This window comes from Enhydra lutris, unplaced genomic scaffold (genome assembly GCF_002288905.1).
Source record: "Enhydra lutris kenyoni isolate GAN:26980312 unplaced genomic scaffold, ASM228890v2 scaffoldscaffold16, whole genome shotgun sequence".
NCBI lineage: Eukaryota > Metazoa > Chordata > Mammalia > Carnivora > Mustelidae > Enhydra > Enhydra lutris.
The window spans coordinates 267-72355 of NW_019154100.1; the positions used below are offsets into that span (position 1 = coordinate 267).

Genomic DNA, 72089 nt, shown 5'->3' on the forward strand with positions numbered 1-72089 from the left:
AATTAAAAAAAATTAAAAAATTAAAAAAAAAGAGATTCTTCAAATATAAGATCACTATTATAAAAGAAAAAAAAAATCCCCCAAGAAACAAGAGTGTAGGGGGCTGACCAAATATTTAAAGAAGAGTTAATACTTACCCTTCTGAAACTGTTCCAAAATAATAGAAATGGAAGGAAAACCTCCAAACTCATTCTATGAGGCCAGCATTACCTTGATTCCAAAACCAAAGATCCCACTAAAAAGGAGAATTACAGACCAATATCCCTGATGAACATGGATACAAGAATTCTCAACAAGATATTAGCATACTGGATTCAACAGTACAATGAAAGAATTATTCCCCACAATCAAGTGAGATTTATTCCTGGGCTTCAGGGATAGTTCAATATCTGCAAATCAATCAATATGAAAGACCACATGAATATTAGAAAGGATCTGAAGGAAAAAGTGAAACAAGATGGGATCGGGAGGGAGACAAACCATAAGAGACTCTTAACCTCACAAAACAAACTGAGGGTTGCTGGGGGGAGGGGGGAAGGAGAGGGTGGTTGGGTTATGGACACTGGGGAAGGTATGTGCTGTGGTGAGTGCTGTGAAGTGTGTAAACCTGGCAATTCACAGACCTGTACCCCTGGGGCTAATAAGACATTATATGTTAATAAAAAATAAAAAATTTAAAATTAAAAAATCAAAAAAATATTAGGATCCTTTCAATAAGTACAGAAAACACTTTTGACAAAATACAGCATCCTTTCTTGATAAAAACCCTCAAGAAAGTGGGGATAGAAGAATATACCATGACATCAGAAAGGCCATATATGAAAGACCCACAGCTAATATCATCATCAATGGGGAAAAACCAGAAAAACTGGGAGCTTTTCCTCTAAGATCAGGAACACAACAGGGATGTCCACTCTCACCACTATTGTTCAACATAGTACTGGAAGTCCTAGCCTCAACAATCAGATAACAAAAAGAAATAAAAGGGACCCAAATTGGCCAGGAAGAGGTCAAGCTTTCATTATTCATAGATGACTATGATTTTCTCTGTAGAAAACCCAAAAGACTCCACCAAAAAATTGCTAGAACTGACACACAAATTCAGCCAAGTTGCAGGATATAAAATCAACATACAGAAATCTGTTGCATTTCTATACCTAAATAGTGAAGCAGTAGAAAGAGAAATCAAGTTATCAATCCCATTTACAATTGCACAAAAAACCAGAAGATTCCTAGGAATAAATCTAATCAAAGAGGTAAAACATCTGCACTGAAAACTATAGAACACCTATGAAAGAAACTGAAGACACAAAGAAATGGAAAAACATTCCAGGCTCAGGGATTAGAAGAACAAATATTGTTATAATGTCTGTATTACCCAAAGCAATCTTCACATGGAATGCAATCCTGATCAAAATACCAAAATGCCACCAGTGTTTTTCACAGAACTAGAATAAACAATCCTTAAATTTGTATGAAACCAAAAAAGACCCTGAGTAGGCAAAGGAATGTTGAAAAAGAAAAGAAAAGCAGGAGGCATTACAATCCCAGGCTTCAAGCTCTTTACAAAGCTGTAATCATCAAGACAGCATGGCACTGGCACAAGAACAGACACATAGATCAATGGAACATAACAGAGACTCCAGAAATGGACCCTTAACTCTATGGTCAAGTGATCCTTAACAAAGCAGGAAAGAATATCCAATGGAAAAAAAAAAGTTTCTTAAACAAACAGTGTTAGGAAAATTGGACAGCCATGTGCAGAAGAATGGAACTGGACCATTTCCTTATGTCACACACGAAAATAGACTCAAAATGGATGAAAGACCCAAATGTGAGACAGGGATCCTTCCAAATCCTCGAGGAGAACACAGGCAGCAAACTGACCTTGGCTGCAGCAACTTCGTATTACACATGTCTCTGGAGGCAAGGGAAACAAAAGCAAAAATGAAGTACTGGGACTTCATCAAGATAATAAGCTTCTGCACAGTGAAGGAAAAAAATCAACAGAACTAAAAGGGAGCCTCTGGAATGGGAGAAGACATTTACAAATGACATATCAGATAAAGGGCTAGTATCCAAATCTATAAAGAGCTCATGAAAATGAACAACCAAAAAATAAATAATCCAGCTAAGAAGAGGACAGAAGACATGAAAAGATATTTTTCCAAAGAAGACATATAAGTGGCTAAAAGACACATGAAAAAATACTCAGCATCACTCATCACTAGGGAAATACAAGTCCAAAACCACAATGAGATACTATTGGTCAGAATGGCTAAAATTAACAACTCAGGAAACAACAGACATTGGCAAAGATGTAGAGAAAGGAGAACACTTTTGAGCTGTTGGTGGGAGTGCAAACTGGTGCAACAACTCTAGAAAACAGTGTGGAGGTTCCTCAGAAATTTAAAAATAGTACTATCCCATGATCCAGCAATTGCTCTACTAAGTAGGTACCCGAAGGGTACAAAAATACTGATTTGAAGGGAGCATATGCACCCCAATGTTTACAGCAGCACTATCAACAACAGCCTAATTATAAAGAGCCCAAATGTCCATCTACTGATGAATGGATAAAGAATTGGTGTGTTTCTGTGTGTGTGAGTGTATACATATATACATACACTGGAATATTACTCAACCACCAAAAAGAACAAAATCTTGCCATTTGCAATGACGTGGATAGAGCCAGAGTGTATTATGCTAAGAGAAATAAATCAAAGAAAGACAAATATCATATGATTTCACTCACATATGGAATTTAAGAAACAAAATAAATGAATATGGGGGAAGGGAAGGAAAAATAAAATAAAAACAAAGAGGGAGACAAATCATAAGGGACTTAACTGTAGAGAACAAATAGAGAGTTGCTGGAGGGGAGGGGAGGGAGGGATGCACTAAATGGCTGATGGGCATTAATAAGGCCACTTGTGGTATAAGTGATAAATCACTAAATTCTACTCCTGAAACCAATACTACACTATACGTTAACTAACTTGAACTTAAATAAAAAAAAAAATAATAAAATAAAATAAAACCAAGTATCAAGTATATAGTCTGGGTCACCATATGATATAAAAACAGCCTTCCACCATGGGGGGGAGGTGTAGTAGGGACAGTATAAAATCTGGATTTACATGCTTTACTCACCTTTGCCCAGATAGCAGCTGACAGTCCAAGAACAGGACTGATGGCCAAGATCACAAGGGTTAGCTTCCAACCACGTGTAAATCCCACTATAAAACCGATGAAAAATGTTGCTATTGACTGAAAGAACATTCCAATTTTGTCACCAATTCCTTCGTTGATTTTGGAGACATCACTAAAAGAACAGACAGTGTTAGAAGTAAACACGAGAATTGCGAATTACAACTGAATCCATTTCGCTGTTATGTTCTGAGCGTGGGGCAATTGGTTTCCATCCAGGATTCTGCTCAGAAACTTCCTCAGAAAACATCATGTTGTTGCTCTCCTGCACTGCTCTCAGATGACTTTCTGAGTCTGGCAGGTCTCCCTCATTCATTGCTAGTCATGCAAATGCCCTCATGCCCTGCCAGGGTGGTAGGGACCAAAGGATGTATGAGGCATGGTTGCTGCCCAGAAGGAATTCAGTCTCATAATGACTTCTGAGTTATGCACTGATATCTCTGAACAGATCTGACAACCTCTCTTTTCATTTAAGGAGGATAAGAACCATGTCTGAGTTAAATGTAAGAGCGGGTACTTACTCCGTGAGCCGGGTGTTAAGCTCCCCCACGTCATGGACATCAAACCAGCCAATCTCCTGTCGCATGATAGCATGAAAAAACTGTTTCCTAATCGTGAGTATCTGTCTTCCAGCAGCCAGGCACCAGAAGGACACCTGGATGTAAGCAGCCACCAGCACTCCAGCCCCGATCCCACTGTAATAATAGGCATACCTGCAAAGCAATGAGAACTCTCCACAGACAGTTTTCCAATCGCCACGGCTGTCCCCACAGACCACTCGTACATATGTTTTCATTCACCTAGCTGCCTTACCATCCTTAAATTAGAAGGGGTAGTGACAGGCAGAATTGGTGGGTGGCCTCCAACTGCATCTACACCAGTAGAGTGGGGTTGTGGCTTCTGCTTTGGCTCAAACCCCAGCCCTTCACTTCACTGCTCTATCATCCTGGGCAAGTGGCTTGACCTTCCTAAAGCTCAGTCTTTTAATTTCTTATCTGCAGTGAAATGCAGATAAGAGTAGGAAGGCAGCAGTGAGTGCCATGCACTTCGGCCAGTGCTGGGCACCCAGTAAGCTTCAGAGAATATGCCAGTTACTAGGAAAGGCTCATGTGATGCCTTGAAGCATCAGAGCATGGAGTAAGACCTACCGCTGTATTCCTGTCTACTCAGATTGCCTCGGGATGGGTTGATGAGCTCTTTGAGGTGTTTCTGCACATTGGAGAATAGAAAGAAGTGACAGAACCTGTCAGAAAGTGGAGCCCAGAGATGGAAATGGTCCCCTGGCCTTCTGGCAGAACACAGAAGTCAAATAAAAAGTATTTTTATATCATCTGCCCAACTAGCCTTTGTGGGTTACCCTAAAATGCTTAATGAATCAAGTAGCATGCTTCGAACAATAAAAAATTTGACCATCTTCTAAACTAGACCCTTGATCATCTAGAAATGGTGAACTTATGTTTCTTTGCTCAGAGTCTTTATTTAAAAAAAAAAAAAAAAAAAGTCTTGCACCTTACTAAGCAAGTTCATTTTTAGGTTAAAGACAAATATTCTGAAATGAAATATGGGATTCCAATATTCCTATCTTTACAAGTTCATTACTTGCCACCCTCCAATAAAAAGGCTGCTATGAGCCACACGGAAGTTGTAAAAATGATTATGTAACAACATAATCACGGAGATTACTATTCATAACAGGGTGTTCAACCAGCAGGCATCTTGGTAAACACATCTCCCCCAGGTTATCCCTTGTGATTACAAAGTATTTATCTGGAATGAGGTAATGAGAATACTAAATTATAGTTAATAGACAACTCAATAATTAATTATTATCCAAGTGTTAAGCAACATAGAAAGAAATGGCTCAAAAAAAACCCCACTTAGCAAGCAGAATGCTTAAGAAGGAGTTAATGTATCCTAAACCATCAATCCACATTAATTCAAAGAAAACATATTTATATTTAAGTATTTGTAAGATTATCACAAGACACTTCCATCTCAATATAAAAAAATGCCTCTCCATAGGAATATTTCTTCTCGTCTTTCAAAATATGATCAAGAATCTCTATTTTCTTCAAATCTAACAGATCATTTACAGGATAATGTGTAATCATTACCTTCTGATTAACCAACTAGTACCTTTGTACATTTCTTATAAGCTGTTTTGGGGAACAAACTTCGAGATATATAAATCATTAACAAAAGCTTCCCAGGGTGAATGAAGGTCAGAGGGACTATATTTATTCTGGGATGTTTTATTTCATTGTTTAGAATCTGATGCTGTGTTAAAGAAAAAATTATGTTGACTGATCTCATCATATCTTGACTAAAAAAACCCAGGAAGCAAGCTAATAATTACAAAGTCGTCGTAAACATGTGATTCTTAATTTAACTACATTTTTAAAAAGCTACTTTGAACTCCTTTAATTTCCCTGTTATGATATTCTATACTTACAATGCATATATATATCTAATTTAGGCTCAACCTTGACTACAGCTCACACCTCAAATTCATTTCTTAAAAAGTAAAAAAATTTACATTGTATCCTCCTAGAAAACTAACAATGGTATTATTCTTAAAAGTCTGACTCTTTATTATAATAAGGTAAAATTTTATGCTACAAAAATACAATGCTACAATTGGATACAGAAAAGCTTAACAATAGTAAGGAAAATGTCTAATTACGTGGTCATTTCCGCCTCCAGAATGTTGAAGAAAGATGCTTCATTTGGATTACCTAGATCACCACAAAACAAACATATACCATTATGTCTCTTTGTTCTCCATTAAAAATAAGTATGTAAAAATGACTCAAACTTGTGTCACTTAATAATTTACACAAAAATAGGTCAAACTGATATTCTAACTATGTGTAAGCCTTATGGCATCCATTCAAATTCTTCACTGCTGGACACGTGCAACCACACACAGACTTAATTCAGTGAAGTTTATTTGCAAGAAGAAAACCACATTTATTAAGAAGCAGTGTGTCAGCTGGAATACTGGCATCCATGAATTAAAATATTTTATGAAATACTACTCTGAGATGACACAGAGAAACTCTTTTCTAAGACCTCTATCCTGATAATTAAATACCACTGCATACTCGACATTAAAGCGCTTAGCATTTAAATCTAACACTGCATTTTTCCAGCTTTCATTTTTATTTAAAAAATATAAAACACAAAAGTTTATGTAATAAGCACCACCAAGCTCATCATGCAAGATTAGCAGATGTCATCATTTTTAGACAAGGTACATTAAAACCTCAACACTGCCCACCCAACACACACACACACACACACACACACACACACACACACACTTCTGTTCAATATTTTGGTGTGTATTTTTTCAGTTTCTTTTCTATATGTATGTCTACTCACACATAAATACATACACATGCTTCTTTTAAAAGAAAAATCACAGCCCACAATCAGTGGCCAATTTTCTGTCAATCTGTGGGTATGAACGTGTATCTCCATATTTTCAAAGTTGTGTCTATTTCAGTTCTTTCCAACCTTTCACTGTTGCAGGCAATGCTGTATTACACATACCCACATTGGTATATTATAGAGGAATGTATGGTATATATTTTTGTAGGATAAATTATGACAATCAAGGTTGCTGGACCAATGGGGGTGCACACTTTAAATCCTATAGTCATTTCAAAAGTTAGGTCATGAGAGGGCCTCATTCAGAGGAGTCTGATTTTGACAGGCATGGAAAGAGGAGTAAAAGATTTTCTGGCAAAAGGAGCAATGAGGACAGAAGTCCACATTGACGTTTGAAAAGGGAGGAAGCCAGTTTGGCTGGGGTATGTTGTGGGGATGGGAGAAGGTGGGTATGTGGCTGGAAAGATCATCTGGGCCCCACAGGTAACGTGTATCAAACTAGTAGTCACTCAGCAGTTTGAGCAGAAGAGGACATGATTAGAGATGGGTCTGGGATGACTTACCTGCTAGAAATGCATGATTACCTGGACTAGAAAAAGATTGAACAATGTAAGCTATTACAGTGACATAAGCACAGAGGGTCTAAATGAGAACAGAAAAGGAGAGTACCCATAAGATTCAGAGAAAGAGAAGTTACAGGTTCTAGCAACTGCTGTGCAAACGATCAAGACCTCAAGCCTAAGCATCTGGAGAGCAGTGGTATCACTGTGGGAAATAAGAAGTCAGGGGGAAAAAAAAATAGCAGATCTGGTCAGATATGAGAAGATTACTGGTTCAGTTCTGAAGATTTTTATTCTGTGGTATCTAGAACATTCAACTGAAGATGTCTAATAACTATTTAGACTCTAGAGTTCCTGTTCTGGAGAGAGCTCTGGTCTGAATGATTCAGGAGTCATGTGCTAGAGGCCATAGATAAATTCAGGAAAGAAAAAAGCTATCTCTTCTTACCGGCGAGGACAGGGTTGGGGGGTAAGGAGAAGAGGGTGAGCAAGCACAGAACCCCGGGGAATTTACATTTAGGGGTAATACAGAAAGTAAGTAATAGAAAGATGCGGAGACGACGGCTCAAAGCACATAGCCCAGAACACTTTTTGTCCGTATTGCCTTCGGTAAGGCAAGAATACGTGTGTCCGGATGGATTTTTTAAATCAGCTATGAGATTGCTTCTGCTCTGTATTTTCAAGGACAAAATATTAAATAGGTAGCTGGGTGAGGATTTTTCTCTACATGAGAAAAAGATCTCCACATAAGATCTTCTAAAACAGGAGTCTAAGAAGATCTCTCATTAGGGATTTTCAATCTTTTCCATCTAGCCAGGAAATGCTTCTAACTGGTATTGTTGCTAGCGTGTATTAATACCAAAGCAAGACAAACTCAAATCTAGCTCTAAATCTGTCTATTCACTGCTGCTATCAGTTTTCTCAATTCTAGAGGTAAGGAACAAAGAGAATTTAAACAAATGGTGGCTTCTAGGTCCATAGTCACTTTAGACTGCTCGAAAAGCAAGAAATTATGTGAAAGGTCAAAATTCACTCCTTCATGTTTTTGTACAACACATACATACACTCACACATGTGTATGTATTATATCATAAAATAAATATATGTATGTACATATGTATCTCTCATATACGAATATATGTATATGTGTATGTATATACATACAGAAATGTAGTCATCAGACTCTAACTTCAGCACCAAGTGCCTTCTACTTGTGCTTCAGTTGTATAAAACTGTGCCAGTCAGAATAACAATGAGGCATTCAAATCATCTGACAGAGATAATTGCTACTGACTAATGAAATAACAATGCTACATTCTCTGGACTCCCTCCAACCAACTTTCTTTTCCTCCAATCAAATCTTATTAATTAAAAGTGCTCTGGTCCAGAGATTTTCCCTGCCTCTATGAGCTTCTCACAAAATGCTCATCCTTAGTTAGGCATGCCTTCACAAAGTCAAAACTTTAAAAAGATTTATTTTGGAGAGAGCAAATGAGCATGTGCGTAAGTGGAGGGATGGGCAGAGGGAGAGAATCTTCAAGTGGACACCACGCTGAGTGCAGAGCCTGACATGAGGCTGGATCCCACAACCCTGAGATCATGACCCAAGCCAAAACCAAGAGCCGGATGCTCAAGTGACTGAGCCACCCACGTGCCTCACAAAATCGAAACTTTCAAGCTGAAATGACCTGAGAGATCATACGGTCCAGTTACTATTTACTTGTATGGATCTCAAGGGTTACGCCCAATCCAATAGTTATAAGGAAGAATGCTTAAATAGTATCCAAAAATTAATACTGTTTTTCAGTAGGAAAAGCCAGAAACTCTCTGTATAACATGTGTGTGTTTATGTGTGTGTGTGTGTGTGTACACACCTAACAATATCAACCAAATAATGAGTACAGGAAAGCCAAAGATTTAAGTGCACCTTTTGTTTTAATAAAATACTTGCTCAGACTCTTGATCACTTTCTCCTCCTCTGGCTTCCAGAATCTCCTTCTCCTGGTTCCTCCATGACTGTGATGCCTTTTAGTGTCATTCACTGATTTCTCATGTTCTCCCTCTCCCTACAAGCTGGTGTTTCCCAGACTTCCATGCACACTCCCAGGGTGACTTCAACCACTTCCACAGCTGTAGGGATTCCCATATCCGGACTGGAGCTATTCAAATCCTCTCCTTCCTCAGGGTCAGTGTTCTGGTTCAGGGCCCCGTCATCCCATTCCTCTCCTCTAATAAGAGATCCTAACTTGTTTTTCTACTCAATCAGGTCTTCACATTGTCATCAGATTTTATTTTTGCAAACAAAAATATAACCATGCTGGGGCGCCTGGGTGACTCAGTCAGTTAAGTGTCTGTCTCTTGATTTGGGCTCAGGTCATGATCTCAGGGTTGTGGGGTTGAGCACTGCATTAGGCTCCACAATGGGTGTGGAGTCTACTTGAGATGCTCTCCTTCCCTCTCCCTCTGTCCCTACCTCCCCCATGCTCTCACTCTGTCAAATACACACACACACACACACACACACACACACACTGTGTGTGTGTGTGTGTGTATGTGTGTGTGTGTGTATGTGTTTATTGAATCAAGGATAAAGTCCAAGATCTGTAACATGTCATATTAGCACCTTTTCAACCTTGTCACAATATATCTGACAGGATAACATTTTTGAAAGGTCAATGAATGATTTTCCAAACATTTTCTTTACCCCCACACCTTTCTCATTTCAGCACTAGGGCACTGTGTAGTCACTGTCTGGAGGGAGGTTTGTTGCAGCATTAAATAATAATAATAATAATGTCTGAGTTTTTTCTTGGTTTCTCTGTTCCTGAAGCATTTGTCCTTGGGGACTGGAGAGTACACAGACCATGACAAAGTATTTTGATTAAATGTCATTAGGCTGAGCTCCACCCTTTTAGACTGAAGAATATTTTCCACACCCTGAGATTTAGCCGAGAAGTGATGACAACTTTCTTCCTCCAAGCTTCTATTCATTCTCCTTTCTCTACCAGTAATGCCTTTTACCACATTTTTTCCCCTTCTGATAACGATTCCTTCTCCATGAATATGTTCAAATAAGACCGCGTCTCCAATGGCTTACTCCTAGTAGAGTGACTCACCTTGTCAGAGAACTCCAGAGTAACTGACACCTGACTCAATTTACTAAGTCAATGCTAGAACTATGGGGATCGGTATCTATCTCTGCCTCCCATGCCCACTGCATAAATGAACTCCCATAGTTTTCTTTGTCTCCTCAATACCCTGCTCTACCTGCTGTAACCTAGCTTGTCCCAAAGGTTTACAAGTGGTTTCACAAAGCCACCACACATGCAGACAACTGCGCAAATATTCCATCCAATCATTCTATTTTGTATATAAGTGCCTCATATAAGATTAAAAAGATAGACTAAACCAGTACCTTACTACCCAAGCAAGACTTCAAAGAAACCACAACTGAGTAGTGCCCACTACCATGACCAAAGACTCTATGCTATTTAAGGATCACACTACATTGCATTTTTATCTGACACAAATATCTCAGTATGTTTCATAATTTTACCTACTGAACACTTAAGAACAGTATGAATAAAAGTATGAGACATAAATATGTTTTGCAATTTTCCTAAGGGAAAAGGAGAGTGTATTATAAGAGATTTTCAGAACCCATCTGCCACAGAGCTTTCATCTTAGGCACTATTTCAGACACCAGGGAGACAACCTAGCATGAGAAATCCATTTTGTTCTAATCTTATTGGATTTCTGCACAAACAGGAAATCCTTTTACTCTCAGGCCCAAACCTCCAATGCTGAAATTTCTAAGATAGTTTTTCCCAGGAACTTCCTCTCTCCCTGCCCCCGGTGCCTTTCTTCCCACTTGACAAGCTGTAATAAAGAAGTAATCCAATAAATCCACAAGGTAATTTTTAAGTAATAAATCTTGTTGAGACAAGCAGTAATGCTATAGTGACTTTCAGGTGGGTTAGAGACAAAAGGTCTTTCTGAGGGAGAAGTCAAAGTTAAGAAGCCCTTACAGAGAGATGGGCAGTTTCTGCAACAACCCAAGCCAGGAAGAAAAAGGGAACACTCAGAGAACAGAGAGAAGGCTGCTGTGGATGGGGTAAGCAACGAGACTGATGGGCAGGAGCGGGCAAGGTCATGGGAGCCATACTGGCCCGTGAAAGGAGTTTCTATTTATTCCATGCAACAGAAAACCACTGGGAGAGCTGTGACCTGACTTGGGTTTGTAAAAGCTCACAGTGACAGCTTGTGAAGAACTGGATGCAGCTGGGCAAAGTGGAGTTAGAAAGTTAGAGTCACATCAGCGGCGATGAGGATGGCTCCGCACACAGGTTGTAGCCAGAGATATTTCTGGTGGACTCTATGTGGAGTGAGCTCAGCACTGTGGCGGGTGGTAGCAGAGCAGACAATGAGCAGAGATCCTGGCTCTGAGCTCCCCTCCCACCTCTTTCAACCAAGGAAGGCTCTCCATGAAGAAGATGTTCCATGAGAGACATTATATACCCAGTGGTGGTGGGGGGCAGTGTGATTAGATGAGCCACAAGGGGCATTCTAGCTCAAGAACACTAGGAGCCCAGTCCTTCCAGTCTTCCTGTGCAGGAAGCTCCGTCAACCACATGCAAGTGGAATTTGGGCCTTTTACCTAGATGATCAATCCCTCCAGCACTGGCCCAGGCTAGAGCCTGCCGCTCAGTGAGGCTGGGCTTAGTGCAGGGGACAGGTGACTCCAGGAGCCACACTCTCCTCAGGTGTGCTTTCTTCACATCCCTGGCCTGAAGAGCTACATCTCATGGCTGCCTTGCCTGACATACCTAAAAGCAAATGTACAGGATGTCATCATAGAGAAAACATCAAGTGAAAAATTGTCTACCACAATTTTTGGCAGAGTTTGAAACCACTAGTAGTAGAGTTGACAAAATATCAGACTAAAAGGTAGCTCTGAAAACTGGCAAGCAATTCCATTGTGTTTACATGGCTTCAACTTCCTTGGTCTTGCCTTCTATAGCTATAAAATTATGGGTTTGGGCCAAGTTCTAGGCCTCTTTTTGCCTACGAAATCCCATGATTCAATTTTTCATTAGGTTCATTCCATTTTTTAAGGATCAGAAATAGGTCAAATATTATCTACATATCTTTTTTAATGTTGTCTTTACTATAAATTGTAGAGATGACATGGTAGCTAATCTACTTTTTGGCTTGAAAAGCATTCTCCTAATAATCACACACACAAAAAATCTGGCTACATTCTACTACTATTCTAGAAATACTAGCCGTATCTTTAACATTAATACAAACTTCAAAAAATGCCAAGCAGAAAGTATACTTCCAAATATGTTATCAACATTGGATACTCAATTTTCCAGAAATTGAGCTCTAAGGATTTTTCTAGTGAAATGGTTAGGGGCAGAGGAAAGCCTTGAGCAAATGCAAGAAAAAAGATCCATTATGGAAATTTTTATGAAATACTTAGAATTCAAATATTATCTATATCATTCTACTTTGGAGCATACAAAATGCTGGCCTTGAGGGCACACAGGGCAATGTTTTTTGTGTACGTCAAAGTCTTGAAACACATACTCAAGATCTGTACATGATTTATTCACTCATAGTTAAAGCAGCAAAATACAGATGATGTTTTCATGTTCCTCATGAGTTTTAGAGCAGGGGAATTGAAATGATAAATATGAAAGTAAGCTCTTTCCACATTTCCTCTTTTTGTCTGAATTATGAAACTATACTAGATTTTGAGTGACTTACATTTTCTCCATTCCTTGGCCACCAGTGTGGAGGAGACAAAATAGAACCAACCATAATATAGTTATGGAGAAAGAAAAAAGCCATCAGTGTGGGTGTATCATAAATGGAAGCATTAGAGAGAATAAGTAATCAAGTGTGTATTGAACGAGTACCTAGGGCTGATAACCACCACAAGGCATGGAAAATACCCTCCATATCCCTTAATTTCTGGATCAGCATGTTATCTTTAGCATTTTCCTTTCTGCGTGTCCCTCTGTCTCCTCCAGTGCATGGGCTTGGGACCAGTCTGCCTGGGCTTGAATCCTCATTACCATCTCTATGACCAGAGGCAATTTAAATTTACTCAACCCGCTGGACCCCTTTCCTAATCTGTCAAGAATAAAGGAGTCCATACATGTAATGTACTAAGAAGAGTGCCCACACATGCTCAGTAAACGTTAGTTTTAGTTATTGTAAACGATGGAGTCTTTTCTCAAGGCTTAAGGCTCTCACCCTTTCTACGTTTCTCTACATCTTATCCCGGGAGGTTTAACATCCCTTCCACTCAAATATTGTCAACTCTCTAGTCCTTTTCTGAAGGCCAAGATTCAGTCTGATTTCTTCAACTGCCTGGTTGTCATTTACAGTTGTACCCAACCTGTCACCTTCAACACATGTCTAAAATCACAATCGTCTTTATCTGGGCATTTCCAGAAAGTTGACAGTCTCCTGAGGAAGATGAGAACTCACGGAATATCACAGAAATTCAGCAGTGGTTAAGTTTTGTTCAGCAAAGTTGTACAACAAGACCAGAGAGTTCCCCAGGCCTGGATTTTCAGGCAAAGGCAAATTCTAAAAACAAGATAAAGACAGATGGGAGTAGGGTGTCAAGAAATCAGGTCCACAGCAAAAAGAGCAGGACAAAGGCCCATGTCTGATTATCAGGACAAGACATTGGCAGAAAAGAAAGACCTCTTGCAGGGGTTTACTGTAGCAGCAGAGAGGGACCTGTTCACTTTAAGTTTTAAGAGCTGTCTGGTTAAATCCAATGTTTACTGTGAAACTCTCAGGCTTTAAAAGCCTTAGCAAATCCAAGTCTCCTCTACCTAAGGAATACTTCTTGTCCAACAAGGAGGTTCTGTTCCTTAGTCTACCCCCATGGAGAGGTAATGAGGTTTTACAGTGGGAGGGCAAAAGAAGAAAGGTCAGAGTGTCAGGGTCCTGGGAGTCCAGTAGACTGGCTCTGCCTCCAGAAACATCAGGGAGCTCATTTGCTCTCATCTCTAGGCCCAGCATCAAAGCCTTTGAGGCTGTCCCCACAAATTATTTGTTATCTGGAAACGGCAATCTGCAGACAAGCAGGTGAGCGACAGGGAACTGAGTGTCCCTGACTAAAAATTGCAGTAGAGATTGCACACTGCTTTTGGAAACACATGGAAGGATATATAGCAGGGTAGTGGCAATAAGGGGTGGTGCTGAGAGAAGGATATTAACTTATTTTTTCCTCAATATTTATTTTAGAGGAATTTCACTTGTTACAAAGAACATGTTTATTTTGTGCAGGAGAGAGGTACGATGCTGATCAAATCTGGTTATCACCTCCTCTTGGACCCCTCCTATGATTCTTATATATGGAGTCAGGTGCCCTTCTCCTTTCCCAGGTATTTTGTATATCTCTGTATCACAGCACTAATACCCACATTTGTGGGTTCATGTATTCATTCCTCCCACTCCACTAAGTCTCTTGGGGGGTGGGAATGAATACTTAAGACATGTACTGTGCCTGGCATATGGAACAGTTTAGCACAAGTTTACAGATTGAACAATTGAAGATAATAACCCCCCATTCAGTGCCTGACCTCAGGGACTGGTGATCCTTTACTGGAAAGAGTCAGAAGGTAAATACTTTAGGCTTTGGAGACCATATGGTCTCTGTCACAACAATTCTACTGCACCAGAGGAGTGTTAAAGAAGCCACCAAAAATATGCAAATGAATGGGCATAGCTGTATTCTATTAAAATTTTATTTGCAGATACTGAAATTTCAATTTTATATAATTATCCTGTGTCACAAAATATTATTCTTCTTTTTTTTCCCCCAATGATTTAAAAATAGAAAACCATCCTTTAGCTCACAAGCATTACAAAATTAGGCAACAGGGGCGCCTGGGTGGCTCAGTGAGTTAAGCCTCTGCCTTTGGCTCAGGTCGTGATCTCAGGATCCTGGGATCGAGCCCCGCAATGGGCTCTCTGCTCAGCAGGGAGACTTCTTCCCCCTCTCTGCCTACTGGTCATCTCTCTCTCTGTCAAATAAATAAAATCTTAAAAAATATATATATATTATCTTGGGCGCCTGGGTGGCTCAGTGGGTTAAGCTGCTGCCTTTGGCTCAGGTCATGATCTCAGGGTCCTGGGATCAAGCCCCGCATCGGCTCTCTGCTCAGCGGGGAGCCTGCTTCCCTCCCTCTCTCACTGCCTGCCTCTCTGCCTACTTGTGATCTCTATCTGTCAAATAAATATAAAATCTTTAAAAAAAAAATTAGGCAACAGTCCAGATTTGACCCCTGGGCCATCGTTTGAGGACCTTGCCTTCTCAGAAAGGCATGGCTAGTGGTTCACAGTTACTAAGGAAATGCTGCTGAAATGTACAACTATCCACATCTATAACAAGGACTGAGTAACTCTAGATATGTCTCAAGCTTTAAACAATATAAAAATTAAGTGTCACAGAGTTCTATAAAGATGAAATGATATAAAGAACCACATCATCACTGGAAGTTATGCAGGTTTTCTGTGAAGAACATGGAAGCATGAGTTTACCGATGACATGACCATGGTAATGACCATTTACTGAGTGCTTTTTATAAACTAGGCCCTGTTCTTTGAGCCTTAAATGATGAATCCATTTAATTTTCACAACCACTCCATGAAATATGTTCTACATAGAAATATGTTCTATGTAAAATAACATTAAAAAGTCAACATTTTTATAGATAAGGAAATTAGAGTATGAAGAAATCCCCCAAAGCTCAAAACTGAAAAATGGTGAAGGTAGGGGGGCTTGTGGCCAGGCAGTCCAACTCCAGAGCCTGCTTCCTAACAGTTAAATACGGTACCACCTAAGAGCCTGATAGAAGCACAGTTCAAAGCTTTCCCAAGATTAGAAGAGTGAGTTAAAGGGGGAGTACAGGAGAGGAATGCAACGTCAACTACAACCCCAGCTGGAAAACACGTATTGCAGGCATCTGTGAAGGAGCCTGCTGTGACCACCCATGCAGCCATTCTCCAGTCTGGGAGACTGATCAGTAGGTGTTGGAGACTATGGCATGGTTGGATCAAACCAGGCCCTGACTTGTGTCTCCTTTAAAGTCTGGACGCCTTGATAAGGGGTTAAGGACAGGAAAGTTGAGTAACACTGAGGAAGGGTCTGTGCTACGTGTCCTGCGCTCGCCTATGTGACTTCCCACACGCTCTCCCTACAGAAGGGAACAATGTGGTCAGGGTCATGAATTCTTAGTTGGTCCTTGTTGTTCCTGTACTTCCCATAACCCACTCCCTGGTTGATTGTAACTTCTTGTATCAATAGTAGCTAATGGCATTAGCCGTGATTACCCGGCATCACAAGATTTGTTTGTAGTTAATGTAAACTTGTTATAGGAACTTGGCGGCTATCTGACTAGATACTGATGTATTACTCCTTCTATTGTGGTCTGCCTTATAAATGCTTAATAGATGTGGAATAAAATCGGCACTGTTGGACATCCTCCTCAGTGCTCCTCCTGCCCCCATCTCTTTGTCTCTTAATTTCTTTTCACCATCCTTTTACCCTCACATTCCTGGTTGATTTGTCGCGCCGGCCGCGACAAGTAGGCAGACACACAGGCCTCTCAGGGAGCCAGTCTCTGCACCTGGACCACTGTCTGGGAACTCATGCATGCTTATTAGATAAATGAGTCTGATTACTGTCCATCTCATCATATCTGCAGGAGGTAGACATAGTCATAATTAGGACTCCCACTTAAAGAAATCCATTGTTTTTACATAAAGTAAGAGATAATATCTGGGTAATGAAAATATAGTGTATAAAAATCTTGGGGTGCCTGGGTGGTTCAATGGGTTAAAGCCTCTGCCTTCGGCTCAGGTCATGGTTTCAGGGTCCTGGAATCGAGTCCCACATCAGACTCTCTGCTCAGCGGGGAGCCTGCTTCCTCCTCTCTCTCTGCCTGCCTCTCTGCCTACTTGTGATCTTTCTGTGTGTGTCAAATAAATAAATAAAATCTTTAAAAAAAAATCTTAATGCAGTTTTTAAAAAAAGGCCACTGGACATTACAGTAGTTGAGAATCAGCATGGGCACAGATGGGGGCATCTGGGTGGCTCAGTGGGTTAAGTGTCTGCCTTCAGCTCAGGTTATGATCTCAGGGACCTGGGATCAAGTCCCACATTGGGCTCCCTGCTCAGCGGGAATCTGCTTCTCCCTCTACCCTCCTCTTGTATGCTCTCTCTCTCAAAAAAATAAAAAAAATAAAAAATAAATAAAATCTTAAACCAAAACGAATGGGCACAGATGTACACGTAAGAACTGCTGGGCTACCAGAGTACTAAAGATTTGATTCTTCCACTATAATGTGTTAGGAAAACTAACTCCAAAGAATATTGCCAGATACAGCATGCAGAGGAACCAATAAACCTAGCACTGTGAACTTCCTTTGGGTGAATGGTATAAAAGAAAGGGGCCAATTCCAAGATGCATTTTTTGGCAGCTCCTTCTGAATGCCATAAAAGGACATAATAAATACAAAGGAATTTTACATAGCTCAAACATACTCTAAAATTTTCTGGCCCAACTCCTATCTGCATTCACAGAACTCAAGTAAGCCAGCCTCAAGGTAAACAATGCATTCTTCAGAATTACAAAAATGGGGTTCCTAGGACCACTGACAGGTATCAAAGGATCTATAAATACCCCAAATCGGTATGAATATTTATACGCACATTTTGGGGGAAAAGATTCATAACATTCATCAGAGACTAAAAATTGAAAAAGCTATGTGAATATCCATGTATTGTCAAATGTATTCTCAAACAGACATTTTCAAAAGCTCTACCACTTGAGCGCACACCAGGTTGTAAGTCTTTGGGAAGCTGAGTTTAAATCAATTTAGGCTTGACCAAAGGTGACTTGAGAGCTCAGAGATATCAACCAGTTCCTCTACAGTCAACTGTGAATGTTAGAGTGTGTATGGCACCCAAATCTTTTCAATGGTTCAGTCTCTTTCCTGCTCTCCTGGAAGACTGTTTTAGATCTCTTTCCTTTATCAGCCAAGTGTCTTCTCACTTCACTGAGAAAATTTTGAAGTAATCCCAAGAAAACTTCCACAAATTCTCACCTCCGCCTCAAGTCAGCTCTGGGCGCTGGCACTCACATGTTCTCCATTTCCACCCATTACAGTGGATAAGTTTATCCGTGATTCTACCTAAAGCAAGTATTCCTTTGGGGCATTATATTCCATCCTTTGTCAAGGACAACTTGACAACTCTCTTCCCTCACTCTCAAAGCATCATTTTTTTTCTCTATCTTTTGGATCATTTCTACTAGCATACAAACAAGCTATTATTTCTTCCATCCTAACACACACACACACACACACAAACTTCTCTTGGCCATATTTCTCCAAGGAGCCCAACCTGTGACAATACCCAAAGTTAAGTTTCTGGTATTTACTGCCCAAACCTACTGTCTTTTTTTTTTTTTTTTTTTTTGGTCTTTCTTGATAGTAACTGCATCCAGTCTATTCTGCTCCTCAGGCTACACATTTTAGAATCATCCTGGACTCCTATCTCTGACACCCATATCTATCATGTCAAAGAATCTCATGACTGATTCCTACTTATCATTTGATGTCTAGATTAGGTGGTTTTTGTTTTGTTTTGTTTTGTTTTGTTTTTTACCTCTTCCTGAACTTCCTGGGATTTTTCTGACTTAACAGAGCTATCTTTTTCTACATATCTCTGCCAGCACTTCCAACGTGGATTTTGATGCTTGTGACTATTATTTTCTCAAACTACCAATTACCAATTGGTACCAACTACCAATAGGAACTGTAGCTCAGATCCCTCCAACTTCCACACAGATAAACCCACTAGTATATTTACTAAGAGCTAAACATTGTTTTTAAGTGACAGATTTTTAAGTTTCCAATAAAATCAGTGCTGCAAATAATACTTACTTCCATTAGTTGCGTTTATGAAAGTTATGTTTCCTGGAATGCTTGCATTTGCAAAGCTATCTGTCATGTCTCCAAACACCAGCATCATGAGGGGGAGTGCAGCTCCATGGATGATGGCAGCCATTGTCCCCACCAACATATACAACTTATCAAGCCAATTTGAGTAGCGAAACTAAAAAAAAAAAAAAAAAGGAAATATAGAGAAGAGGAACAATTAGCACAGTTTTACGGATAGTTTGCTCTACTTTCCAAATACATCCAAAATCCTAACATTTCTAACAATCCTAACAATCTTATTTCTATTACTACTACTACCATCCTGGTCCAACCTGAACAATTATAATAGCCTAATTCTAAATGGGCATTTGACTCTTCTACTGAGTTCTGACCTACTTCTTCATATTGGACTCAGTTTGTCCTCTTTTCTTATATATGAGGTTTGACGAGAGGGATGGGACATTCTGGAAAATTGAAAAGTCTTTAAAGGTACAACTATAAAAATACGTATTTGTTCTTCTGATTTCCAAGGGTAGAAACCACTTTTCATCCCAATTTTTTTTTTAACCAAGAAAAATTTTGACTGTCAAAGTCCCCTCTGAGGCTACCACTAAGGAAGTATTTTGCTGCTTTTTGAAAATTGCTTGAGTAAAAGATCTGCCTCATAATGAAATTAGTATGACGGTAAATTTATCTGAATGCAATCAGGCCTCAATAGTAAGAAGGAAGGAGAAAGGAAGAACCCGTTATATGCATGCTTCCCAAAAAGAGATTTCCTTAAAAGGTAGAATATGGACATAATGCCTGACCAATGTAGATGTGCATAATCTCTTTAATCACAGGCAGGTCAAAAATAAAGACAGACTTCTCTGGATCCAGAAAGTGATGAGAACAGACAGTAAGGGGAATGAGCTCAAGGCTCTGTGGCAGTCCACTTGAGAAGAAATCAATACTTCTGCCATATTATTCAAGGAACTAGTTAAGGACTGAAACACAACCAAATGAAAGAAAACAGATGAAGCACTCTGTGAGGGTTTGTGGATAAACCCCAATGCAGGGGATTGTCCTGTGGATGCATGAGGTAGAGTCAGCAGGTTTGTAATCTAGGGAGGAAAGCGGATAAAAAAAGAATCACAGGTCTAGGCAGGGAACCTAAACCAAAACAAAGATCAAGATCAGGCAACATAAAAGACACATCAGCAGAAAGATTTGAGACAAGGAGACAGAAGCCAATCTTAAAGTTAGCTAAAAAGGAACTTACAGTAGTAACAACTAGGAATACATACAGAATTGACAAGTGGAAAAATAAAGAGCATAACAGTTCTTGGCAGTAGTGACCAGCAGTTCATGAAGTAGGAAAGCATTCGTAAAGCTGAGCTTTAAAATTAGCAAAAATTCAGGGTGCCTAGGTGGATTGGTTAAGCGTTCAACTCTTGGTTTTGGTTCAGATCATGATCTCAGGGTCATGAGATCAAGCCCTATGTCAGACTCCGTGCTCAGTGTGGAGTCTGTTTGAAGATTCTCTCCCTCTGCCTCTCGCACATATTTTCTCTCTCTTTCAAATAAATAAATAAATCTTTTTTAAAAAATTAGCAAAAATTCAAGTTTGGTGGAAGAAGAATATCTAATATATACTTAGGTCTTTGCATTCAAACTTTTTCTAGGGATACCTGGGTGACTCAGTCAGTTAAGCATCTGACTCTTGGTTTCAGATCAGGTCATGATCTCATGGGTTTTGAGATTGAGCCCTGCATTGCATGAAGATTCTCAACCTCTACCCCAACAGAGGCAGAGCACAAAGGCCTCTCTCTTTCTATCTCTTAAATAAATAAATATTTTTAAAAACATTTCTAGCTCTTAGAAATGTAATAAAGCAAGCTCAAATTTGAGTTAATGACATATCCATAATCAATAACATCCTCTTCTTTATAAATTAAAACAGGGAAAATGTGTTTTTTGGCACTTCTTTCATATTTCACTGAAACACAGGCTAAATTTTGTCATTATTTACTTTGTCTTAACTAAGCATTCATCCACCTCTTCAAAAAAAACATAAATAAGGGGTGCCTTGGTTAGGCGACTGACTGCCTTCAGCTCAGGTCATGATCCCAGAGTCCTGGGATCGAGTCCCACACCGGGCTCCCAGCTCCATGGGAGTCTGCTTCTCCCTCTGACCTTCTCCCCTCTCATGCTCTCTCTCACCTTGTCTCTCTTTCTCTCAAATAAATAAATAAAATTTTTTAAAAAAACACATAAATAAGAAGAAAGAGATGGACAGAAGCCATTTATTTTCTCTTAGAGACTCCTTTAAAGTGGATAAAATATCATATTCCTTAGTAGAGGAAGAGAAAATAATTGATATACAAAGATTTTTCTCATCACCACTCCCACAGGATCTTTTACTACCAAAACTAGTCACTGACCATAATAAAAACAAGCAGGCCATGAATATAAATATTTACTCAATGCCTACCCAATGACTAATAAAAGACAGATAAATACCAAAGGTGTAAGTCTTGCTGTCAAAGTGCTCAAAATGGAGAAGGAAGGCCAAGCAAAGAAGTATATGCAATCTATATACTGCACGCTAAGACAGCGTAGTGTATGCAGTAAAGCAGACATAAAACAGAGCGAATGGTCATTTCCTCCTTTGTGGAAAAGCCCCAGAGGAGATTTTTCATCTTCCCAGGCTTGAAAGTTTGGCATGTGTTCAGAAGCAAGAAAGAAGGCGTTCCAACCAAAAAGAACAGGCGTCAGAGCAGTATGCTCAGAGAAGATGGGGGTATGTGGTGTAGAAGCAGTAATAAAAAGCTGACTGACAAAGAAGCACCCTTCACTGAGCGAGGGCAAACCAGAGGAGACAAGAGTTGGAGGGAAGAGACACAGGAAATTTCTTTTTGCGCTATTTGATGGCTCATCCTGGAAATGCTATCCGAGCACGCTCATGGAAGGAATTCTGAGTTTGGACGCAGTTTCATGATACTAGCGTATATAGCAGAAGTCATGCAAGTTGGATAAGATCATCCAGGAAGAGAAAAAGAGTGACTGGGGTTAAGAATAATTTGAAAATGAAGTAATCGAGACAGCATGTTGACTGTCCTTTTGATGATCCCGGGGCAAAAGGAAAAGCAAGAGAATGGACACCCAACAGGAAACCAACATCGAGGATAGACTAGTTAATGAAGTCTCACACATGTTTACAGGTACATCAGTCACAGTGGTGACTGGTGAAAAAACAGGAAGGAAACTGAATTGGGCAACATCCTACAGAACAAAGAAAAAAAATGTTTCAAGAACTTGAGTAGATGGATCATTAGTGGATCTTATATCTAATGGGTAAACAAGATATCCCCACGATGCCCCAGCATCACTCATAGCTTCAAGGGGGTACAAGTCCTTTCACAATGGAAGGGTTCACTATGTCATCACCTTAACCACGTGATCAAATTTAGTATTGTAGAGAAGTCAAATATTCTGACATTTGATATTTCAGATATGATGAGACACGAAGCACACAGCATCCCCCACACAATCTTCTTACCGCAAAATATGTAATGTGAATGTATTTATAATTTTCAGAATATTAAAAATGTAAGCCATAGAAGAACAAGTGAAATGATGCCATAAGAAAGCAATAAAAAGAGTCTAGAAGATGAGGCATTCTACAGGACAAACAGTATAGTCTTTTCAGCATGCCAATGTCATTTTGAACAAGAAAGCTTCTAGACTTGGAAAACACAATATCTAAGTGTTGTCACTGACTAGATCCTCTTTTAAACAAATCAATTGTAAAAGACATTTCTTTTCAGAGATAACAGGAAATATTTGAACGTGAACTGGACATTACATAATATTAAGGAATTAGTACTCGCTTTATTAAATTGAACATTGTGTTATGTTTTATAAGAAAATGTCATGTAGGAAAAATTTTGAGGTGTGTCAACAGGCAGCTATCCAAGAAACATCACAAAATCTATGATTTCAGGTGAAATGGGAGGCAAAATGTTAACAGTTGTTAGATACAGACAATGGGTATATGAGCATGACTTTTATTGTTCTACTTTTCCATATGTCTGAAAGTCTTCACAATAAAACTTGGTAAAGGGAGATGGTTCTTAGACAGGCAAAGCTTGAGCTTCATCTCAAGCTAGAAGGAACAAGCTAAGAGTAGGCACAGATACAAACACGTTTCCAAGAACAAGGACAAAGCAGACAGAGCTCAGAACCTCATGTTTATTTGTGACAGGAGGCAAGATTGATTTCTGGAGACAAAGTAATAAGAAGATTTGAGGAAAGTAGTAACATAAGACTGAGTAGCACAAGGGCCTCAGTTTAATGTCTAGTTCTATCACTTAATAGGAAGGGAAGTTTGGGGAAAATAATCTCTTAATAATACCTCAGTATCTACATTTATAAAATGAGGAAAATATTCATATAGGCAGCAAGCCTCACATGGTGGTTGTGAGGATGAAAATAAGAAATAAACTTTAATTAGGCACACAATATAATATAAGCAGGTACTGTTACAGGTTTAGGAAATGTAAAAATTAATACGACTGTTCAGTAGTTTACAGTGAAGGAAACGAAAAAAATGTTGTGATACATCAGGTAAAATGTAAGACAGAGGCTTAAACTAATTATAATCAGATCCCTTCAAATATAAGGAAATGTAAGATATTTGGCTAGATATTGATAAGAAAGAGAGGAGGCCTGCACCCAAAACTATGTAGAAGGAAGGCTGATACATAAAGGCGAGTGGGTTAGGTAATATTCAGCAGGCTTGATGGTTAACTTGACTTACCATGGTGCCTGGGTTGGAGAAAGAAGTCAATGAATCCATTAATTTATTCATTCATTCAACGTTCGAAAGATTATTTGTTAAGAAACTAGTAAGGCTCATGTTTGGTTCTAGGTACTCGCAACAATAGTGAAAAAGACAAGCTCCCTGTCCTCATAAAGTATACACTCAAATGCAAATAGTAAAAGGGGGGATTGATGTATTCAATATTCACTCAGTATGTAAGTACCTAGTAAAGAAAACATACAAAAACTCTCTCCCTCATAGAGCTTAGACCCCAATGACAACAGAGTCAGCTGGCTTAGCCTGCCTGGTTAGGGACTGCCTCTCTGAGAAGACATCATCTGAGCTAAGACCTCAATGACAGGAAGGATATAGTTAGTTTCTTGATGATCTGGAGACAGAACATTTCAGGCAGGAAAAGCAAATGCAAAGGTCCTGTGGTGAACAAAAGCTCTGTGTATCTCAAGGACCAAACAGAATCATCACTGTGGCAAGGACAGAGTACAGGAGATTTGTTTGCAATGAGATCAGAGATGAGCCAGAGGACAGATTACACAGGGCCTTTCCAGCCAGATGAATGAGTCTGGGTTTTACTCTAAACTTCCCAACTAAATACAAAGGAAAGGCAGGAACTGAGAAGATTTTATGTGGCTACCATGGATAGAATGGCTTTCAGAAGAGCAGAAATGGAGTAAGGGGACCAGCAATAGAGAGTGGCTGAGAGAGCAAAGCCTTGACCAGGTGTGGTAGGCAGAATAATGCCCCTGCTCCATTAACAGGTCCATATGCTAATCCCAGGAAACTGTGAATGTTTCCTTACATGGTAAAAGGGACTTTACAGATACTAAGGATCTTGAGATAGGGCCTGTATTATAGATCCCGTATTATCCAAGTGGACCAAATGTAAAAACAAGGATACTTATAAGAGGGAGTGGGGGTGGGTTGGGTTCAGACTCAGCAGGAAAAATGATGACTGAAGAGGTTGGAGGGATGCAGGAAGAGGCCTTAAGTCTAGGAGGGCAGGCAGTCTCTAGAAACTGAGAGGGGGGAAGGAAGCATTCTATCTTGAGTCTCCAGAAGGGAACCTGCTCTATCGACACCTTGATTTTAGCCCAGTGAGACTTCGGGTCCCAGAACTATAAGGTAATAAATTTGTGTTGTTTGAAGACACTAAATTCGTGGTGCTTTATTACAAAAGCAATAGTAAATAAGTACACAAAGTCCAAAAAGGATAACAAAGACAAAAGGAATCAAATATTGAGGCTGAAAAGTTGAAGACTGACACCTTTGAGTTTATAGCTTCTTAGATGGAAGTCCTCCCAGGTGATAAACCCAAGGTCCGTGTTCACAAGTATAATTTACTAGAGCAGGAGTGAAGGCTGCTGGAACTGAAAAGGTCAAAGAACATCAGGCCAAGGAGTCATTATTAAGGTTACCCAAAGAGAAGAATGATGAGAGCATAAGTGAGAGAAGTAGAAGCAATTACATGCCAACGTCCTCAATGGAGGAACAAAAGTAACTACAAATGGTAAAGGAAACCACTGCAAATGGATAGAAGATACTAAAACTGTGTGGAATGAAACTGAAACGGGTAAAGTTTTGCATGAATTTGGAAATGTCTATGTGAAAGGAGATTATGCTAAGTCAAATAAGTCAAACAAAGAAAGTCAATTATCATATGGTTTCACTTATTTGTGGAACATAAAGAATAGCATGCAGGGCATTAGAAGAGGAAAAGTGAAGGGGGAGAAATCGGAGTGGGAGATGAACTATGAGAGACTATGGACACTGGGAAACAAACAAGAGTTTTAGAAGAGAGGGGGTAGGGGGATGGGTGAGACTGGTGGTGAGTATTAAGGAGGCCACAGTTTGCATGGAATGCTGGGTATTATATGCAAACAATAAATCATGGAATACTACATCAAAAACTAATGATGTACTGTATGGTGACTAACATAACACAATTAAAAAAAAAAAAAAAAGAAAGTATGAAAACGTCCACTCCATTACTGAGTCCTGGGTTAAGAACCTTAACCTCACAAACTAAGATGACAAAAGAACAAAAGACATAAGAGAGGAGTGTCTGGGTGGCTCAGTCAGTTAAATGTCTGACTTTGACTCAGGTCATGATCCTGGCCGGGGAGGGGGGCGGGTCGTGAGGGTGGGGTGGGGTGTCCCTGCTCAGTGGGGAGCCTGCTTCTCCCTCTCCCTTTGCCCCTTCCCCAGCTCATGCTCTTTGTCAAATAAATAAACAAAATCTTAAAAAAAAATTTAAAGAGATATAAGAGCAAAATCAGCAGACTATCGCATCATGGACGCCAAGAGACGAGCATGGTGGAGAGATCAAGCACTACTTAAAAAGTCAAGATGGTCGGGCGCCTGGGTGGCTCAGTGGGTTAAGCCGCTGCCTTCGGCTCAGGTCATGATCTCAGAGTCCTGGGATCGAGCCCCGCATCGGGCTCTCTGCTCTCTAGGGGAGCCTGCTTCCTCCTCTCTCTCTGCCTGCCTCTCTGCCTGCTTGTGATCTCTCTGTCAAATAAATAAAATCTTAAAAAAAAAAATAAATAAAAAAAAATAAAAAGTCAAGATGGAATCAACACATGTCTACTGACTTTGGTGAGCGGTAGGAACAGAAGCCAAGTTATAATATGTTAAGAAATGAATGCAAAGTGGGGCGCCTGGGTGGCTCAGTCGGTTAAAGCCTCACCTTCGGCTCGGGTCATGATTCCAGGGTCCTGGGATCGAGCCCCACATCGGGCTCTCTGCTCGGCAGGGAGCCTGCTTCCTCCTCTCTCTCTCTCTCTCTCTCTCTCTCTCTCTCTCTGCCTGCCTCTCTGCCTGCTTGTGATCTCTGTCAAATTAATGGAATCTTTAAAAAAAAAAAAAAGAAAGAAATGAATGCAAAGTAAAACTAACACAAGTAAAGGCAGGTCTGTGTGCAAAGCAAGCAAGAGAGGAGTGGCTTGAAGGATGCTGTTGGGGAAACTGAAGACACCTCCCATGTAAATGCCAACAGGAAAGACCCAGAAGGGAGGGAGAGACTGTAGATACAGAAGAGAAAGGATAATAATAATAGTAATGTAAAGTCCTTGAGAAGGCAGAGGATGTGGGACTCAAGGTACAAATGGGTGAGTTACTTTTTTTTTAAGAGAGTGTGAGAGAGTGTGGGGGGTGGGGAGGGGCAGAGTGAGAGGGAAAGAATCTTCAGCAGGCTCCACACTCAGCACAGAGCTTGACATGGGACTTGATCTCATGCCCCTGAGATCATGAGCTGAGCTGAAATCAAGAGTCGGGTGCTTAACTGACAGAGTCACGCAGATGCCCCTCATGAGTGATTAGTTTTAAGAACCAGATTCTTGGGGCGCCTGGGTGGCTCAGTGGGTTAAGCCTCTGCCTTCAGCTCGGGTCATGGTCTCAGGGTCCTGGGATCGAGCCCCACATCGGGCTCTCTGCTCAGCAGAGAGCCTGCTTCCCTTCCTCTCTCTCTCTGCCTGCCTCTCTGCCTACTTGTGATCTCTGTCAAATAACTAAATAAAATCTTAAAAAAAAAAAAAAAAAGAACCAGATTCTTACTCTGTTACCTTAGGAGGAAGGAGGAAGGATCTGACCCAGGGAGAGACAGGCTTGTATATTCTGTTTGTGAAATAGAAGAAGAGCTCATCCACCAAAGAGGGAAGAAGAGAAGGGGGAAATTTGAAAAGTGTAGAGGTTTGACTTAGCCAGTGAGAAGAGGAGGGGTAGGATTCTGGCTGGGAATATACCTGTTGTGAGGTGTATGACAACAATCAGGTGAAAGAAAGCAAGAAAGCAGACCATGATGCTGTTTGGATAACATGTAAAAGGATGTTTTTGGTTTGAGCAAGAGAAGCGGCTGCTGGAAAAATGGTGGGGCAATGGGCCAAATATCCAGAGAGAATAGTGAGCAGGTTGAAAAGAAAGGAGATGGCCAACCGATTTAAGCTGCTCTTCCAATAGGTCACTCCAGGGGCACAACAGTTTCAAAACACAATAAAGGATATAAGTGTACAAGCAGATGGCTGGTGTGAAGGGGGGAAACAGATGATTGTACCTGTGAAGGTCAAGGAGCCATTATCCAGAACACCATAAAACTTATGCAAGATAGTAGGAGCTCTGAGAGCGGAAAGGGAGACCCTGAGCCTGGTGCTAAAGTCTCCAATGATGAATGACCAGGTGGCCAGAAGATAATGACATAAAGAAAAAGACTCTTTGATTCCAGGCAGATAAAAGCTTAATCATAAATCATATGATTTATGAATCATAACTATCATGAATCAAAACTATCATGAACTATCATGAATCAAAACTATCATGAATCATAAACTATCATAAATGATTCAAGTTGTTAAAGGCTCTAGCTCTGGAGGGGTACTTGGGTGGCTCCGTGGGTTAAGCAACTGCCTTCAGCTCAGGTCATGATCTCAGGGTCCTCAGATCCTGCGTCGGGCTCCCTGCTCAGTCGGGATTCAGCTTCTCCCTCTCCCTCTGCCCCTCCCACTGCTTGTCCATGCATGTGTGCTCTCTGTCTCAAATAAACAAATAAAATCTTTTTAAAAAACCCCTCTAGCTCTGGATTAAGCAGATTGTGGCAAATTCTGGACCTGCCCTCTTACTAGCTACGTAAATCTGTGACTGTGAGTGGATTGCTTAACTTGTCTGAGTCTGTTTCATCATCTAGTGTAAGGTCAATGCAACCTCGTAGGTTATCGGGTCACTGTGCTTAACAAGTCCGTGGCACAGAGGAAGCACTAGATAGGTAATAGATCTTAACTATTTAAAAAAATTAGTTTTTCAATAAGATACATGAAGTAGAACGTTCAGAGTCGAAACCGCCGCACCTTTCTGGCAAGAGCGTGTAATCTTTCAGGAGTGCTATGTGTAGGAACCACAGCCCCACTGGTATTTTTCCTGTCCTGATTTCCATCTGTTCCGTTTCCTTACTTGCCTTGATTTTATTCTACTTTTATGTTTCTTGTTCTGTTGAAACAAGGCCCAGTATTTTTAAAAAATGCTTGTAGAAAAACTTGAATATCACCTACCTCTTTTTGATCACTTTCTCAAGACTGCCAAAAAGTCTCAGAGTAGAAGTTAATACTGTAAGCTAAAGACTTGCAGTTTCGAAAGACCTGTATTCAAGGCTGGCCCTTGGAGGGCATCTAGAACTTGGATTTGGGGTTGGGGTTAACTGATAAAAGTGGCCAAATTATTTGGCATAGGTGTTCTATGCTGAATACCTGCCTTTCTTCTATGAGTCTGGAATTCTGGTATATGCCAAGCCTACATGATCAGCCCCTAGTACAAATTTTGAGTGCTGAGTTTCTAATGAGCTAGTCTGATAGCATTTCACAGTTGTCCCAATTTAAGTGTGACTCCACTGGGCAAAGACTCAGGGGAGCTTATGCCTTGTTTCTCCTGGACTTCTGCCTCGCTCTTTTCTTTTCCCCTTTTGATTTTGCTTTGTATCCTTTTGCTGTAATAAATCTTAGCCATGAGTATTACAAGTAGGACAATATGCTGAGTCCTGAGTGTCTCTCTTCTGAGTGAAATCATCAAACCTGGGGTCTCGGGGGGGCCCTGACACATGAGTTTTTGTCTTAGCTGATAACATCAGCACTATACTGTGAAAAGTTCTGAATGTGTCCTCGTGTCTTTAAGTTTTACATACAAGTTCAGTTCAGTTTTCTGTGTCAGCTCCTCAGGAAAAAGACATGAGGAAAAGCCACATAAATAACACAACTCTTCCTCAAAAGGCTTGCAGTATATTCCTTGTATGCTATCCTGAGCAATGTGATTGAGAACATGAAATTCACAGGTCTGAATCCTGGCCCTGTTGTGTACCGAGTGGGCAAGCTAGTATGTCTGGACTCAGTTTCTTCACCTGTAAGATTAGAATAATAGTAGTATGTATCTCAAAGGGAGTTGTAATAGTTAAATGAGTTTTATGTACTTAGGACAACACATGGCATATAGTATTGTATGTGCTGTTATTCCCTCACACTTAAACTCCAGATTTTTACTCTTCGGTGGCTTAAATTGTATTGATAGTATTACCTCTCTATATTAGATTAGATTTTCTTTTTTTAAAAGATTTTTTTTTTTATTTGACACAGAGAGAGACAGTGAGAGAGGGAACACAAGCAGGGGGAGTGGGAGAGGGAGAAGCAGGCTCCTCATTGAGCAGGGAGCCCAATGCGGGGCTGGATCCCAGACCCTGGGATCATGACCTGAGCTGAAGGCAGAGGCTTAATGACTGTGCCACTCAGGTGTCCCTAGATCTGTTAGATTTTCTAAAATGAGACTTTTTTTTAAAAGATTTTATTTATTTGAAAGACAGAGATCACAAGTAGGCAGAGAGACAGGCAGAGAGAAAGGAAGGGAAGCAGGCTCCCAGCCAAGCAGAGACCCCGATGCAGGGCTCGATCCCAGGGCCCTGGGATCATGCCCTGAGCCGAAGGCAGAGGCTTTAACCTACTGAGCCACCCAGGTGCCCCAAAAATGAGACTTTTTTTTTTTTTAATTTAAGCTACAAATAATAAAAACTAAACCACAAAAGACAAACATTTTGGTCTCAAAATGACAAAACTGAAATTAAATCTTGGGAATAGACCAAATATATATATATATATATATATATATATATATATATATATATATATATATTAACATAAAAGATTCTTTTAATAAATAAGAATGAAGTATGAAACAAAAACTGCCCCTTGGTCACCTGAGTAGTCTTTTTTTTTTTTTTTTAAGATTTATTTATTTTAGAGAAAAAGAGAGGGCAAGCATGAGCAGGGGAGGAGCAGAGGGAGAGGGAGAAAGAGAATCCCAAGCAGACTCCAAGCTGAGCATGGACCCCAACATGGGGTTCAATCCCAAGGCCCTGAGATCATGAACCTGAGCTGAAATAAAGAATCATACACTTAACCTACTGAACCACTTGGGCACGCCCCCACCCCCCATCGGTGTCTTTTTGAGAATGACCCAAACATATAGTTTCATTCCCAAAATATTCCAAAGAAAGGAGAGATAGGACAAAAGGTGAAACTATAGCCAGAGCAACTTTATGGCAAGAAGATGACCATGTAAGATTTTATAGTAAATTTGCTAATATCTGCTTTATAAGACAGCCTACCCCTCCCCCACCAACAACTTTTAAAAAACATCTGATGTGTTATGACTGAATTATAAAGTATGCACTCACTGCCAGACTTCGTTTGTTCAGTAGTGTTACAGGTTCTTGGGAAAGAATAAAAGAAGGACCCAGGTAGAGAGAGACCATCATCCAACCACAGCTTTAAATCCCTGTCTTATTCCAAATCTGACACAAGAAAAATTTCTAAGCAATGACCATGCAACCAGAAAATGAGATGAAGAATTTTATAAAGGTTTTCAGATTAGAGATTATTAGTTATTCAGCACAGAGAAATGATGATAGGTACTAGGTTCATAGTCATAAATAATGCATTGCTAACTTCTATTTCTTGGGTGCCTGAGACTTTGACCTCAAACCTGCCAGAATTTGAGAGCCACTGATGACAAGGAAACTTGTATCCTGTTAGAACCACACTCTACCTAGTGGCTGAGACCAATCACAGGAAAAGTGCTTGCATAGATAACAGACCACAAGCCACATAAAAAAATTAGCAGAATACTGAAATGTAGGCCAAGAAGAGAGGCTGTTGAGGCTCAATCATAATACGCCATGATTGGCATTCCACTGAAAACAAGCTAACTTAAACCTATTCATTTCACCTCTTCATTAAGATATGCTCCAAGACAATTATTATACCAGATGAAATATCTCTTTTCTAGGGAAGAAGTCAAATTTCCCAAGCAATCTGATCACTAAGTAAATTCAGACTCACCATTGCAAACGTACTGACAGTTGGTTTCTTTTCTTTCTTCTCTTTTTTACTGAAAAATAGTAATAGGATTACACAAAACTTAAAATTACATAGATTTTTAAATGACCAAATGAACATAGATCCTATATTTAATAACAAATAAGACAAAGAAACACATCTATATTATTCCATAAAAACATATGTTAATAGTATGATCCCATTTATGAAGTTTAAAAATATTTACATGTATTTTAGAAATCTGTATATGTGATTATCACTGGGTATTGAGATTTCTATCAAAATATTTTCTTCTTTGCACCTTTGGTATTTCCTAATTTTCTATGATGAATCCACAGACATACAACTTTTGCAATTATTAAAAATAATACTAGGATGCTTGGGAGGCTTGGATGGTTAAACATTTGATTTTGGCTCAGGTTATAATCCTGGGGTCCTGGAATCAAGCCCTGTGTTGGGCTGCCTGCTCAACGGGGAGTGTGCCTCTCCCTCTCCCTCACCCTCCTGCTTGTGCTCTTTCTCTCAAACGAATAAAACCTTTAAAAATAATAAGAACATAAGAGAACTTACTGTTTTCATTCTACAGTCTCCAATGTACAATGGTCTGACTTTTGGATGCTGAGAAAGGGTTATGCATCTACTTCCGGTAAGGAAGCTGGATGTTTTTCCTGGGCTAGCAATATGCAGTACAGCACTCTCTCGATGCTGGGCAGAAGCAGTGACTGACAGCTCCCCGTCAGCCATGAGATCAAAATCGTAAACAACCCATACACTTAAAATCATTCTGTACCCATACAACCATGCTGTTTTTCAGTACAGTATTCAGTAAATTACATGAGATATTCAACACTTTGTTACAAAACGGGCTTTTCGTTAGATGATTTTGCCCAACTATAGGCTAATGTAAGTGTTCTGAGCACATGTAGGGTAGGCTAGGCTAAACTATGATGTTCAATAGGTTAGGTGTATGAAAGGCATTTTCAACTTACGATATTTTTAACTAACAAAATGGGGCTGGTGGAAATACCTAAGTTAAGGAAGACCTGTAATTAGAAAATCACTCATATTCTCCGGAGTTAATTCTCTTAATCATCATCTAAGCAATGCTAGCAGTAGATATTCTATCTACATACTACCTACATATTATCCTCAGTCTTTCTACAAATGGAGAGTGGTGGCAATCAGAAGCTGGGCATAAACTAACCTAAGAAGAAAGGTAATTAAATCATTCTCTATCAATCTAATTCTGAAAGGAAATCTGGAGCCCTAAATGTACCATTAAGGCAATAAATTCAATCTAGAAAAGCTATGATCAAAAAAGATGGTCTGTAAACTGTCAGAAAGCTGTCCTCAGGAATAAGAAGGCTGATTATTACTTTGAGCCCAGATTCAAATGACTCTAGCTATAAGCTGTTTTCCACTCTGTGTAACAGCCACCTAGAACATGAAAGCCAACTGACCGAAGGCAGCCTCTGCCTCTTTATTTTCATATGTGCAAACTAAAGACTACTCCAGAGAAGAATTACATGATTTTTATACAGATTTTCAAGTTCAAAAGTAAATTCGTCTTTCTTTGTTCTTTACGCTAAGCGAGGTCAAAGAATTGAAGAGACTTCTAAAGGAAAAAAAAATCCACAGCTTACTCCATATTTGGCTTTAAAGTGATGTTAGACGGACATGAAAACACACAAAATACACAAACATAACTCTTCAGAATTGGTCCCACCCTATTCCCAATAAAGCATGGTTTCAGTATCTCTGGAACCAGGATGAGAGGAAAAAAGCAGTCACACATAATTGAATTTTAGCTCCAAGCCTTTTATTTATTTTTTCATTCTCTAAAACTGCTCCTACTCTGGAAATTTTATAATATTTCAAATACTGGCTAAGTAAACACTTCCCATACACATTCTCATTTAATCTTATCTCAATCTCTGTGAGGCAGGCACATTTTTGTCCTTCTGTCAGAGCTGAGAAAACTGCAGGTGAAGAGAGTTCAGGAACTTGCCCAAGGTCACACAGCTGGAAAAAAGCCAAGTTTAAATGGAAAAGCCTGTCCCCTAAACACTAAGCTACTATTCAGGGCAACCTCAGACTTCTAGGATACTGCATCATATAGAAATACATTTCCACATTGATATCTCATCCCTACTAGATCATTAATTTATCCTCATCAGCTTGAAACACAGGACTTATAAAAAGCAAGTCTCTTATCAGACCTTTAGAAATACATAGATTCCAAATGATACTATCACCCAACCAATATACATATTAGCAAATCCACATGCTTCTTTTTAATTCCAAATTAGAACATATAGTTTAAAAAAAAAAAACTCACAGAACAAGAGATAAGATTTGTGGTTATCAGAGGCTGACAGGGCGTGGAGACGAGAAGAATTTGATCCAAAGTTACAAAGATAAGGCTGTCCCAGTGATGTAAAGTACATCAGGATGAGTATAGTCAACAGTGCCATATGATACATAGGAAAGTTGTTATGAGTAGATCCTAAGAGTTCTAATCACAAGCAGAAAAAAGTCTTTTTCGCTTTTTCTTTTTATTGTATGTGTATGAGATGCTAGATGTTAACTAAACATAGTGTGATAATCATTTCACAATATACATAAGTCACACCATAAAGCTGTATACCTTAAATTTACATAGTGCTGTATGTCAATTATATCTCAATAAGACTAGGGAAAAATATATGGTTATACCGAGAATAATTAAAATCAGTGATGATGAACACAGCTTAGTAAGAATTTCTCACCTAAAAAACCCACAATTTTGGGGCGCCTGGGTGGCTCAGTGGGTTAAAGCCTCTGCCTTCGGCTCAGGTCATGATCCCAGGGTCCTGGGATCGAGCCCTGCATCAGGCTCTCTGCTCAGCAGGGAGCCTGCTTCTCCCCTCTCTTTCTACCTGCCTCTCTGCCTGCTTGTCATCTCTGTCTGTCAAATAAATAAATAAAATCTTCAAAAAAAAAAAACCCACAATTTTGTGTTTAAAAGAAGTCTAGGGGCGCCTGGGTGGCTCAGTGGGTTAAAGCCTCTGCCTTCAGCTCAGGTCATGATCCCAGGGTTCTGGGATCGAGCCCCGCATCGGGCTCTCTGCTCCGCAGGGAGCCTGCTTCCTCCTCTCTCTCTCTGCCTGCCTCTCTGCCTACTTGTGATCTCTGTCTGTCAAATAAATAAATAAAATATTTAAAAAAAAAAAAAAAAAAAAAAAGAAGTCTATAGGCATGGTAAGAAGCAATAATAAAATGAAGGTATGAGCAGGCTCCAACACATGTCTTTACCATCTCCTTCCACATAACCTCAGTACTTCTTACTCCAATATCCCTAAGTGGTTGAGTATTTTTTAAAAAATATTTGTTTGACAGAGAAAGACACAGCAAGAGAGGTAACACAAGTAGGGGCAGAGGGAGAGGGAGAAGCTGGCTCCCTGCTGAGCAGGGAAGCCCAGTGTGAAGCCCAATCCCAGGACCCTGGAATCATGACCTGAGCCAAAGGCAGATACTTAAGGACTGAGCCACCCAGGCGCACCCCCTAAGTGGTTGTATATTAAGGACATAGTTCTTTAAGGTATCAAACAAAACAAACAACCTAAAAACAAAAAAAGCAGTATCTTCCTTCCACTATGCAGAGGTTTTTTCTTTTTGTGTATATGAATATTTTCATTAGGAAAACTTTCAAATAGAAAAATTGAAGAAAAAAAAAAAAACACTGATAATGACTACCCACACAAAATTCACCTAGACTCAACAATTGTTCACATTTTGACCATATGTTCTTTATCTGTGTAAGTAAGTACACATTATCATCATTAATATTTTGCTGAGCCATTTGAAAGTAACTTGCAAACATCGTGGCACTTCACATTTTCCTACCATTTTCACATTTCAGAAAATAGCAATTTTTATATCAACTAATATCCAATCTACTGTCAAATTTCCTAAGAATGTTTTCTATAGGTTTTTCCTTTTCTGATTTTGAACTTAGATATAATCGAGGTTCACATATGATATTGGATGGTTTTGTCTCTTTATCTCTTTTCTATCTTTTTTTAAAAGATTTTATTTATTTGACAGAGATCACAAGTAGGCAGAGAGGCAGGCACAGAAAGGGGGAAGCAGGCTCCCCACTGAGCAGAGAGCCTGATGTGGGGCTCCATCCCAAGACCCTGGGATCATGACCCGAGCCGAAGGCAGAGGCTTTAACCCACTGAGCCACCCAGGCGCCCCAGTCTCTTTTTTTAAATCTAGAAGTCCTTCTGCTGCCTCCAACCACATTGACTTTTTATAGTAATAAGATGTCTTGTAGATTGACCCGCATCTGGATAGGTCAGTGTCAAACTGAGTCCAAATTGGGATGTGTGTAAGTATAAAATGCACAGCTGATTTGAGAACTTGGTATGAAAAAGAGAATGTAAACTGTATTATTAATAATTCTGATTACATATAGAAATATTTTAGATATTCCAGCTTCTTTAGAACATACTTTCAAAATTAATTTCACTTGTTTCTTTTTTAGTTTTTTAATGTTACTACTAGCAAATTAACAATTACAAATGGGGCTCACATTATATTTCTATTGGACAGCATCAGTCTAGAAGCTTGACAGGGTTCAGACCAAAATGTTTTTGCAAACATACTTCCTAGGTGGTGTCCTGTCACTAACACAGGACTCCACTATGAGTGATACTAGATCTGATCACTAGGTTAAGATCGCTAACTGCAAAAATCTCTCCACTGAAAATCCTCACTTTCTTTTTGCCTAGCAAACAGTTGGGATAATTCTTAGATACAACTTTTCTCCAAATGGTTTGAGATCCATAACAACACTTGCCTGAGTCAGTGATAACAATGCAAGTTCCAATAAGTTAGCTGGCATTTTTCTGCAAAAAATATTCCTTTATTCTCACTACCTTTTCCCACCTTTTTTGTTTTCCTCTTCATTTCAGAATTTTATTAAAGATTCATGGACTATACTGTATACAGTATTTCACAATCAAGTACAGTGAAACCAGCTCTTGTGTTCTTTTTGAACAACAAGATAGTCCAGGTTCATTTTTGTATGTGCCCCCCCCCAATCCCAACATACATGGTTGTAATTAGCCATTTCTCCAGGGAGTACAGCTTCCATTTAGTGAGGAATGGTATTCAGAAACCAAGATCTGGCAATAAGTGTACTCACTGCTACTGTCCCCTTCAGTGGATAGAAAGTGAACTATTTTAAAAAACTCGTGACTTCATACTGAAGTACAGTTCAAATTTAATATTGTTGTTAAAACCTTCTTTGCTGTCCCTACTTATATTTTTCTTTTACATTGAAAAGCTTGGTTCCTAATAATAATATACTAACTTCTTTTAGTTTTTTTAATTATTACAATTTACAACTAAGAATGAACCTATGGAGCAAAGTTTAAAATTTCCTGTATGGACACTGTGATCAAAATTTACTTAACATTTCCCTATGTGGTTCCATTACCAATGATTACACACGAGGCTAGTAGCTTCCTTGGTCCTGCAGTCTTCTCTTTTCAGAATTTATTCTACAAGTGTCAGATATGCATTTCCTTTAAAATAACAACAACATCAACAAAACCCACGTTTAACACCTACATGTGGTTTTGGCTTTCTGTCCCATCTGCCATGCCACAAACATGCAATGTTTCTGTGACCAGAAAGTTTATGTTTTACCGGAAGCAATAGACTGGACCACGGAGCAGAGCACAAGCAGCACATGTCCGGGGACGTGGGCGAGCAACAGCGCTCATAAAGCAGAAAGTTCATGAACCACAGAAAAGGATGTGAGAGCAGTGGCGTGTCAAGGGCAGGAAGGCTGAGAAAGAAACTCCCCAAGGCCGTGGGAATGCGTAAACGCTGTCCTCCACTCAGCCAGTGAACTTCTGCAGAAAAACCATTTACGTTTAAGATTAAAAATACCATCTTCTTTTATTTCAGAGCTGGAGACTAGAAATCCATCTCCCAAATTTCTCAAGCCACGCACAGTATGAAAGTGAAACAACTGGCTACCTTTTTTTGCCCATTTTCAAGAAGTTCTTCTCTGCTCTTCCATTACGGCCACCTTCAGGATCCATTGTGACCTGAGGAGAAACCACAGGCCATGGGTCAGATGGGGAACCCGCAGGAGGCGGAGGTGACAATAGTCTACGCCAGCAGCTGGAGGGCTTCGGCGCATCCTGGACTTTGGCTGACGCCTCCGGGGCTCTCGGTCCAGGCTCCTCTCGGGGCGGTGATGTTGTCCCGCGCACCTACCGCTGGCTGGGAAACCCGCTCTCCCGACCGCGCCCGGCTGGGGTGCTCCAGGAGCGTCCCAGGGGACTTGCTAAGAGGAATCTTCCCCTCCCTCCTCTCCGAAGCCCTTCTCCCACGGGAACCCAACTCAGGAAATTGGGGAGCCCGACCCTTCCTGCGAACTTGTCCCCATCTGGCCCTCAGCTTCGCTCGCCCCTACCTCGGGCTTTCCTTCGGACCATCCACCAAGATGTCAATTTTGGAAGAATTGAAATTGTAAAGGAAAAACCGGTCAGACACGAACAACGGACTCGGCTTCTTATAGCCGGGAGGAGCCGCTGCTCGAATGCGCCCGGGTTTCCTGCGTCCCTGGGAGTGAGGCGCGAGCGCACAGCCCATACCCTGACGCTCCTGTGAGCAACCAATCAGCTTCATCACTCCGGCCTGCTCTGGGCCGTGCTAGCCTTAATGCTGATTGCAAGACGAGTTACGTAAACAGGCTGGATTTGCGGGAGGAATGTCCTCTCCTTTCTCTTGCTCTTCAGTAGAAGAACCACGAGAGAAATGCGTATCAGCTGGATCATGGGGGACACTACACATTTATAGAGTCATATCTCTACATGTCTGCATAACGCTCCATATCCATGGAAATATTTATATTCATCAATTTCCAGTGAAACCCAATTACTTCCATGGGTCTCGAGTAGATAATAGAAATTTTCTTTGCCATTGCATCTAATACCGTTGATAAAACAATCTCTGACCTCGTCCATTCTGTAGTTAAGGCAAGTTAAACTTTGCTTTCTAGCAGCACCTGGAAAAAAGCCAGGTGAAAATTTTCTCCAAGTCTTTCTTCACTATATTTGGCGGTTTCTGAGGTGTAGCTGTTCATCTTTTATTTGAAGATAAACGGAAGGAGAGAGGAAGATTTTTGAAGTACGTAAATAGAAAACGGACATTTCAGAGTAAAATTAATATTTAGAAGTATGTGACCTTTACAGGTTTTAGCCATCAGATCAATATCCACGTTTTCCCCAAGGCATTTCTAACCTGATATTTTAATTCGGATTATTTAAAAAAAGTATCGTACGTTAGCATATTACTTTAGTTGAAATCTATTTCCATATTTACTGCTACCGTTTACTATTTTTTCTTTTCCACTGTTTTTTCTCACGTTGATGAAAAGTAAGTGCAATCTTCACAGGAAGAATTCATAAAGCAGTGTTAACTCACATAAGAGCTTTTCTTCTTATAAGCCTAGGGGAAATAAATGTTTTTGTCACCTTTAGCCTTCATTCTCTGACCCACACCTGTGCCTCTCAGCCAGCTGCAAAAATTTAAAAGAAGAAAACCTTTATTTAATTGTGTGGTGTACTTTGTGCACTAGAGTACACCTGTGCCTCTCAGCCAGATGCAAAAGTTTAAAAGAAGAAAAACTATTTAATTGCATAGTGTACTTTCTCTACCTTCTTTAAGAAAATCATACTTCAGGGGCACCTGGGTGGCTCAGTGGGTTAAAGCCTCTGCCTGCGGCTCGGGTTGTGATCCCAAAGTCCTGGGATCGAGCCCTACATCAGGCTCTCTGCTCGGCGGGGAGCCTGCTTCCTCCTCTCTCTCTGCCTGCCTCTCTGTCTACTTGTGATCTCTCTTTTAAAAAAAAAGATTTTTAAAATCTTTTAAAAAAAAGGGAAAATCATACTTCAAAGCCCTAATTTTCTTTCCATCTTCTATTCCAAATATTCCATGCCATACTCTGGTTTCTCTTTAGATTGTATAAATCTTTCACCTTTTACCAAATATCCTCTGAATTGATTTTTTTTTTTCTTAGCCATACAGTCAAGTTTCTTTGCAAGCTATAAATTAGATTTTCTACCAGGCTACAAATTTTCTCTATGTTGTAATTGGATATGCACGTGACAACATGGGTTCACTGGTTAAAGAACCAACCCTGTGGTCCACCTGGAGTAAATGTATAAAGCTTTCATCTTTTTCACATCCATTTTTAATTTGATTCATGATTCTGTTCTCTGTTTCCACTGTTGTTTTACTTTGTCCCACCTTTAGCTTATGTGGTCTTCTTATATTTTATGTATCCATGGAAATGGCCTTAAATCCTCCCTAAAACAATGCAGGATATTTTTTAAAGTATAATATTATGGTAATATTATGTCTACAGGCTTGAGCTTCAAGTGAAAACCTCTATCAAGAACATAAGTACTTTAAGGAATAGCCCAGAGAGTATACTTTTTAATTTTTAAATTTTTAAAAAATTTTTAATCTAAATTCAATTTAGTCAACATATAGTATATTATTAGTTTTTTTTTCATTTTTTAAGTGTATTATTAATTTTAGGTATAGAATTTAGTCTTACTAAATTCATCATTTGCATATGACACCCAGTGCTCATTACCTCAAGTGCCCTCCTTTATGCTCATCACCCAGTTACTCCTCCAGCTCCTCTCCAGCAACCCTGTTCCCTGTAGTTAAGAGACTCTTATGGTTTACCTCCCTCTTGTTTTTATATTATTTTATTTTTCCTTCTCTTCCCCTATGTTCATCTGTATTGTTTCTTAAATTCCACATATGAGTGAAATCATATGGTATTTGTCTTTCTCTGACTAACTTCGCTCAGCATAATACCTTCTAATTCCATCCACATCATTGCAAATGGCAAGATTTCATTCCTTTTGATGACTAATATTCCATTACATATATGTCATATACATAAAACCTCATATCTTAATCCATTCATCTGTTGATGGACATCTGTAGTCCAGAGAGTTTTTAACAAAGCTCTCTTTTTCATATATATATATCTTTGAGTTTTTTTCACTCCACTGCCATGAAAATATAGATCTACAATATGATGGACCTAAAGCAAAGGACTATTCTAGCTACTTCTAAGCTGCAGTTTTGCCTTCTTTAAAAGATTTTTACTCCTGTCAGACATTTCTTCCCAGTACTCCTGGTAATATCTAACAGCTGAACTTGGCAGTTCCTTCTCAAGCTTCCTTGATTTCCAGGGAAGGAAGACTTGGGTGTCTTCCCTCACACAGCTTCAAACAAGCAGCTACTTTTCCTTTTAGAAGTGTGCCTCTCCATAATTCTGCACCTTCCTGTCCTCCACCGGCATGCAGTCCTTCCACCAGCTTGTCTCTGTTCTCCCAGCACTCAGTGTTTGTGTCCCTGCACACCCTATAGGATTAATAATACTGGCTAACATATACTAAGCACTGGCCATGTACCAGGAACTGCCCAAGCACTTGAAAGAGATGAACTTGTGGGATCATCGCCAGAATCCTATGAAATAGGGACTATGACTTGTTGCTCCCATTTTACAGGGAAGAAATTGAGATTTGCGTTATTTTCACATAGTTACCTGATTGGTAAGCAGCTGACCCAGCTCTGGAAAGCAGTCCAGCCCCAATAATTACACTCTTAATCACGAGTCTACACTGCAGTACACTATTATAGTGCACTTGTTTGCACTGCCTTTTGAGGCCCCATGAGACATTTTCTTTTATTTATTTATTTTTTTTTAAAGATTTTTTTTTTAATTTATTCATTTGACAGATAGAGATCACAAGTAGGTAGAGAGACAGGCAGAGAGAGAGGAGGAAGCAGGTTCCTCTCCTCATGAGCATGGTAAATGCTCATGAAATAAATGTCAAATAAATGAATGAAAAAAATAAATGAGCCACTTGACTCAGGAATGTGTGGACTAAGTATAAAATTATATAAAAGTTTTTGATTCTAAGATAGAACATTGTTTTTAAATTGTATACACCTCAAAATGTTTCTAAATATTTGAAAATAATTACACTTATTATAATTACACTTACTGGATTGTTTCTTCATAGATCTGGGCTTCAGTTCAGTCAACATTTATTCCACAAACATTTCTGAGTGCATGCTGAATGCCAAACATTGTGTTAATTATAGTGATGAATGACTTAAACATTATATTCTGCCTTCAGGGAGATTGCAGATTATTTTATTGGTAGATGTTCTGCTGGCCCAGATGGGCTGGGATTATGTGTTTTACTTGTTTGTTTGAATAGGGGTCGGTATAGTGCTTTTCTAATAGTGAGGATTCCATTAAAACATCATCAGGCTAGATGACTTATTTTCTTTGAAACTGTTTGCCTTCCAAATAACATGAACCCCTTCAGAAATGTACCTTTCTACCCTACCTCAAGCAAAACAAATATGCCAGGATCTACCAAACAACTCAATCTTACAAGTCAAGAGTACTTGCCATGTTAATTAAGTCCCATAAACAGCGAGTTTCTCCTGGTGCACTGAAATATTACATATTAGATGTGGAAGGCCTACAGTGTTTTAGCTACTCTCATTAGTTATCCTTATCTCACAGCCTATTAAACAATGCACAAATAAATTTTAATTCTAACTCTTTCCTTTTTAATTTCAGCAAATGTGTTGTAAGTAAATGTTTATATTTCTTAAATGTGAAATTTTCAAAAGCTTAGCATTCTGCCTGAACAAAAAATCCATTACATGTGTTTCTATTAATCAACAAGCTTTGAGTAAAAATGTGTTGTGAAGGAAGTGCAGGCTCTCTGGTGGTATTTTCAGATAAATATTTGTATCCTAGCTCCTTTAACCCTTTATTATTTTCCCAAGCTTCTCTTAAAATTTGTCTTTTATGCTTTCACCTACTTTCCCTTCTTCTCCTAAGAAGGGAATTCTTAATTCTTCAGAAGTTTCTTCCCATCCCTCTTTTGTTATAAATCGTGTTTGTTTCTTTCCCTGATCTCTCCAATAATTCATGTCCCCTATTTCTCCTGGTCTTCTATTTCACCAATCTGAGTGTAAGTTGAAAGTTCAATATTGTGAAAGAAGAAATAAAAGTTTGTGTCAATGAACTTAATTGACCTGAGTCAGAGAAAGAATATGCCTGAAATTTCCAGTCCAAAGATCAAGACAAATGATTCAGTTGCGACAATAACAATAAAGGGTGAATATATTCTCCACCTATTTAGGAGCAATTGCTTTTTTATGTATGAAAAATATGTGACTGTCTTAATGACAAGGGAATTGAATGCCTGTATGTGAACACGTTGGATTATTTCAGATAGCTTCTATGCACACGTGCACTTAAAAAAACAAAAGCAAGGGCATCGGGGTGGCTCAGTTAGTTAAATGTCCAGCCGTTGGCTTTGGCTCAGGTCATGGTCTCAGAGCCATGAGATCAAGCCCTGTGTCAGGCTCTGTGCTGGGCCTGGAACCTGCTTAAGATTCCCCCTCCCTCTCGATCTGTCCTCTCCTCATCCCCACGGCTCTAAAAACAACAAAACAAAAACAAAAATAAAAAAGCAAAAAACTAAACACTTAACAGACTCTATTCATTCTCAAAGAGTTTATTTCTGGTAATGTTATTTAGTCAAAGCTACAACATGACTTGTACCCCTGGAGCTAATAATACATTATATGTTAATAAAAATTTTAAAAAAAATTTTTTAAAGCTATAACATGGAAATAGTGACCAGGATAATAAACTGACTTAAAAATAAATTATTGAGTCAGGTGTCAGTAAGTGGCAAATAGAAGCCTGAATTTTACCTCTCTATGAATCCTTCTCTGCCTATACCAGCCAGAAGTGATTTCTACTTCTCTCTAATCCTGCTGCTCATTATCTATAGCTCTTATTTGACATTTATTGTTAATGTCATTTATAATTAGAACTTTTAAAATATTTTAGCAGTACAACAACCTACACAAAATAAAGGTTTAATAAATGCTTGTTGAAAATATTAAGCATTGGGAGTCTGATGTCAGAGACAGTTTTACAGGATTTAGATCCATAGGCTAACTGCCTGAGTTACCATTAGGGTCCTTTGAGAGTTCTATAGTCTCTACCAGCCTTAAAACTGAGTGAGTCATGGTTTTCTCTTAAAAAATAAATCTACCATAATAGCACAAGAAGAGGTTTTTGGGTTTTTTTTTAATGAATTACAGAATTAATGGGAGAGAGGAAAAGGAGTAGGATGAAAGGGAAGGTAAGAATGAAGTGAGGCTCAGGAGGGTTTGAATTCCAACCTCATCATTTATCAGCCGAGTGGCTTTGGACAATAGGTTACTCAGACTCTCAAAACCTTGACTTCTCCCTCCTAAAAATGGAGACAATAAGAGAATCCACCTAGGTTTATGTAAGAAGTAAATCAAGTAAGACTTGGAAAGTGTTTAGTATTTAGTAACTAGGATTTTTACTCAGATATGCTAACAAAGATGATCTATGAACTACCAAGACAAGCATAAAAATTAAGAACTCAAGAACAAATGTCATGACTAGAAAGGGCTAGTGACGGGCATTAAAAGAAAACAATGATATGGAAATAATTATATGTAATTGTTTTAAATAAAGCTAAAAAGAAGAACATGAAAATTATATTGAAGAAATTCAAATTTAAAGGCAACAACTAACCAAATGGCTATTCATTATAAATATCACAATGAGTTAATATTCTTAGTATAGTAAGAGCTCATATAAACTGATAGGAAAATTCAAAGGCTGATAGAGAACCAGGCAAAAGACAAAAAGGCAATTTGCACGAAAAAGGCAGCAGCACACTGGTGAAAAAAGAAAGATGGAGTGAAATGCCTACACCAACTATTTATTTATTTATTTATTTATTTTTTAATTTTATTTTTTATAAACATATAATATATTTTTATCCCCAGGGGTACAGGTCTGTGAATCGCCAGGTTTACACACTTCACAGCACTCACCATAGCACATACCCTCCCCAATGTCCATAATCCCACCCCCCTCCCAACTCCCCTCCCCCAATTAACCCTCAGTTTCTTTTGTGAGATTAAGAGTCACTTATGGTTTGTCTCCCTCCCAATCCCATCTTGTTTCATTTACTCTTCTCCTACCCCCTTAACCCCCCATGTTGCATCTCCTCTCCCTCATATCAGGGAGATCATATGATAGTTGTCTTTCTCCGATTGACTTATTTCACTGAGCATGATACCCTCTAGTTCCATCCACGTCGTCGCAAATGGCAAGATTTCATTTCTTTTGATGGCTGCATAGTATTCCATTGTGTATATATACCACATCTTCTTTATCCATTCGTCTGCTGATGGACATCTAGGTTCTTTCCATAGTTTGGCTATTGTAGACATTGCTGCTATAAACATTCGGGTGCACGTGCCCCTTCGGATCACTACGTTTGTATCTTTAGGGTAAATACCCAGCAGTGCAATTGCTGGGTCATAGGGTAGTTCTATTTTCAACATTTTGAGGAACCTCCATGCTGTTTTCCAGAGCGGTTGCACCAGCTTGCATTCCCACCAACAGTGTAGGAGGGTTCCCCTTTCTCCGCATCCTCGCCAGCATCTGTCATTTCCTGACTTGTTCATTTTAGCCATTCTGACTGGTATGAGGTGGTATCTCATTGTGGTTTTGATTTGTATTTCCCTGATGCCGAGTGATGTGGAGCACTTTTTCATGTGTCTGTTGGCCATCTGGATGTCTTCTTTGCAGAAATGTCGGTTCATGTCTTCTGCCCATTTCTTGATTGGATTATTTGTTCTTTGGGTGTTGAGTTTGCTAAGTTCTTTATAGATTTTGGACACTAGCCCTTTATCTGATACGTCGTTTGCAAATATCTTCTCCCATTCTGTCAGTTGTCTTTTGGTTTTGTTCACTGTTTCCTTTGCTGTGCAAAAGCTTTTGATCTTGATAAAATCCCAATAGTTCATTTTTGCCCTCGCTTCCCTTGCCTTTGGCGATGTTCCTAGGAACATGTTGCTGCGGCTGAGGTCGAAGAGGTTGCTGCCTGTGTTCTCCTCAAGGATTTTGATGGATTCCTTTCTCACATTGAGGTCCTTCATCCATTTTGAGTCTATTTTCGTGTGTGGTGTAAGGAAATGATCCAATTTCATTTTTCTGCATGTGGCTGTCCAATTTTCCCAACACCATTTGTTGAAGAGGCTGTCTTTTTTCCATTGGATATTCTTTCCTGCTTTGTCGAAGATTAGTTGACCATAGAGTTGAGGGTCTATTTCTGGGCTCTCTATTCTGTTCCATTGATCTATGTGTCTGTTTTTGTGCCAGTACCATGCTGTCTTGATGATGACAGCTTTGTAATAGAGCTTGAAGTCCGGAATTGTGATGCCACCAACTTTGGCTTTCTTTTTCAATATTGCTTTGGCTATTCGAGGTCTTTTCTGGTTCCATATAAATTTTAGGATTATCTGTTCCATTTCTTTGAAAAAAATGGATGGTACTTTGATAGGAATTGCATTAAATGTGTAGATTGCTTTAGGTAGCATAGACATTTTCACAATATTTATTCTTCCAATCCAGGAGCTTGGAACATTTTTCCATTTCTTTGTGTCTTCCTCAATTTCTTTCATGAGTACTTTATAGTTTTCTGTGTATAGATTCTTAGCCTCTTTGGTTAGATTTATTCCTAGGATCTTATAGTTTGGGGTGCAATTGTAAATGGGATTGACTCCTTAATTTCTCTTTCTTCTGTCTTGTTGTTGGTGTAGAGAAATGCAACTGATTTCTGTGCATTGATTTTATATCCTGACACTTTACTGAATTCCTGTACAAGTTCTAGCAGTTTTGGAGTGGAGTCTTTTGGGTTTTCCACATATAGTATCATATCATCTGCGAAGAGTGATAGTTTGACTTCTTCTTTGCCAATTTGGATGCCTTTAATTTCCTTTTGTTGTCTGATTGCTGAGGCTAGGACTTCTAGTACTATGTTGAATAGCAGTGGTGATAACGGACATCCCTGCCGTGTTCGTGACCTTAGCGGAAAAGCTTTCAGTTTTTCTCCATTGAGAATGATATTTGCGGTGGGTTTTTCATAGATGGCTTTGATAATATTGAGGTATGTGCCCTCTATCCCTACACTTTGAAGAGTTTTGATCAGGAAGGGATGCTGTACTTTGTCAAATGCTTTTTCAGCATCTATTGAGAGTATCATATGGTTCTTGTTCTTTCTTTTATTAATGTGTTGTATCACATTGATTGATTTGCGGATGTTGAACCAACCTTGCAGCCCTGGAATAAATCCCACTTGGTCGTGGTGAATAATCCTTTTAATGTACTGTTGAATCCTATTGGCTAGTATTTTGGCGAGAATTTTTGCATCTGTGTTCATCAAGGATATTGGTCTGTAGTTCTCTTTTTTGATGGGATCCTTGTCTGGTTTTGGGATCAAGGTGATGCTGGCCTCATAAAATGAGTTTGGAAGTTTTCCTTCCATTTCTATTTTTTGGAACAGTTTCAGGAGAATAGGAATTAGTTCTTCTTTAAATGTTTGGTAGAATTCCCCCGGGAAGCCATCTGGCCCTGGGCTTTTGTTTGTTTGGAGATTTTTGATGACTGTTTCAATCTCCTTACTGGTTATGGGTCTGTTCAGGCTTTCTATTTCTTCCTGGTTCAGTTGTGGTAGTTTATATGTCTCTAGGAATGCATCCATTTCTTCCAGATTGTCAAATTTGTTGGCGTAGAGTTGCTCATAGTATGTTCTTATAATTGTCTGTATTTCTTTGGTGTTCGTTGTGATCTCTCCTCTTTCATTCATGATTTTATTTATTTGGGTCCTTTCTCTTTTCTTTTTGATAAGTCTGGCCAGGTGTTTATCAATCTTATTAATTCTTTCAAAGAACCAGCTCCTAGTTTCATTGATTTGTTCTATTGTTTTTTTGGTTTCTATTTCATTGATTTCTGCTCTGATCTTTATGATTTCTCTTCTCCTGCTGGGTTTAGGGTTTCTTTCTTGTTCTTTCTCTAGCTCTTTTAGGTGTAGGGTTAGGTTGTGTACTTGAGACCTTTCTTGTTTCTTGAGAAAGGCTTGTACCGCTATATATTTTCCTCTCAGGACTGCCTTTGTTGTGTCCCACAGATTTTGAACCATTGTGTTTTCATTATCATTTGTTTCCATGAATTTTTTCAACTCTTCTTTAATTTCCTGGTTGACCCATTCATTCTTTAAAAGGATGCTGTTTAATCTCCATGTATTTGGGTTCTTTCCAAATTTCCTTTTGTGGTTGAGTTCTAGCTTCAGAGCATTGTGGTCTGAAAATATGCAGGGAATGATTCCAATCTTTTGATAACAGTTGAGACCTGATTTAGGACCAAGAATGTGATCTATTCTGGAGAATGTTCCATGTGCACTAGAGAAGAATGTGTATTCTGTTGCTTTGGGATGAAATGTTCTGAATATATCTGTGATGTCCATCTGGTCCAGTGTGTCATTTAAGGCCTTGATTTCCTTGTTGATCTTTTGCTTGGATGATCTGTCCATTTCAGTGAGGGGAGTGTTAAAGTCCCCTACGATTATTGTATTATTGTCGATGTGTTTCTTTGTTATTAATTGGTTTATATAGTTGGCTGCTCCCACGTTAGGGGCATAGATATTTAAAATTGTTAGATCTTCTTGTTGGACAGTTCCTTTGAGTATGATATAGTGTCCTTCCTCATCTCTTATTATAGTCTTTGGCTTAAAATCTAATTGATCTGATATAAGGATTGCCACTCCTGCTTTTTTCTGATGTCCATTAGCATGGTAAATTCTTTTCCACCCCCTCACTTTAAATCTGGAGGTGTCTTCAGGTTTAAGATGAGTTTCTTGTAGGCAACATATAGATGGGTTTTGTTTTTTTATCCATTCTGATACCCTGTGTCTTTTGATTGGGGCATTTAGCCCATTAACATTCAGGGTAAGTATTGAGAGATATGAATTTAGTGCCATTGTATTGCCTGTAAGGTGACTGTTATTGTATATTGTCTCTGTTTCTTTCTGATCTACTACTTTTAGGGTCTCTCTTTGCTTAGAGGACCCCTTTCAATATTTCCTGTAGAGCTGGTTTGGTGTTTGCAAATTCTTTCAGTTTTTGTTTGTCCTGGAAGCTTTTCATCTCTCCTTCTATTTTCAATGATAGCCTAGCTGGATACAGTATTCTTGGCTGCATGTTTTTCTCGGTTAGTACTCTGAATATATCATGCCAGCTCTTTCTGGCCTGCCAGGTCTCTGTGGATAAATCTGCTGCCAATCTAATATTTTTACCATTGTACGTTACAGACTTCTTTTCCCGGGCTGCTTTCAGGATCTTCTCTTTGTCACTAAGACTTGTAAATTTTACTATTAGGTGACGGGGTGTGGACCTATTCTTATTGATTTTGAGGGGGGTTCTCTGAACCTCCTGGATTTTGATGCTTGTTCCCTTTGCCATATTGGGGAAATTCTCTCCAATAATTCTCTCCAATATACCTTCTGCTCCCCTCTCTGTTTCCTCTTCTTCTGGAATCCCAATTATTCTAATGTTGTTTCGTCTTATGGTGTCACTTATCTCTCGAATTCTCCCCTCGTGGTCCAGTAGCTGTTTGTCCCTCTTTTGCTCAGCTTCTTTATACTCTGTCATTTGGTCTTCTATATCGCTAATTCTTTCTTCTGCCTCATTTATCCTAACAGTGAGAGCCTCCATTTTTGATTCCACCTCATTAATAGCTTTTTTGATTTCTACTTGGTTCGATTTTAGTTCTTTTATTTCTCCAGAAAGGGCTTTTATATCTCCCGAGAGGGTTTCTCTAATATCTTCCGTGCCTTTTTCGAGCCCGGCTAGAACCTTGAGAATCGTCATTCTGAACTCTAGATCTGACATATTACCAATGTCTGTATTGATTAGGTCCCTAGCCTTTGGTACTGCCTCTTGTTCTTTTTTTTGTGGTGAATTTTTCCGCCTTGTCATTTTGTCCAGATAAGAGGAGATGAAGGAGCAAGTAAAATACTAAAAGGGTGGCAACAACCCCAGGAAAATATGCTTTAGCCAAATCAGAAGAGATCCCAAATTGTGAGGGGGGAGAAAGGGGATAATAAGAGGTTCAGAAAGAAGAAAGAAAAAAAAAAAGAAAGAAAGAAACAATTAAAAAAAGAAAACCAATAAAGAAAAAATATAAAAAGGAAAAAATATATATATGTATATTAGATAAGCTAGTTAAAAAACGTTAAAAAAGGAAAGGGTAAAAGTTTAAAAAATTTAGCAGAAGAAGAAAAATAAATTGAAAAAGAAAAACAAATTAAATTAACTGCAAGGCTAAAGAATCATGGGGAGAAAGCCATGAGTTCCGTGCTTTGCTTTCTCCTCCTTTGGAATTCCGCTGCTCTCCTTGGTATTGAAACTGCACTCCTTGGTAGGTGAACTTGGTCCTGGCTGTGCTTCTGGTTGATCTTCTGGGGGAGGGGCCTGTTGTAGTGATTCTCAAGTGTCTTTGCCCCAGGAGGAGTTGCACCGCCCTTACCAGGGGCCGGGCTGAGTAATCCGCTCGGGTTTGCTTTCAGGAGCTTTTGTTCCCTGAGCGCTTTCCGTAGAGTTCCGGAGGGCAGGAATGAAGATGGCGGCCTCCCGGTCTCCGGCCCGGAGGAGCCGAGAGCCCGGGGCCCCACTCCTCAGTGCGCCCTCAGAGAACAGCGCTGATTTACTCCCGTCACCCTGCCTCCAGCCGCGCTCCGAGCTGACCGAGCCTGCGACCGGTTCAAGGTAACCCCGAGCTTAGCGCTTACTCCTCGGCTCTGTCTCTGTAGCCAGCTTCCCCGTTCTAATACCTGCAAGCTCTGTGACACTCAGACACCCCCGATCCTTCTGTGACCCTGCGGGACCTGAGGCCACGCTGACCCTGCGTGGGCTTCACCCCGGTTGAGCCTCTGGAGCGATGTCCCTCAGCGGAACAGACTTTTAAAAGTCCCGATTTTGTGCTCCGTTGCTCCGCTGCTTGCCGGAAGCCGGCCCCTCCCCCCGCGGTCTATCTTCCTGTCGCTTTGGATTCACTTCTCCGCCAGTCCTACCTTTCAGAAAGTGGTTGATTTTCTGTTTCTAGAGTTGCTGTTCTTCTTCTCTTCGATCTCCCATTGGATTTGTAGGTGTTTGCAATCTTTAGATAAGCTATCTAGCTGATCTCCCGCTACCTGAAGTAGTCTCAGCCTGCTACTTCTCCGCCATCTTGACTCCTCCCTATTTATTTATTTTTAAAGAATTTATTTATTTGACAAGAGAGTGAGAGAAGGAGAGCACAAGCAGGGGGAGCAGCAGAGGGAGAGGGGGAAGCAGGCTCCTTGATCAGCAGGGAGCCCGATGGGGGACTCGATCCCAGGACCCTGACATCATGACCTGAGCTGAAGGCAGAGGCATAACCCACTGAGCCACCCAGGTGCCCCAGCAACTATTTAAAAAGCAAATTAAGGGGTGCCTGGGTGGCTCAGTGGGTTAAGCCTCTGCCTTTGGCTCAGGTCATGATCTCAGGATCCTGGAATCAAGCCCCGCATCAAGCTCTCTGCTCAGCAAGAAGCCTGCTCTCCCTCTCTCTCTCTCTCTCTGTGCCTACTTTTGATCTCTGTCAAATAAATAAATAAATAAAAATAAAAAACAAAACAGCAAAAACTTTTTGAAAAAATGAGACTATCAAGTGTTCACAAAAGTGAAGTAAACCAGGTAGGAAGTGAAAACTATAAAAATGAGTAAGGAAACAATGTGGTAATATATACCTCAAATACGTTCGACTCAATTCAGTTTTAGGAAATTTGTCCTAAAGAAATAATCCAAATTACAGAAAAAAAATCAGGCAGAAGGATGTTCATTGCTGCTTTATTTGATAACAGTGTAAAATGAGAAGTGACCTAAGTACATAACCACATGTGAGTGGTTGAATAAATTATGATATGTTCACTTAAAGAAAGTGTAATATAAAATGTGCTCACAAGAATTTATGATAACAATCAAAAATACATACGTTAATATTCAAGGAAAAGGGCAGGGGAAAATTGCAACAGCATGACATTAACTATGTAAAGCAAATCAATTGTTATAATATATAAAATATATATGAAATGTGAATATATGAAAATGTACAGAATGTTTTTTTGTGAGTTTGGTTTTTTTTTTTTTTAATGATGGAAGGTAGGTCAGTTTTTTCTTTTATGCTTTTCTGTTTTCCTGATTTTCTTTATTAAAACAAATTAGCAAAGGGGAAGAAGAGAGAGAGACACAAACCAAGAAACAGACTCTTAACTGTAGAGAACAAACTGACGTTACCAGAGGGGAAAGGGTGGGACGATGGGGGAAATAAATGATGGAGATTAAGGCGTGCACTTGTCAGGAGCACCAGGTGTTGTATGGAAGTGTCGAATCACTATATTTTATGTCTGAAACTCATATTATACTGTATGATAACTAGAATTTATTTTTATAAGAGTTATTTATTTATTTGAGAGAGAGAGAGAACATGAGTGGGGAGGAGGAGCAGAGGGAGAAGCCGACTCCCCACTGAGTAGGGAGCCTGATGTGGAACTTGATCCCAGGACCCTGAGCTGAAGGCAGATGCTTAACTGAGCCACCCAGGCACCCCACAAATTAACTATAATTTACATTTTTAAAAGTATATTAATTTTACAAAGAAAAACAATTAAATGAAATATTGTATAAAGCATGCTGGTGGGGTTAAGGAAGTAGGTCCAGGATCCTGGACTTCAGTGGCGTTCATCCTTCTCTCAGTGGTGTTTGCTGTTTAGTAGGGAGCAAACAGCAAATACTATGTGGCAGATGCTCTGATAGATGCTGACGATATAAAGATAAATGGGCACAAAGTCCATCAAGGGGTGTGTGTGTGTGTGTGTGTATTTTTAGGGGTGAAGACTATTACTGTAATTTTAGTGTACAGGGCAATTGTTTTGTATTTGCTTTTTTACAAACAAAACTGAACTTCCACATCTAAAATGATCACTGTCCTTTTCAATGTCAACACCCACGGAAGCTACGAACCAATTTCAGTGATGCCTGCCAAGAAATAAAGACATTTGAGCTTTTAAAAAAAAATTTTGTCTTCAGAGTCTACAGAAATATGTTTTGAATGTCCTCAATAGTAGCAAATTCTGCCATTTTGTGAAAGTTTTAAGTTTTAGAAACAAGAGACAAGCTAGTGTTGCAGCGAAGAACGTGACCTTTGCCATTAAACAGTTTGAGTTTAAGTTTGGATCATTTGACATTGAACCATAAATTTATTCTCACGGCAAGTGAAATTCCTCAATTATAAAATGAGATCGTGAATGTAGAGCAGTTCGCTTAGTCCCCGGATGTGTAAGTTCTGAGCATTTACTTCTATTGTTCTCTTCATTATTGTTATTATTAATAGACTAATGAGGGACTTACTTAAGAGAAGTTTCAGTTGAAAAATGAGTTATTGCTATCAGGGAATGAGCCCAATTTTCTGCGTGCTTGGTAAATTTGTTCTAAAGATTATTCCTAAAGGGAAATTTCTTTGAAGCGCAATATTTATTGGGTTAGATCAATCCTGGCATATAGTATCTATTTAATCATTGTCTTACTTAACAGCCAAGTCTTTTGCCCTGACACATCAGCACAGAGGAATTTCTGACATAAAAATAATAACATGTCCTTGAATGGTTTTTGAATTTGCAGAGTTCATTAAAAAAAAGTCATTTCCTTTTTGATTTTTTAATTGTTTTATGATTCATTGACTTTGAACTTGTCTAATCTGAAATGAACTCTGTCCTGGGAACAAGGTCAAATCAGTTCAATGAGCTGGTGTTCACTCATTTTTTTTTTAAGGTTTGTATTATTTCATAGGTCAAATCTCAAATCTACTTAAAATATACTTCCATATGTAAGAAACATTGTGCTAATAGACCAGCTTATGGTTGGTTAGATGTGCTTTTACAATTATAACCCAATTGAAGGAACGTTTCATTTTAAATTTATATTGGGAATTCACTCAATCATTCATTCAACACTAGCATTTAAGCACCTGCTTAATAGCATATGTCATGTGCTATTCTAGGTTGGCGTGCATCCATGAACAAAACAAAAAGTCCCTGCCCAGGCAGAATTTATGTTTGATGATGGGAGTAGGCAGATTGGCAAAAGTATGAAACAAAATAAGTGATTTAGTATGTTACAATGTGAACAGTGCTATGGAAGAAAACAGATCAGAGGAAGGAGACCAGGTGTGCTGGTCGGGGAAAGATTGCAATTTTAAGTAGGATGACCTCATTTGAGCGAAGACAAGCTAGAAATGAGGAAAGATTTCAGTAAGCAGTTAAGCTCTTGGAAATCCTCGAATATTAACTTTTAAAATTATTTCTGTAAAATGGTTTCACTGGAGGGTAATTCTCATGTTCCGGTGTTTCTAGATTCATGGATATTCAGGTTTATGAGAATGTAGAGGTCATCGTCTGAAGTTCCTTTGTTACACCTGGTCTCTAAAATGCTAAGAAATTGGATTGCCTAGGTGGCTCAGTCATTTAAGTGTCTTTCTTTTGCTTAGGTTGTGATCCCAGGGTCCTGGGATCAAGTCCCACCTCGGGCTCCCTGCTCAGTGGAGAGACTGCTTCTCCCTCTCCCTCTGCTGCTCCCCCTGCTTGTGTACTCTCTCTCTCCGTCAAATAAATAAATAAAATTCTAAAAAAATAATAAAAATAAAAAATTAAATGCTAAGAAACTTGACCAAGGCCACACAATCAGTTAGAAGGAGGGTCAAGCCAGCAACACAGGTTTCCTGACACTGAGTTTGCTGTTCTTTCTAAGGTATTGAGAGGGGGTTCTAACAGTGAGGATTCAGATTCATGTTAGGGAGACAGGGAGATTCATATTTTCTAGCTGTTTTACTTCACATTTGAGTAGAGTTCCCCTCATTTTAATTTTGTTTTTGCCTTTGATGAGTCAGAATGCTTTAATTACCATTCTTCAGGACCCAGGAAAAGGACTATCAATTCCAGAGTGCATTCTCTTTATTTGCCTTAATAATGTCTGCAGTCCAATTTTCTAAAATTTTGGGCCTGAGGTTTATTTCATGTTCATTTCAATACTTAGAAAAAGAGGAAAAAAAATCAGTCACTACAAGTTGCATTTTTATTGTAACTACTAATAAGAAGAACTATGAAAACACCTTCAATATTGCCACATAAATTGAAGGGATGATGCTAACCATAGTAACTTAAAAAAAATAAAACTTATTGTGTGATCTTTGCATGGGATGATGAAGTCTGGTTGTTATCTTTTAGTTTTCCTTGCATTAGTCCTTCCCAGTGAGGTATTCTATAATTCTGCCAAATATTTGATTGTCCTATGTCTTTTGTGTGATGTGGCATGCCATGACATTGTAGTTAACTAATTGGCCATTGATACTACAGTACTTTTTTCTGGGAACCGACAATTGAGTTTGTAAATAATATTCTGCTATCATTTCTAGCTTTGTGCCTTTTATTTTATTGATTACTATGCATTTCTGCATCAAAATCAAATAGTGCTCGTCCAAGCCAGCTATATTATAATTTCATCATATGGCAAAGGCAAACCTTCTTACTATTCTGTAATCAGATTTTCCTCATCCCCCATCATCTTTGTTACCATTAAAGATAGTAAATTCTAAAGCTCATTCTGTGGAAATTGCCACCTGGAATAGCCAACAGATCTCACGCTGAGCACTAAAATTTTGATCCTGTCCCCAAGTTGTTTTCTCTTTCAGTGAGCACATCTCAAAACACAGCATTTACTTTGTGTCAGAAACCTGGGGTGGACAGAAGTCATCCTTGGAACCGCTGCTTTCTCTGTCCAGTTCCCAAATCCAACTTCTTCTCAACAGTGAAAATAACCTTGTCAGAACCACTATAAACACTATTCTTTCTTACTTAGGCCACTATCAGGACTTCCTAACTAGTTTTCCCAATTCCATTCTAGATCCTTTCTAATCCACTCCCCACACAGCAGCCAAACCAACTTGTAAAAATGCACATATGGGGGTACCTGGGTGGCTCAGTGGGTTAAGCCTCTGCCTTCAGCTCGGGTCATGATCTCAGGGTCCTGGGATCGAGCCCCGCGTCGGGCTCTCTGCTCAGTGGTGAGCCTGGTTCCTCCTCTCTCCTTCTCTGCCTGCTTGTGATCTCTGTCAAATAAATAAAATCTTTTTTAAAAATGCACATATGACAATGTTACACTGCTGGGTAAGACTTGAAATGGTTTCCCATCACCCTCAGGTTCCATTGTGAAGATCCTCCATGATCTGGCTTTTTTGCTCATTTTTCTAGACTCAGGCTGCTTCTGTCTTTACTCCTTCAGGGTCCAGCCATGCTGGTCTTTTGGCAACTCCCTGGAGCTTTGCTGTGACCAGTGTTCCTACTGCCTAGACTCCTGACACAGTCTTTCTGTACCCACTTCCACTCCTCCCAAAGGCGCAACATGTGTGTGCACGAACACATACACACACACACCATTCATCACCTTACTAACATGGGTTCATTCTTCTGGCTTAGGGTAAAAATCACTTCCTACAGGAAATGTTCCCTATGCTTCCTGATTAGTATATCACCTTGATATTAGTTCATGAGGTGTCTTGTACTCCTCTCACATCACAATTGAAATTTTTGCTCATTACAAAATGTGCCTTTCACATTCACATGTGAGCTCTATAAGCACAGTTTATCTGTGCTTTATTCTTCTGTTTCCCAGCAAATAAAGCACAGTGTGCACTCTATAAATATTTGCTGAATGAAAAAATGACTAAATTAATATCACTGCTAATTCCCCTCATTTTCCCCTCATTATATCCCACTGGATATACTTGTTTTTCAATCCTCATTCCACATTTGTAGAACAATATTACAACATTACAATATTACAGGTTTTAGCTGGCAAACAGCATGACTACCCTCATATATCATTCTCAGAAAGATTCCCACCTCTTGAGACTAGGAAGGAAATAACACAACGGTATTTTTTTAAAAATTGGTTCAATCATGTCTGAAATTCTTGGATTTATGGAGATTTGATATTTGGGTTTATTACATGTTGTTTTAATTATATTCAGAAATGCTAATACTTTGTTAATATTTTGTCATTAGATTTGGACATCTTCCATCTTTAGGGTTTGAAGTAGTATGTGAGTTTTTTGTATAGAAACTAAGTGATGGATACATACCTTTTATAACTAAATGATGTTCTATAAACAAATACATCTCAATTTACCAATTTTATGGTGTCTGAGTATTATCTCTTAGATCAATGCTTAAAACAGATTGTTTTAGCACTTCTATAAGCTCTAAGATATCTAAAAGATAAGATATTCAGTGACAACCTGAATACAGAAAGTCAGCTAGAAAGACAATGTTCTCATTTCATTGAGTGTAGAATAACTTGTCATTAACTTTCTTTTTAAGAAATCATAGTAACTGTTAATCTACCTTGAGAAAAGGTCTATGCTTTTGGCTGAAGTTTTCCTTCTTTTTTTTTTTTTTAAATTTTATTTATTTATTTGACAGAGAGATCACAAGCAGGCAGAGAGGCAGGCAGAGAGAGAGGAGGAAGCAGGTTCCCTGCTGAGCAGAGAGCCCCACACGGGGCTCGATCCCAGGACCCTGAGATCATGACCCGAGCCGAAGGCAGCAGCCTAACCCACTGAGCCACTCAGGCGCCCCTGAAGTTTTCCTTCTTAAACACCATGTTTAGGACAGTGATAATAGTGATAATATTCACTGAATATTGTATTATGTAAAGCCATTGTCTTCTATCAACTCATTATTAAAAATTACGGGCTTATGGAATGTCAGAATGTGGAGGGAAGAAAAGATCCTAAAAATATGCGTTCATACCTTCCCATGCTCATATCTTTCCTCATTACCCCAATTATTCAAAAACATATGCGTTCATACCTTCCCATGTTCATATCTTTCCTCATTACCCCAATTATTCCCATTTTTCCAGACACTTCCTTTGCTTCCTTTAACTGAAATAACTGCATAAATCCTGTAACTGCCTTGATGGAGAAGACTTGAGAAAAAAAAGGGACATTTTTTCTTTCTTAAAATTTAACTTTTAATTTATATATTGATTTGAACCACCGCATCAGAACAGATAAGGCAAATTTTCATGAAGTTTAATTGTAAGATTAAGGTTCTTATAATAGAAATTTCTCACTGCTACTTACAAACACTGCCATGACACTACCACTATGGATGAAGAAATCTAGGAAGGATATTCTGGTCAAATTAACACCTCGATCCACTAGGGATTAACTCTCCAGGATTTTGTTTTGTATCCACCCTTTCTAAATTGTAGAAGAAAACATTTAAAAATGACAAAACCATTAAAGTAGGATACTGTTGTTTCTTCACCATCCTAGGATCATCAGATATGATACTCTTTTAGTCAAGAAGACATGAAGAAATACTTGGAATTGTACAAATCATTCTCGACTAAATTTCCATGCATTACTCCCAGACTGTAGCAGTACTAAAACTCTTCTCACACACACTCCACTCACAGAGACTCTGACAACACCTTTCTGGATTTAATTACCAATCTTCCCATGTCCCAAGGCTATGTACCCTGAGTATCATGTCATCCAGAAACTAGCTCTGAAAATCACTCATCAAATCATTCAAATATACTATAGCCTATTGGTTTTGTTAGTCCTAATTTTACCTTTAAGAAACTTGGAAATACATAACAATCACAGGTTCATGTTGGCTTGAAGTTTTCATGAACTCAAATTGATTTCCTTGTCACCTTGATGGAGACCATTTTAAGTTCTCCTTCCAACAACACAACAATGCACCTCAAATATTTATCCTCTCAAACTCTGATATAGTTACATTTAGTATTAACTTATGTGGTTTACTTAGGGGAAAAAAAAATCAAACATGGAAATACGGGTTCTCAAAAAAAAGATGCCCTTAAGTAGTACACTAGTTGTCTGAAAAATCTCAATTCTGTTTCTTAAACATGTAATGTTGTTCTGAACCTGAAGAAGCATGAAGAGGTGGTTCCATAAACCGATTCTAGAATTCAAATTTCTGTATAGGATTCTGGATGCAAATTTCTGTTTTGTCACTCCCTGACTGTGTGGTATCATACAGCCTTTTAACTTCACTGAATCTTCATTTCCCCTTCTTTAAAATGAATATAATCATAGCCTGTTTGTGTCAGAATTGTGTGAAAAACATCTGACTTATAGCTCAATAAATATTAGTCATTATTTTTATTTCCTTTCTTCAAATGCACTAGGAGTTCCTTTGAGAGAAAGGACTAACTCGTTTATCTTTATATCTAGAGTGTTCAGTGCAATTGCTCAATAAATATTTGTCAAATCCTGTTGTCACAGAGTTCCCAGAACTCAGAGAACAAAATTCTATAAAAAACTTTAAAATAAGGGAACCTGGGTGGCTCAGTTGGTTAGGCAGCTGCCTTTGGCTCAGGTCATGATCCTGGAGTCCCAGGATCAAGTCCCACATCAGGCCCTCTGCTCATCAGGGAGCTGGCTTCTCCCTCTGCCCCTCGCCCCTTTCATGCGCTCTCTCTCTCTCAAATAAATAAAATCTTAAAAAAAAAAAAACTTTAAAATAATGTATTTCCTTTGGGATCAGATTACCAGGGCATAGTATGTGGTGGCAAAGAGTAGGGAACTCCTTCCAATATGGGTCACAAATCTTGATCATACAAGAGTATCTAAAAACCTCCCAAGTGATATAATTTTCTTCAATAAAGATAATTCATTATATGCATAACTACACATGATTCATATATATCTCTGTAACATTTTTAATGCAAACTCATAAATCAAAAATGATTTCTCATGAAACTTCATGTCCTGATTCTTTTATTTGTAACATGTGCACAAAACCAAAAACCAACCTCTGCAAAGATCAAAGAATTTCAGAGAAGCATTTAAAAAAATTAATGTTTTATTTTCTTTATGGTGCCAAAAGACAATAGAGGCACAAATTGAATAATCAGAAGAGAACAGCTTGGTGACTCCAAAATTAACTCTGTTGTATGTTAGAAAATACCATATAGTAAAAGAACCAGTACAAGTAATGATGAATTCGATAAATTATATTTGAGCAATTGCTATTTATGTAAAAATAAATCCATTTAGATTTTTACCGCATACCACCTACCAAGGTTATTTTGTACATGTGCTTTAAAGCATAAAGAAAATTAATGACTTTAAAGTGTTGAGAAAGCACTGTGTAGACACATGGCATGTGGCTCTTGGCGAAACAAAATTAAACATTTTAAAAGATGGAAATATTCAACCCAAGTGCAAAATAATAGTTGGTACTTAGTAACAATAACTTGGCCTTTTTGTTGTTGTTTTGTTTTTGCTTGTCCTCTATGGAAATATTTTTTAAAAGTAATACCTAACTGGTAAGGTGTGGTGAAACATGCATTTTTATGCATTGCCATTGTATTTGTTCTTATTTTTTTCCTAAGATTTTATTTATTTGAGAGAGAATGGGGAGGGAAGGGCAAGAAGAGAGAGAGGAATAAGCAGATTCCCTGCCGAGCATGGAGCCTGAAGCCTGGATCTCACATCCCCAAGAGCATGACCTGAGCTGAAATCAAGAATCATACGCTTAACCAACTGAGCCCCTTAGGAGCCCTAGCATTGCCATTGTATTTGCAAATTAATATAAACTTCTTAGAAAACAATTTGGCTTTAAAAAACAACAATGGGGTACCTGGGTAGCTCAGTGGGTTGAGCCTCTGCCTTCGGCTGGGGTCATGATCTCAGGGTCCTGGGATTGAGCCACACATCAGGCTCTCTGTTCAGCGGAGAGCCTGCTTCCCCCTCTCTCTGCCTCTCTGCCTACTTGTGGTCTCTGTATGTCAAATAAATAAATAAAATCTTTAAAAAACAACAACAATAGCAACAACTAAAACAAAAACCTTACAAGTGGGATCCTTGGGTGGTATAGTCAGTTAAGTGTCTGACTCCTGGTTTTGGCTCAGGTCAGGATCTCAGGGTTGTGATCAAACCCCACATCAAGCTCTACGCTCAATGAAAAATATGCTTAAGACTCCCTTTTCCTCTGCCCTCCTCCCTACCCCCAGTTTTTCCCTGTCAAATAAATAAATAAATCTTAAAAAACAAAGCCCAAAAAACCCCCTTACAAGTATTAATATCTGTTCTAGTAATTAGATGCCTAGATGATGGTTTTAGAAAAGTTATTTTAAATACACAACAATGTGTTTTGGTTTGGGAGCAAGATGGTGGAGGAGTAAGAGACCTAGGTATCATTGGATCCCAGGAGTTCAGCTAGATAGTTATCAAACCATTCTGAACACCTACAAACAACAGGAGATCAAAGAGAAGAAGAGCAACAATTCTAGGAACAGAAAAGCTACCACTTACTGAAAGGTAGGATGTGTGGAGAGTGAATCTGAGGTGACATACAGGAAGATAGACCTTGATGGGAGAGGCCGGCTCCCAGCAAGCAGTAGAGCAGCAAAGCACAAAACTGGAACTTTTAGAAGTTTGCTTCACTGAGGGATGTCACTCCAGAAGTGAAGCAGGTGGTGAGGCCCTCATGGGGACAGTGTGGTCTCACAACCCATGGAGTCACAAAAAGACCAGGGGTGTCTGAGTGTGGCAGATCACCAAAGTATCAGAGCAGGTAAGCCGGCTACAGAGACAGAGCTGAGGAGTGAGCTCTGCATTCAGGGTTACCTTCAACTGTGATCCAAAGCACAGTTGGGCCACTGCTCTTCAACCAGAGACCCCACAAGTGGCAGATTCAGAGAGACCCCCTCCTTCCTCCTCCGGGAGGAGTGGCAGGGTGGCACACAGCAGGAATATGCTGGGTTTGGAGACTCCAAGTGGGGCCTGCTCCAGAGATAGAAATGCTTGGTCACCTGCCAGGTGAGAATGGAGTGTGGACAGAGACCGGGGAGATGGGAGGGATTGATTGCTTTTCTCTGAGGGTGCACTGAGGAATGGGGCCCCAAGCTCTCTGCTCCTCTGTGTTGGAGATTGGGAGGCTGCCATCTTCATTCTCCTCCAAAGCTGTACAGAAAGCATTCAAGGAACAAAGATACTGAGAGAAAACCTGAACAGATCACTCCTGGCCCCTGGCAAGGGTTATGCAATTCCACCTTGGGCAAAGACAGTTGAGAATCACTACAACAGGTCCCTCCCCCAGAAGGTCAACAAGAACATCCAGCCAAGACCAAGTTCACCGATTAATGAGAACTGCAAAACTTCAGAGCTACGGGAATACAGCATATAGAATTCATGGCATTTTCCCATGATTCTTTACTCTTTAAAAGTTAAATTTTATAAATTTTATTTTTTCTTTTTCTTTTTTTAAAAAATTTTTCCTCTTTCCCATTTTAACATTTTTTAATTATCTTACCAATGCCTTTTTAAAAAATCTTTTTAATTTTCATTGTTATAGTCATATTCTATCCCTTCATTGTATTTGACCTTATTTTTTGTATATATATACATTTTTCTTTCTTTAAAATTTTGGGATACAGTTTCTTCTAATAGATCAAAATATACCCTAAATCTAGCACATGGCTTTGTTCTAGTCTCCACCCTGACCACATTCTTTCTTCTTTTTTTTTTCTTCTTTTTTCAACCAACTTCTTATCTTATCAAATCCTTTATTAGAATCTTCTTTAACTTTCATCTTTACAGTCATATTCCATCCCTTCATTGTGTTTACCTTACTTTGTATATACATAAGTTTTCCTTTTTTTTAAATTTTGGGAGGCAATTTCTTCTAACAGACCAAAACACACCCAAAGTCACATGTGTGGCTCTATTCCATTCACCAGTCTAATAGATATATATACATATATAACATACGTACACACACACACACACACACACACACACATATATATATATTTTTCCCCCCCTCCATTCTTCTCCCCCAAGATTCAGGTCTCTTCTGATTTGGTTAGCATATATTTTTCTGGGGTCATTGCTACCCTTTTAGTATTTTGTTCTCTCATTCAGGTATTCTAATCTGGATAAAATGACAAGGTGGAAAAACTCACCAAAAAAAAAAAAAAAAAAAAAGAACAAGAGGCAGTACAAAGGCTAGGGACCTAATCAGTATGGTCATTAGTAATATGTCAGAACCAGAGCTCAGAATGAGGATTTTCAAGGTGCTAGCTGGGCTTGAAAAAGCATAGAAGATACTAGAGCACCCTGTTCTAGAGAAATAAAATCCCTTTCTGGAAAAATAAAATAACTAAAATCTAACCAAGCTGAAATTTAAAAAGCTATTAATGAGGTGCAATCAAAAAAGGAGACTTTTACTGCTAGGATAAATGAGGCAGAAGAGAGAATTAGTGATATAGAAGATCAAATGATGGAGAATAAAGAAGCTGAGAAAAAGACAGATAAATAACTACTGGACCATGAGGGGAGAATTCGAGAAATAAGTGATACCATAAGACAAAACAATATTAGAATAATTGGGATTCCAGAAGAAGAAGAAAGAGAGAAAGGGGCAAAAGGTATATTGGAGCAAATTATAACAGAGAATTTCCCTAATTTAGTAAAGGGAACAAGCATCAAAATCCAGGAGGCACAGAGAACCCTCCTCAAAATCAATAAAAATAGGGCCATACCCCATCATCTAATAGTAAAACTTACAAGTCTGAGTGACAAAGAGAAAATCCTGAAAGCAGCTGAGGACAAGAGGCCTCTAACATACAACAGTAGAAATATTAGATTGGCAAAAGACCTATCCACAGAGACCTCACAGGCCAGAAAGAACTGGCTGACATAATATATTCAGAACACTAAATGAGGAAAATATGCAGCCAAGGATACTATATCCAGCTAGGCTGTCTTTGAAAATAGAAGGAGAGATAAAAATCTCCAGAACAAACAAAAACTAAAAGAATTTGCAAACACCAAACCAGCCCTACAGGAAATATTGAAAGGGGTCCTCTAAGCCAAGAGAGAGCCTAAAAGTAATAGACCAGAAAGGAACAGAGACAATATACAGCAACAGTCACCTTACAGGTAATACAATGAGAGTAAATTCATATCTTTCAATAGTTACCCTGAATGTAAATGGGCTAAATGCCCCAATCAAAAGACACAGGGTATCAGGATGGATAAAAAAATAAGGCACATCAATATGCTGTCTGCAAGAGACTCATTTTAGACCCAAATACACCTCCAGATTTAAAGTGAGGGGGTGGAAAACAATTTTACCATGCTAATGGAAAAGAAACCTGGGGTGGCAATCCTTATATCAGATCAATTAGATTTTAAGCCAAAGACTATAATAAGAGATGAGGAAGGACACTATATCATACTTAAAGGGTCTGTCCAACAAGAGCTAACAATTTTAAATATCTATGCCCCTAACATGGGAGCAGCCAGTTATATAAACCAATTAATAACAAAATTAAAGAAACACATTGACAATAATACAATAATAGTAGGGGACTTTAACACCCCCCTCACTAAAATGGACAGATCATCTAAGCAAAAGATCAACAAGGAAATAAAGGCTTTAAATGACACACTGGACCAGATGGACATCACAGATATATTTAAAACATCTGATACCAAAGCAATAGAATACACATTCTTCTCTAGTGCACATGGAACATTCTCCAGAATAGATCACATCCTGGGTCACAAATCATGTCTCAACTGGTACCAAAAGATTGGGATCATTCTCTGCATAGTTTCAGACCACAATTCTCTGAAGCTAGAATTCAACCACAAGAGGAAAGTTGGAAAGAACCCAAATACATGGAGACTAAAGAACATCCTTCTAAAGAATGAATGGGTCAACCTGGAAACTAAAGAAGAATTGAAAAAATTCATGGAAACAAGTGAAAAACACAACTGTTCAAAATCTTTGGGACACAACAAAGGCAGTCCTGAGAGGAAAGTATATAGCAATAAAAGCCTTTCTCAAGAAACTAGACAGGTCTCAAGTACACAACCTAACCCTACACCTAAAGGAACTGGAGAAAGAACAGCAAAGAAAGCCTAAACCCAGCAGGAGAAAAGAAATAATAAAGATTAGAGCAGAAATCAATGAAATAGAAACCAAAAGAACAGTAGAACAAACAAATGAAACTAGGAGCTGGTTCTTTGAAAGAATTAATAAGATTGATAAACACCTGGCCAGACTTATCAAGAAGAAAAGAGAAAGGACCCAAATTAATAAAATCATAAATGAAAGAGGAGAGATCACAACCAACACCAAAGAAATACAAACAATCATAAGAACATATTATGAACAACTATACGCCAGCAAATTTGACATTCTGGAAGAAATGGGTGCATTCCTAGAGATGTATAAACTACCAAAACTGAACCAGGAAGAAATAGAAAACCTGAACAGACCCATAACCAGTAAGGACATTGAAGAGGGAGTCATCAAAAATCTCCCAACAAGCAAGAGCCTACTGTCCCTTTCCCAGGGAAATTCCACCAAACATTTAAAGAAGAATTAATACCTATTCTCCTGAAACTGTTCCAAAAAAATTGAAATGGAAGGAAAACTTCCCAACTCATTGTATGAGGCGAGCATTACCTTGATCCCCAAACCAGACAAAGACCCCATCAAAAAGGAGAATTACAGACCAATATCTTTGATGAACACAGACACATAAATTCTCACCAAAATACTAGCCAATAGGATCCAACAGTACATTATTTTAATGTACTGTTTTAATTTTTTTGTTTTTGTTTTGTTTTTTTTTAATTAATTAATTATTTTTTTTAATTTTTGTACTGTTTTAATTTTAATGTAATGTACTGGATTATTCCACCACGACCAAGTGGGATTTATTCCTGAGCTGCAAGATTGGTTCAACATCTGCAAATCAATGTGATACAATACATTAATAAAAGAAAGAACAGGAACCATATCATACTCTCAATAGATGCTGAAAAAGCATTTGACAAAGCACAGCATCCTTTCTTCATCAAAACTCTCCACAGTGTAGGGATAGAGTGTACATACTTCAATATCATAAAAGCCATCTGTGAAAAACCCACAGCAAATATCATTCTCAATGGGTTAAAACTGAGAGCTTTTCCCCTAAGGTCAGGAACATGGCAGGGCTGTCCACTATCCCCACTGCTATTCAACATAGTACTAGAAGTCCTAGCCTCAGCAATCAGACAACAAAAAGAAATTAAAGGCATCCAAATTGGCAAAGAAGTCAAACTCTCACTCTTTGCAGATGATATAATACTTGATGGGGAAATCCCAAGAGACTCCACTCCAAAACTGCTAGAACTTATACAGGAACTCAGTAGAGTGTCCAGATATAAAATCAATGCCCAGAAATGAGTTGCATTTCTATACACCAACAGCAAGAACAGAAGAAAGAGAAATTAAGGAGTTGATCCCATTTACAATTGCACCCAAAACTGTAAGATACCTAGGAATAAACCTAACCAAAGAGGCAAAGAAGCTGTACTCAGAAAACTATAAAGTACTCATGAAGGAAATTGAGAAAGACACAAAGAAATGGAAAAACATTCCATGCTTATGGATTGGAAGAACAAATATTGTGAAAATGTCTATGCTACTTAAAGCAATCTACACATTTAATGCAATCCCTATCAAAATACCATCAATTTTTTTCAAAGAAATGGAACAAATAATTCTAAAATTTATATGGAACCAGAAAAGACCCTGAATAGCCAGAGGATTGTTGAAAAAGAAAGCCAAAGTTGGTGGCATCACAATTCCAGACTTCAAGCTCTATTACAAAGCTGTAATCATCAAGACAATATGGTACTGGCACAAAAACAGACACATAGCTCAACAGAACAGAATAGAGAGCCCAGAAATAGACCCTCAACTCTATGGCCAACTAATCTTCGACAAAGCAGGAAATAATGTCCAATGGAAAAAAGATAGTCTCTTCAACAAATGGTGTTGGGAAAATTGGACAGCCACATGCAGAAGAATGAAACTGGACCATTTCCTTACACCACACACAAAAAGAGACTCAAAATGGATGAGAGATCTCAATGTGAGACAGGAATCCATCAAAATCCTTGAGGAGAACACAGGCAGCAACCTCTTTGACCTCAGCCACAGCAACTTCTTCCTAGAAGCATCGCCAAAGGCAAGAGAATCAAGGGCAAAAATGAACTATTGGGACTCCATCAATATCAAAAGCTTTTGCACAGCAAAGGAAACAGTCAACAAAACCAAAGACAACCAAAAGAATGGGGGAAGATACTTGCAAATGACATATCAGGTAAAGGGCTAATATCAAAAATCTGTAAAGAACTTATCAAACTCAACACCCAAAGAAGAAGTAATCCAATCAAGAAATGGGCACATTTCTGCAAGGAAGACATCCAGATGGCCGACAGACACACGAAAAAGTGGTCAACATCACTCGGCATCAGGATAATATAAATGACAACCACAGTGAGATACCACTTCACACCATACAGAATGGCTAAAATTAACGAGTCAGGAAACGACAGATGTTGGCAAGGATGAGGAGAAAGGGGAACCCTCCTACACTGATAGTGGGAATGTGAGATGGTACAGCCACTCTGAAAAACAGCACGGAGTTTCCTCAAAAAGTTAATGCAATCGCACTACTGGGTATTTACCCTAAAGATACAAATGTAGTGATCTGAAGGGGCACATGCACCTGAATGTTTATAGCAGCAATGTCCACAATGTTCATAGTTTTCAAACTATGAAAAGAACCTAGATGTCAATCAACAGATGAATGGATAAAGAAGAAATGGCATATATATATATATATATATATATATATATATATATATATATAAAATGGAATACTATGCAACCACCAAAACCCCTGAAATCCTGCCATTTGCAACAACATGGATGGAACTAGAAGGTATTATGCTAAGTGAAATAAGTCAATCAGAGAAAGACCAGTATAATATGATCTCTCTGAAATGAGGAATTTGAGAGGCAGGACAGGGGGCATGAAGGGTAGGGAGAAAAAAAAAATGAAACAAAATGGGACCAGGGAAAGAGACAAACCAAACAAACTGAGGGTTATTGGGGGGTTAGGGGGAGGTATAGGGTGGCTGGGTTATGGACTCTGGGGAGGGTATGTGCTATGGTGAGTGCTGTGAGATGTGTAAGACTGATGATTCACAGACCTGTATCCCTTAAGCAAATAATACATTATATGTTAATTATAAAAAAGTTTTTTTTTAAATAATCACCTTTATGACAATGGTGATTATCACAGTATTATTTGAATTACAAGTAATATACTGGAAATTAATTAATTATCCTATAATAAAGATACAAAGAAAATGGTTTATGACCACTTTCAGACACAAAAGGACTCTGAAATAACATAGCAAGAGTTTGCCATACAAGTAAGTAAAAAACACAGGATATAGAATTGTTTTTAGCATATGATTACAATTGTATGATAATATTTGCACAGGAAAAAGCCCTGAATATTTGGGTAAAGAAAATGTGAATATCTTTCAAAATTAAAAAATAAGCATGTGCTATTATTTTATGAGACATCTGATATATTTCTATAAATATGACAACTTGAAGTAAAACCATACTGAAAGAAAAACTTGTGCTTTAGCTTTTGAATTTTGTAAAGTACTACCAGAATATAAGGGACTATTATTTAAAATGAAGAGTCAGTGTATTTTTGAAAGTCTATTTAATGTCAGTTTTTCCATATAAATATTTTATTCTGTGTTATGTGCAAAGCATTGTGCTCTGTGGCACAGGTTTTGTGGCAGATAAAAAGGAATACAAATTTGCACTTGGCTTTAAGAAATTCACAATTAGTAGAATAAATAAAGTCTTGTCATGTAATAAGATTTCTTTTTTATAGTTAAATTTAGTACAATATATATTATGGAAAACATAGGTAACAAATGTTTTAGGAGACATGTACCCTTTGAAAATTTATTCTGAGTTATTGAAATATAAGACTAAATTTGAGGGGTCTACCTGTAGGCATGTCAAGCTTTATGGACACAGTAAATGAGGATATGTGGAAATTATTACATTAGCTTTCATTTTAAATGAAATATCAAATATCTTATGTCTAGGTGCACAGTGGAGAGTTATTTGTTCCTAGGGGCAAAGAGGCACCTTGAATGAGGATATTCCTCACATGAACGGGTCTCCACCGGGTTCTTCCAGCACTTACAAAAACAATAGGCTTTCATGGCTGTACTAATTGTTTCCATTTTCCTCATCAATACTTCCACATATATTGAATATATCTTGCTTTCTGTGCTTTAAGGTATTTGGTATATTTTTATTCTGAGTCATTACATGTAGGTTTTAAAATTGAGCCATCAGAGGAAAATCTGATATCCAGGTTCAGTAGGAAAACTTCATTACAGCTCTTAAGAACAGAGCAAACACTTCAAACACAACTATTCCCAATAAACTTTCTTTTCTATTTTTCTTCTCTTATTTTTTATGTTTTTGTAATTTATTTCCCAGAGTTATCTGAATTACATTACAGCAACTTTATTTTAAATATTCTACCCTCAAATAAAATTTGAATTTCTTTCAATCTAATATTAGCTCTGAAATGGGAAATTGCCAACTTTGAAAGCTTTCTTTCTTTCCTTTTTTTTTTTTTTTTGAAAGCTTTATTTCTGTTTACTAACCTATAAAAACTTGACTTCTATTTCTATCCTTTGGCTTCGTGATAATATCTAATATCCTCTATTTACTTGCTCACTATTTTAACCAAACTATTCTAGATACTCTAATATTTCTTTTACTTTATAAAGTTAGTTCTTTACCCCAAACCAAAAAATAAAATTATGATATGATGAAAGAAAAAAAAAAAACCTGACTAATATTTATGTACTGTAGCTTACAACATTTCCTAGTTTATGGCATTTCAAAATTCACGCATGACCTTGCATCGCAAAGCGTCAGATCAAATAACGATATTTCTCAAGGTGAATCTTAAGTAAGAGGAGTATTGCAATCTAAAATAAAGCAAACTGAAATGTGTTAAAAGTCAGCCAGTTTAGATATTTACAACAATTATACTATTGGTTTCACCTTTTATTAGTATTGCTGGTTTGTTTCTTATCTCTCTGGTTACACTGTAAATTTGTTAAGGAAAGAGCTCTGTGTCGTGTCTATTTCTATAATCCCACTAAGCCTGTGCCCAGAATAGGGGCTTCATCTATATTGGTTGACTTAATGAATGAATAAGGTTGGGCTGTGCGTTCACTCCATGGAAGTAACGGGAGGCCTAGAAACGAAGAAGGCCTTCAATTGAAAATCTCAATCCTCTCCCTTTCAAATTCCATAGTGCACCAGACCTTTTTAAAGTTGATAGAAAAACAAATCTAACCTGGGTACTCTAACACATTTCGATGGCTCTCAACTGCCTATCATAGTCCAAGCACTTTGAGGGAAGATGTTGCCTTATTATTTTTGTAACACCAGCAAAATACCCAGAATACAATCAATAAATGATGAGTGAATGAAAAAAAAAAAGGGAGAAAAGGAGGAAAAGAAAGTTGAGGATTTCACTGACTCAAAAAGTCATGACTGAACAACTATCAAATGTCAAATACTGTTCTTTTTTTTAATTTTTAATTTTTTATTAACATATAATGTATTATTAGCCCCAGGGGTACAGGTCTGTGAATCACCAGGTTTACACACTTCACAGCACTCACCATAGCACATACCCTCCTCCTCAAATACTGTTCTATATCCATGAACAAAACACAAAAATTTTTGTACTAGTGAAATGTTTTTGTATTAGTGAGAAGAGATAGAAAAGGAACAAATAGATGAGTGGAAAATATATAGTATTTAGATGGGGATAGTGTTACAGAGACAAACAAAACAGTGAAAAAAAAATGGGAATTCCAGAGAACGGGGTTTGTGATTCAAATAGGCTATCAGGATGCCTCGCTGAGCAGGTGACTGAAGGAAGAAAGAGAATGGGCCCTGTTCCTGTTGAGGGCATGTGGTGTACAGCAGAATAAAGGCCCTAAGGCCCCAAGGCATGCCTGGAATGTCCAAGGAGCAATAGGAAGCCAGTGTGGCCAGAGCAGAGTGACCAAGGGGCATGAGTAGTAGAATACCATGTCATAGAATTAAGAGTGAAATATAATTAGATTCCATAGGGCCTTTCACTTGGAGTGAGAGAGAAAACCTTTGGAAAGTTTCGAGCAGAGCAGTAACATAACCATCATTGCCTGCCCAGTTGAATTGGAACTATGGGAGGCCAAAGGCAGAAGCAGCAAGCCAGTCCAGAGGAGTGGCAGTGGAGGTAATGAGAAATGTTCAGATTCTCCATTTATTTTGAAGACAATCCCGACAAGATTGTAGAAGTGATCAAAGGAGGAAGGAGAAGGGCAAGTGCTCGTGTCAGAATTTCCAAGGTTGTTAATTTGAAAAGATATGTTTAATCTAATTTTATATTGGGAAAAAATGATTTTTCAATATAGACCACAGAAAGTACAGATCTACAAAAGCTGACTGGTAGGGATGAAGGATACGAGATTACCGAAGAGAGCATTGAGGGAGAGCCTAACAATTAACCTTGTGTTTGGCTTTGTTAATAAGTATGTTCATAGTAAATGGAAGTGTGATTTGTATCACTATGGCTATTGCTACAAGTAAGTATGAGACACTTTAAGAAGAGTAGATTTTTTTTAAAGTATTTTATTTATTTTATAGACACAGAGAGAGAGCACAAGCAGGCAGAGGGAGAGGGAGAAGCAGGCTCCCAGCTGAGCAGAGGTCCCAATGAGGGGCTCAATTCTAGGACACCAGGATCATGACCTGAACAGAAGGCAGATGCTTAACTGACTGAGCCACCCAGGTGCCCCAAGGAGTGCAGATTTTAACACACACTTTGATGTGATAGTAATGGGATAAAATAATCAGCAGCATCTGCCTTGTAAACTTATGTACCAGAGTGTTATTTGTATCTTATATTCAGAATCTTCTATTGGAATAATAAGGCATTTTAAGTGTGAGCATATCCTGGGCTGTTAACTGAATTGTTGTGACTTCTGGGCTGTGAGGTCTTGGAGGTCTTCTGCAGGGTGAGTGTATAGAAGAAAAGGACAAAGAAGACACAGAATACCCAATTGGGCAAACCTGCATAATTAGAAAACATTCTTTATAAAACTACGAAGAAGAGGAAATGTCTGATAAGGAAGGATAGATGGTCTGCCCAATCTGGAAGTGACACAATTTC

At 38.8% G+C, this 72089-nt stretch overlaps 1 protein-coding gene across 1 annotated transcript; it reads right to left on the bottom strand.

Moving 5' to 3' along the window:
* Positions 1-3153: 3153 nt before the first annotated feature.
* On the bottom strand, positions 3154-37921 carry LOC111147199 (multidrug resistance protein 1-like; the record flags this gene model as incomplete). The annotated part of the gene is made up of 6 exons (XM_022503093.1): positions 37857-37921; positions 31827-31875; positions 19143-19314; positions 5894-5945; positions 3732-3923; positions 3154-3325 (listed from the first exon to the last, which is right to left on the bottom strand). Coding segments are annotated over exons 1-6 (702 nt in total), but the record flags the coding sequence as incomplete, so codon positions are not given.
* Positions 37922-72089: the final 34168 nt, after the last annotated feature.